The sequence below is a fragment of the Brachyhypopomus gauderio genome, chromosome 3 (genome assembly GCF_052324685.1).
Source record: "Brachyhypopomus gauderio isolate BG-103 chromosome 3, BGAUD_0.2, whole genome shotgun sequence".
NCBI lineage: Eukaryota > Metazoa > Chordata > Actinopteri > Gymnotiformes > Hypopomidae > Brachyhypopomus > Brachyhypopomus gauderio.
Genome location: NC_135213.1, coordinates 5,892,418 through 5,955,436, shown reverse-complemented (window position 1 = coordinate 5,955,436; position 63,019 = coordinate 5,892,418). Strand labels below are relative to the sequence as shown.

Below are 63,019 nucleotides of genomic sequence, written 5' to 3'. Positions count from 1 at the left end.
AAATGAATGAACAAATGAATATTTAATGATTAATCTTTAAATTAATTAATAAATAAGTCAGGTAATCATTATGGTGAAATTAAAAAAACTACATTTCTATTAATATTCTGAGAAAACGCTGTAACCTAAAGATTCTGTTAACACAATTAAGACACAATATGATAAAAACAGGCGTGTAGGCATGATTAATTCATTATTTATTTATTTATTACTGTTATTAAAATTATCTGATACAAGACAACTCAAAGAAATTATGTCAATAAAGTTTAAAAGTATTGCAACTATTATGATTATAGTTAGTTTAAATATATAAAATATTTTATAAATATTTCGTGTTGGTTTATTAGGACATAAATTATGTGATTTTGTATTACGCCTTACGGTCTGACCACCTGTACCGGCTCAAAAAAAACACTCTTATATTTCTGATAAAAATTTAACTTTATCAGAATAAGGATAAAATACTGAATTTATCTTACATCTACCTCTGAAGCTCTTCGGATGTCTGAAATACAGGCGGTCCCCGGGTTATTACGACGTCGTGCGTCGTACACGGAACTTGGTGTTTGGTGTGCGCGGCGGAAGAATACACAGTTATGCGGCTCGAGACCGAGGAGGATGGCGTCAGGATAGGATAACTGCGTGCAGTACGTTATTCGCGTACAGTATGTACCTTTGTTCCGACAAAGCCTGGTTAAAGCAAACACCCACACTACGCAAAGTAAAGCCTGTATACTTGACGAGTCGCCCTCGCGCCGAAAATGGCGTAATCGCGGTGGCTCCACCCGTGCGCGAGAGCCTCGCGTGCTGGCGATTCGCGAGGTCGTGCACCTCTCGAATTTTGTAACTTCACTTCGCCCGCGCCGCGCTTCAGCGCAATGAACTAAGTCATGTTTGCAGGGTTCATACACCTTTACAAGGTGGAATTAAAACACTTGTATGTCACTTTCAAGGTCCATTTCAATATTTCCCAGCACGTTAAACTTAATAAAGTTAAATATTTATACATATACTCGAAACGATTCGAAATAATTCGCGTTTTATTCACATTATTTAGGGGTTGTTTATTTTCAAAACGCCCGATCTTAACGTCTTCTCTCATGTTTCGTCCTGGAATTACAAGAGGCTCGTATTTGTTAACATAATACAAGAGAATTGTTCAGTCAGATAGCTATTTGTTGTGAAACGAAGTAGATACAATTTCAAGCATGTTCATTTAGCCTAAATTCCAGCACTTATTTTCCTGAAACACAAAGCAACATTAAAATTGGTCAGGTGAATGTTCCCTCCCCAGTTTTTGAGGGCTGTTTCTTTATACTACCACATATCGTTTCGGACAACACTGCAAAGAATGCGACGCGCCAAGTAGCCTCCGCCGTTTGCTCAGGTGTGCGGAGTCGCGCGCTACGGTCACTCGCGAAAGTATAATCACCCAGGCAGGAGGGAGGTAACTTTTCTACGTAATGTCCGAAAATCAGAAGGCGGAAAGTCAATCAAATGACACCGCCGTCATCCATCCAGCGCTGACGATCCAGTGAGAGGATCATATTTCGGACACAAAACAGATAGCACGCCTGTGTGGTTTATTATGATTTGACGGATTTTTTCCCCAAAAAATTCAAATGACGGAAATCCGTCGTAGTGACGGAGAACTTTAACCCATGGTCTTAGTAGAAGCACAGTGACTGTGTGATCTTTGGAATATAATGTATGAGATTTTTTTTTTTTTTTATCACAAAGCTGTTTAATCATAAAACAAACACACTATGCTGAACAAATGTTTATATAATTTTACATTAGCTTCACTACTTCTACAGTTGTACTTCTAAAGTTTTTATTACTATTAGTGTTTCACTCATTCCCCTCATTGTTTCCAAGTCTTCTCTTCTTGCTGGGACTCTCCAGTGTGTGTGTGTGAGGGGCTCGTGGAGGTGCTCTCTCTTCTCCTCTTCCTGGAGCTGCTCTGTCTCATAGCAGGAGCAGAGCTAGAGCTGTGAGCTTGGCCTTCTTCAGGAGCACTGAGTCTGCTTCCAGGCCTGGAGCTGCGCTGAGCCCCCCCGATCTGCCGTGTTGCAGAACCATCATGCTGAGGCATCCTGGAGGCATCCTTGGATGTCGCTTGGGTCATGTCACCTGGGTGTTGTGAATGTCAGCTAAGAGTCTCGCTTGTTCCTTCTCATCAGGAGAGTTTGTGATACTGGAGCTGCTGTCTTGGTCAGTGGTGCTGGCTGATTGCCACTCTTCTGGGACTCCAGCAGCAGATGGACTGACCTGCATCTTTGTTCTTGTCTTTTGCCTTCGTAGATGCAAGTAGACAGGGTCAGTGAGTTTGCTCAGGTTTTCCTGAGCTGAATTTGTGACAAAATGTAATTGTCCCACAGTGGAAGTTGCTGGAAGGTAAGTAAGTAAGTAAGTAAGTAATTTTATTTATAGAGCACTTTTAAAACAACTTTCGTTGACCAAAGTGCTGTACATAAAAGTAACGAGAAAAAAAAAGACAATATAAAAGGATCAAGAACAAGAACAAAATACATGAATAAAATGAGATTAAAATCAGAGTAAATGAAATAAAATCAAATCAAACAAAATCAAATAAAATCACCTCTCACTACTCAAATGCCAGTTCATAAAAATAGGTTTTTAGCTGAGATTTAAAAACAGCAGCTGAAGGTGCGAGGCGGATATTTAGGGGAAGAGTATTCCAAAGCCTCGGAGCATAAACTGCAAACGCCCGATCTCCCTTAAGCTTAAGACGAGCCCTAGGAACAGCTAACAAGTTCTGTGAGGCAGATCTCAGCGATCGCTTAGAGGCAGTAAACGACAGTAGATCACTGAGATAAGCCGGAGCTTGACCATTTAGTGCTTTAAAAACAAATAAAAGCACTTTAAACTGTATCCTGTACTGAACAGGCAGCCAGTGTAACGAGGCGAGGACCGGTGTGATATGGTCTCTCTTCTTGGTGTTGGTCAGTAATCTTGCTGCTGCATTTTGGACTAACTGTAAACGCTGCAGTAGAGACTGGTTGATCCCAATATACAACGAATTACAGTAGTCGATTCTTGAGGAAATAAAAGCATGAATAACTTTTTCCAGATCAGCAAAACTAAGAAATGGCTTCATTTTAGCTATATTTCTGAGCTGGTAAAAGCTGGACCTTACCACAGAATTAATTTGCTTATCAATTCTGAGGTCTGAATCAAAGATAACACCAAGATTTCTCACACTCTTCTTCACTGATGTAGACAAACGACCAAGGCTGCCTGAGACACTATCAGCATCATGACCACCACCAAAAATAATGACCTCAGACTTGCCTTCATTCAGATGAAGAAAATTAACTGACATCCATTTCTTAATGTCTTCCAGACAGTTGCAAAGAGAAGCCAAGGAGCGATTATCATTTGGTCTAATTGGAATATAAAGCTGTATATCATCAGCATAAAGGTGAAAGCTGACATTGTGCTTCCTGATGATATGACCTAATGGTAACAAATATAGAGAAAAGAGAAGGGGCCCTAATATAGATCCTTGTGGAACACCACATGAGACATTTGCAGAGGAAGATGAGCTATTACTAAAATTCACTGAAAAGGTTCTATTCTTGAGATAGGACCTGAACCAATTCAGTGCCTCTCCTTGCAACCCTGCCCACTTCTCTAGATGACCAATTAGTATGCCATGATCAACAATATCAAAAGCTGAGCTAAGATCCAATAAAATGAGGATGGCACAATTACCTTGATCAATGGTGACTAGTAGGTTATTGGTGACCTTTAAAAGAGCAGATTCAGTGCTGTGCTTTGCCTTAAAACCAGATTGAAAAATCTCAAAAATACCACATTTACTTAAAAATGGTAAAAGCTGAGAATATACAATTTTTTCAAGTAGCTTAGCTAAAAATGGTAATTTAGAAATAGGCCTGTAGTTACTAACCACTGCAGCATCAAGATTAGGCTTTTTTAGCAGTGGTGTAACTACAGCATGTTTGAAGCTTACTGGAACCGTGCCAGTGATTAGAGAGACATTAATGATATCCAGGACAAGTGGTCCCAAAATACCAAATGTCTCCCCAAGCAATTTTGGGGGCATCACATCAAGTGAGGAGGTTGTTGGCTTAGTTTTTTGCACCAAATCTGATAGTTCCGATAAAGTAACAGTCTCAAACTCTTTAAACACACTAATGCATGGGGATGTTAGAGGAGATTCAAAACCCATGTAATTTTTTCAATTTTCTCAACAAAAAAGTTTAAGAACTCTTCACACAGGCTAGGGGACGGGACATATCCAGCCTCGGGTAATGGTTTCAGTACAGAATTAATTGTACTAAACAATACTTTGGGCCTATTGAGATTTTTGGCAATTAAACTAGAGAAATACGTTTCTCTTGCAGACTTAACAGTAGTTATCCAGGCAGGCCTTCAAAATGTCCAAACTAACTTGAAGTCTGTCCTTTTTCCACTTACGCTCTGCTCTTCTACAAGCCTGTCTGATTTCCTGAGTGACTGAACTTAACCATGGCTGATTTTTTGGTTTAAAGCGTTTAAACAGGATAGGGAAAATGTGCAAAAAAGGTTGAGCTAAAAACCACTGGCATATGATCTGAGACAACAGCCTCTTCAATATCTAATTTATCTATGTCAAAACCAGATGAGAAAACCAGATCTAATGTATGTCCTTTCACATGGGTGGGTTTATGAATATGTTGAATAAAACTGAATGATTGCAGCAGCTGTTTAAACGCGTTTACCTGATACTTATCCGGGCAACAAACATGAATATTAAAATCACCAACAAGCAAAATCCTGTCAGACAATTGTATAATCATTGCAAGAAATTCTGCAAACTCAGTGATAAAGTCTGTGTGTGGTTTAGGGGGACGGTACACAACTGCACAGAGTAAAGGAAGAACAGAATGTGATTTGAAAACCAAAACTTCAAAACTTTTAAAAGTCCCAACATTCAGCATTTGGCACCTGAACCGCTGCTTAAAAACCACCGCTACTCCACCGCCTCTGCCCGTATTGCGTGGTAAACTAAGGAAACCGCAGTCTATTGGGCAGAGCTCCACTAAGGGGGCTGAGTCGCCAGCTGTAAGCCAAGTCTCAGTTAAAAACAGCAAGTCCAAGCTGCGAGAGGTAAAAAAGTCATTTAATACAAATGTCTTACTGTAGACCAGGGGTGCTCATTACGTCGATCGCGATCGACCGGTCGATCGCGAAGGAAGTGTTGGTCGATCGCGAAGGAATGTGCGTAGATCGCGTCACATAAAATAGTAGTAGATGAATCGCACATCTGCACTGACGGTTGTATTTTGATTGACATTCACGGTAGCCAATCTGCAATCCACTCAACAAATTACGTTCGCCACACCCCCCCCCCCCCCCTCAACAAAATACATTCACCAACGCCATGTGGACAGACACGGCGTGAGACTGTGGCAGCGGCACGCGCTCCAAAGTTCTGTGATTCCCGGGATCCACTCCTCTGTTTCTCACTCGGAGTCTCCGCCATGGTGGAAGGGGAGCATTGGGCTGCGGGGGAATCACGGGCACCAGCCATGTGTAGCGTGGTTCGAGATGTAGAGACACCGCTCGGGGGTGTAGGCCTGCACACCGGGCAAGCTCCTCCTTGTTGCCCGAGCAGTTTCTTAGTCTCACGAGGACGCCTCCACGTTTTCCCCTTCTCCTGCGCCGCTTCCCACTGTAAACCGGGCAGGTGTAGCGACACACCTCCCTAGGCCAAAGCGGAGGATTGCGGGAGTGAAAGCCACTCTGTCCCCCTTGAGCCACGTCCCAGAGATCCACCATAGAATTACGAATGTTGATTAGCGTTTCCCGATCATACACAAGTAAAATTGGAGCGCTATAAGCACTGCCGCACCACAGTAATACACATAAAACCAACAAACACAGAACAGATACGAAGAGACGGCACGCCGAAAAACACACTGGCGCCATCTTGTGAGCGTGGGGGTGTTCCGGGGTGAATTGAAAGATTGCTCCCTTGGGCAAAGCGTTGCAGTATTGTGCCCTGAGGAATCCAGTCACTCTCATCCTCACTCTCATCCTCTGAGTCTTCACTCTCTTCCTCCACATCTTCACTCAGCTCTCTGCCCTCGTGCTGGGTGCTTGGTGGGGGAAGCATGTAAGCTTCGTCCACTTCATCACTGTTGTTGGAGTCTTCATGCAGGTTAATAACAGAAAACATCTCAAAGCTACTCTTTCACTCCTAGTATTTAACTGGACTAGTATAAACTGTCTTTAACTTCACATTAAGTAATGTGGCTTATGACATCAGAAAATTCCATTAGGATTTAGGGACCCACAGTGTTCTAGAATGTGAACAAATGAAATCATTTTAAAAAGGGGCTTTATGATATCATACTGTACTTTTGATATTGATTTCCAGTTATGAAATTTTTTTTACTGAAATTCATTAACATTAATTCATTACTATTATAATCATATCTATCATATCATTGCAGTGGTTTAACAGTTTCTCAGTCAATTTGGTACATTTCTCACATCATGATTTACATTGGCATCACAACCAGTGCATTTCTCAAAACAGTTAGTGCAAACAGCAACACACACACGCGCACACACACACAGGCCAAAAGTTGAGCTTCCACTAATTAACCCTGATAAGGCAAACCTGAAAACCATTTCAGGTGATTACCTCTTGAAGCTCATTGATAGAATTCCAAGCAGTAATCAGAGCAAAGGGTGTTCATTCATAGTTTTAATGCCTTCAGTGAGAATCTACAATGTAAATAGTCCTGCAAATAAAAAATTAAGAAAACACATTGAATGAGAAGGTGTGTGCAAACTTGTGGCTTGTACTGTGTATATATGTGTACATATGTATACATATGAGTATATATGTATATATTGCACTTTCTTCATAGTTCAATGTGTGTTAATGCTTTTACTGGTTGTAAGACATGTCTTATGACAAAACATATTTTGAAATAATTTTAATACACAGATCCTTGGATCCTACTTATGTCATCCCATCAAGAAAAGCAATGAAAAGTATGGAGGAAGCTAAGTACACAGAGACAAAAGAAAAGGCCAAAGAAGAGGTGCAGAAAGCCACAGCTGTGAGTCTTACATCTGACATGTGGACATCTATACATATGGATGCATATTTGGCCGTTGAGAATGATGAGCTATCAACATTTCTGCTGGTAGTGGGAAAATTCCCAAAGTCTCATTCTGCAGAGAACGTGGCTGAGGTGAAGACAGCTGTGATGGCTGAGTGGGGCATTGAGAAGAAGGTGAGATGTCTTGTGACAGATGCAGCACCTAATATGGTGGCATGCACAGGAAATATAAAAATGCTTCACACAATCTGCATTGCACATGCTATGAATTGTAAAAGAAAGGCATGGATCAAACATCTGGATTGGAGGACATCAGATCAAGGGCCAGAAAGATTGCTAGATATTTCAGATCCAGCACAACTGCCAAAGAAACACTGTTGCAAATGGGTAGGCCTACACTTAAGATTATTCAGGAAGTAGAGACCTGCTGGAAAAGCACTTTTGCCATGCTGCAGAGATTGTACCAGCAAAGAGAGCCAGTTGGTGCTGCTTTAGTCACACTGAAGACACATGTGACACCTTTGACTTCAGAAGAATACCACACCATTAATGAGTGTCTGGGTATGTTATCTACCTTCAATGAAGCAACCACCGAGTTATCAGTGTCAGGATTCAAAGTCATTCCCCTCATTTGAATGCTGAGACATCCCTTAAATACAAGGCAGTCACAAGCACAGAATCGTCTCGCATTGGAGTTTTTATGCACACTGGCCTCTTTTGTCCCATGTGAACAGATATTTTCAAAGGCTGGAGAAGTTGTGACTAAAAAAAATAAACCAACTGAACCCCAGCACAGTGGAATTTTTTTTATTCCTAAATAAAATGAATTACACATGTACATAACCACATCCATTAAATAATGTGACCATTGCCCCTACAAGCACCTTCACTCCATAAAGTTCCTTCTTACAATTATTTCCTTCATATAACCCATGCAGCAAATCTACACAAGCCTTGCCTATGGAAAAATAGGCAATGGACTATTGATGCAAGCCCAGCATGGTAGGATGTGAATAATAGTGAATAATATCGTTTTATAAGTGAATAATATAATCAATAACATGGTGAAGGGAAACAAGCAACAATATGCAATTAGAGTTATAAGTGCAGTTTCTCCAGTGTGCCTTATCAAGATACAAAGATACATTCTGAGGGTGTTATATATTAATTTAAAATATATTACAGTGTAATGTAATTTAATATATTACATTAAATTATCCAGACATTAAAGTATCCTGCCATTTGTTTTATCAGTTGTTCTTTTAAACCTCAAATGTCATGTTGATGCACTGGAACAGTTTTAAGAGCTGTAATTCTTTTTTTTTTTTTTTAAGTTCCTCGTCCACTAAATACACAAAGCACGTTCAGGTTTTGGCCACCAGATGTCGCTCAGAGTAATTAATCTTTTTTCGATACAGTTAGGAAAAAGGCTTCAGTGCTTCAGAAAGCCTCGGTGTGCCATCACTACCATCAGGTTTGCAGCATTATTCTCACTCAGAAACACTATACACCACGTTCCAAATTATTATGCAAATTGGCTAGAAGTGTCATACAGATAAATTTATTGTGCAATGCAAGGTATGAAAACATTAGATGTTTTAACTTAAGCGTGATCACTGCACTGTGATGAGATTTGTGGCTGATTCACAGATGGGTTGGTGCAGATAAAGGCAGAATGAGGAAGGTTTCTGCCAGGCAAGTTCATCGGATTAGGAGAGCAGCTGCTGAAATGCCATTACAAACCATCAAACAGGTATTTGAAGCTGTTGGTGCCTCTGGAGTCCTGCAAACCTCAAGGTGTAGGATCCTTCAAAGGCTTGTGGTGCCTTTGGGACTATTGGGCCCCCTAACCAGTGAACCTCAAAGGCTTGTGGTGTGTAAACCTACTATTGGGGCCCCTAACCAGTGCTCACAAGCAGAAACAATTGCAGTGGGCACAGACATACATGAAGACATACATTTCCAAACAGTTTTGTTTACTGATGAGTGTCATGCAACCCTGGATGGTCCAGATGGATGGAGTAGTGGATGATTGGTGGATGGCCACCACCCAGCCAACATGTCCACATGGGCCCCACATGGGATTTAACTGGGCAGTATGGGTTTTATCTGGGCATGGGCTTAAAGTGGGCTTTTTTAAGGGTTCTATTCGGGCCCCAGTTGAGTTACATTTGTGGGCCCCATTGGGGTTATAAATCCCGGCCCCAGTTGGGTTATAGTTGGGACCCACGTGGGCCTGATTTTTAAAACAGCCTAATATTTTAAAAACGGACTTTTAAATACCATTTACAAAACAGACATTTTTACATAGTACACGATTTTATACCTCAGCTCAAGCAAATGATGGTAGAACTGGATATTTCTCTGGCACACAAACAAATAAATTGCATGTTGATATAGTTTAATTTGTGAAGCAGTTATAATAACTAAATTCATTCAAAATATTAAGAAAGTTAATGAACCTGCTTCAGATGTATGGAATAAACCATTACCTCGCCTCCTTTCGTGCGCGCCCGCCCCCAACGAAAGACTAAACGGTCTCCCGCCTGGCCTGACTGAAAGTGAATTTTTATATCCGTTGGAGATATCATTCACTGAGGTAAGAAATTAACTTTTTATCCGGTTTCTCTAATTTGGTTATCAATGTGTAAAAGAACAAATATACAATGAAAGAAAGAAAAATATCTGAGGATATAATGCCTGACGTTATATTTAATTCAAACCTAGCTATGTTAATTTGCTAGCTTGATAGCTAAAACAACCGTTAGCGTTGAAAGGTAGAACGCAAGCGTTCATTTGTTATGGCTAAGAGGAATAATCTGTGGGGGGAAATATAGTGTTTAAATGTCTATGTTTACACATTTTCGACGTAACCCACCTAGATTTAGTTAATTAATTTTCCTAGATCAGCTAAGACATAAGTGCAAATTTCGATGTTGCTAGGCTAGCTAACCTAGGATAGTGAGTTAACCTATCTTAGCAAACACTAGAACTAAGTGGTCACCTTGGTTAACTAGCTAGCTAGTTATGTTTAGAGAATGTTTGCTTAACGTTTTGGTAGAAAAGATAATTGTCCTGTTAGTTATTAATTAAGTGATAAACCTTTACAGTTAATAGTAAGTCGTGTCCTGGCATTAAATATACCAAATACAGTGGTACCTCGAGATACGAGCTGCTCTATATACGAGCGATCCAAGATACGAGCACCGAGACGAGCAAAATTTCTGTTCGACACCCGAGTGCACGTTCGAGATACGAGCATGAACCGGTCATCACAGCCATTCGCATGTGTGCTTTGCAACGAGTAACACTACGTACGGTGTATACAGTACAGTATTTCAATACTACAAACGTTTGTTTTGCATTATGGCTCCAAAAAAGGCTCTAGTAGTGGAAAGTCCAGTGAGAAGAGAATGATAACTATAGAAACTAAGCAGGAGATTATTCACCTGCGTGAGAAAGGCACTCGTGTAGCCGAACTCGCTCGTCTGTTCGGCCGGAGTACATGTCTTTTTTTCCACATTTACGCTAGTTTTGTGACTTTTTTAAGGACCGGAACCAATTACAATATTTTACATTGTTAAATTGCTTCCAGAACCGAGCAGTTCGAGATACGAGCACGGGTCTGGAACGGATTAAACTCGTATCTCGAGGTACCACTGTACAAATGACTGCATTTCTAAGGTAGAGCTGTGTAGTATTAATCCCAGTATGAGGGGAAAAACAAATGATCGTAGTCCTAACCTACCATAGACAACCTTGTGTATAGCAGAAAAGAGTATTGTCTTATGGATAAACAGCTACTAATCATTCTTGTAATGGGTCCAAGTTAGATAGCGGTTTTCTCGTTTTGGTGCTCTGTAAAGTAACATGTGGTGGTTGTTTTTGCCTCAGTTTATTCTATCTGAATTTTAAATTTTGTTTTGTAGGTGCCCTAAAACAAAATGCTTATCTTCAGAATTAACTAAAGATGTTGAGAGAGCTGTCTCAAAGTGGTTTACCAATGCTCGTGACCATGATGGAAACCGTGCACTGAGAGCGCAGAGAGACTTTCAAAAAAGGAACGCAGAACAGATGTAAGTAATCAATAGTGAGTTACACGTTTGTGATAATGTGACTATGAAGGCATGTGAAAATCAGTCATTTTTACTTTCCAAAACCCTGACAGCTCCTATATTGGAGTTTTTAAATGTTTTATGTACACCTAACTTGTAAACACATCACTTGGCCTTTGTAAAATCTCCCCCAAGAGGTGATTAAAGTGTTAGACATCAGTGTCTTTGGAAATTTTGAGTAACTGCAGCAGCTCAAATTAGTGAATTGTACAGTTGTGATCAAATTTATTCAACCCCCACTGAAATAAAGTGTTTTGGCCAGTTTGACATTGATTTTGATCATTTCAGTCATCTTATTTACAATTATATCAAAGAGGCACTTATAAATTAGACAAACATAACATAATATTTATGATGGAATAACCACAAATGTCTTTACTGTGCTCACATCATTATCAGTTTTATTCAACCCCCTAGTGACATTATTTTTTAGTACTTAGTACAACATCCTTTTCCAGTTATGACAGCTTTCAAGCGTGAAGCATAGCTTGACACAAGTGTCTTGCAGCGACCTATGGGTATCTTAGCCCATTCTTCATGGGCAAAAGCCTCCAGTTCAGTCACATTCTTAGGCTTGCGCACTGCAACTGCCTTCTTTAGGTCCCACCAGAGGTTCTCAATTGGATTTAAGTCTGGTGATTGCGATGGCCACTCTAGAATGTTCCAGCCTTTCATGTTCAACCATGCTCTAGTGGACTTGGATGTGTGCTTCGGATCATTGTCCTGTTGGAAGGTCCAACGTCTCCCAAGCCGCAGGTTTGTGACTGACTCCATCACATTTTCCTCCAAGATCTCCTGGTACTGAAGGGAATTCATGGTACCCTGTACACGTTGAAGCTTTCCTGTACCATTAGAAGCAAAACAGCCCCAAAGCATAATTGACCCCCCGCCATGCTTCACAGTAGGCAAGGTGTTCTTTTGTTCATAAGCCTGGTTCTTCCTTCTCCAAACATAGCGCTGGTCCATTGTCCCAAACAGTTCTAATTTAGTTTCATCTGACCACAGTACACTGTTCCAAAACCTTTGTGGCTTGTCCACATGACTTTTGTCGACTTTTCTTGTTCTTTGGAGTCAGCAAGGGGGTGCGTCTGGGCGTTCTGGCATGGAGGTCTTCGTTATGCAGTGCGCGCCTTATTGTCTGAGCTGAAACTTCAGTGCCCACATCTGACAGGTCTTTTTTCAGTTCCTTAGCAGTCACGCGGGGATTTTTCTCCACATTACGCTTCAGGTAGCGCACAGCAGTCGCGGTCAGGATCTTCTTTCTGCCACGACCAGGTAACGTTTCCACTGTGCCCTTTAACTTGAACTTGCGAATGATACTTCCGATAGTGTCTCTTGGAATATTTAACAACTTCGCAATCTTTTTATATCCATTGCCATTCTTGTGAAGAGCAATAACCTCTTCTCTTGTCTTCTGGGACCATTCTCTTGCCTTCACCATGCTTGGAAACACACCAGTAGATGTCTAGAAGGAGCTGAGTATCACAGTCCTTTTAAATCTGCCTAATTGGTGCTTATCATGCTTGATTGCTGCTCGTTGACATCCACAGATGTTTTCAATACCTGATGGAAAACACTGGAATGAACCTCTGTTCTTAGGAGTGGTAGTCGTAAAGGGGTTGAATAATTGTGTCAATGAAGAAATCACAAAAAGGCCATTTAATACTTTATGACAAAAAAAATTGATGCTATCTTAGTTGCATTTAGTTCTTTAACAAGTCCTTGTAAGATTTCATTATGAACACAATTACAAATGTGCACTGAATTCCATAAAACCCTTCGCAGCATTGGGGGTTGAATAAATTTGATCACAACTGTATAGTATATTTGAAGGAGTACTGGTCAGGATTTTATTATACTGTGCAAACTAGAAGCTGGCAAGAGCCTTCATAGAGTTCTGTACAGTGTATTATGGTCAGGACCCAGGTGGTGCAGAAAATGCATGCCCATTAAACAGGCCTAGTGTGCTAATTCAATAGTACAAACAGGATTTTTATGCTTTACCATGTTTTAGATTCACAGAGAAGGATGTTTATCATTGCTAAAAGTGGTTTAGATAATCTGCAGTGTTACTGTTGTGTGCTTTAATTAATACTGTTGTCTGTCTCTCCCTCCCCTCTTCTCTCTCTCTCTCTCTACAAGATGTGAAACTACACAACTCAGCAACACACAGTAAAGGATTCTAAAGACTCTTAACATATGTTTTATGGACATTTATGGTTAAAATTGTTAATGAGTTGTCGTTTTCAATAAAACATTTTTATTAGGATTTATCAAGCATTTGTCGTCATTTAAATGTAAGTATTATTATAAACAGCTCATCTCTGATTGAAATTACTTATGATAATACAGTCTTTAGTGCTGTGCTCTTATACAACAGTTTTGCAAAGTAAGAAAAGCAACTGAATATTGCATTAGGTATGTACAGCAGAGACCTCACCTGAAGCCCTCCATGACTCCATAGGGACCCACATTGGATGACACAAGTTAGCATTATAGTAATTGTGCTCCAAATGTGTGATGCAAGCTGACATTCTAGTGAGTGATGGGCTGATATTTGGGCCCCCTTTGCATAACCCATATGGGGCCTATAAAGATTTGCCCATGGGCCCCTAATGGGGCTGAAGCGGGTGTCTGCAGTTAACCATAAGGGCCCTACTTGTTGCCCACACTGGCCCCATCATTATCCCACACAAACAAGGGGCCCATGTAGGGCCAGCGAATCATTGCTCATACGGGGCCCACCTGAGGCCCACATTGACCCCAATATTGGCCCACATGGGCTAACACACATGGGGCCCATGTAGGGCCAGTGAATCAATGCTCATACGGGGCCCACCTGAGGCCCACATTGACCCCAATATTGGCCCACATGGGCTAACACACATGGGGCCCATGTGGAGCCGATGGACAAATCTTTGTGGGCCCCAGCTGGGTTGCCCAAAAAGGGCCCATGTGCCAGCCCATTTCAAACCCATGTGGGGCCCGCATGGACATGTTGACTGGGCAGGTCCCAACAAGGCAGCGACGTCAGCAAGGAGGTGGTGGAGTCATATTTTGGGCCGGAATGATGTAGAGAGCTGGTAGGCTCCTTTAGAGTCCCTGAAGGTGTGAAAATGACCTCGGCAAAGTATATAGTTTCTGACTGACCACTTTTTTCCATGGTACAAAAAGAAGAACCATGCCATTCGGAGCAAAATCATCTTCATGCGTAACAATACACCATCTCATGCTGCAAAGAATACCTCTGTGTCATTGGCTGTTATGGGCATAAAAGGAGAGAAACTCATGAGGTGTGACCACCATCTTCCCCTTTTGCAAAATCGGGGAAAATATCATTTGCATAATAATTTGGAAGGCGGTGCGAAGTACATCGTCCTGGTGTGCTGATCTGTACTCTAACATTTGACCAGTTTCTTTGAATGGATTAAAGTCAATGTAGGCCATTGGAGATATAGCCAGGGGAATAATGCAATCACAATACAGTGTAATTCATACTGTATAAATGCAAAGTGGTATTTATTTTAAGTGTATTAGTTGCTACCAAGTAATGTTTCGATTGTTATATGTTCAAGACATTCAACCGTGATGTGAGTGTAACAAACTAAAGACAAAAAACACTAAAAGGTCTGTTTGTGTAGTATTGCTTTTAATCTGTCTCTAGAGCATTTACAGACTTTCAGAAGAGTTAAAAACACCACCATGGTTTCCATGGAGTCCCAGTTAAAACATTTATGAACCTTTCACATCAGCTTTACTCACATTAAAAATGTATTAAACTATTGAAACACATTGAAATTTCAGGCCTAATATTTTTACAGGAATCCAAAACAAACAGTAACTTGTATATTCACTTTGCAAGCAAGTGTAGTCCATGCTTTCTGTAGGTCATGGAATAGAGGTGATGCTGAGATTTTAAGGAGGGTGTCATGTCTAGCCCCACCTCCCTGTCCATCATGTATCGCTTTTTAGTCTGTTCAGTCAAACCCCGTGTTACTTCCCCTTTAGCTGTGTCTCATTTGTAATTTTGTTATGGTATTTATTCGTTGGTGTTCAGTCTTTGTGGGTTATTGTAAGGTGATGGTGCATATTATAGTGAAACTTATAGTGAAAGTAAAAATTATGGTGATCGTTTGTGGTCTTGTGCAGTCTGTTGTGTTTTAGAAGTCAGATTCGGGTTAATCTTTCTATATTTCTATTTTGTTCATGGCTTCTCGTGTCTGTAGATGTCCGTTTGTGTAGTTTGTTATCCAAGTTTTAGTGTTGTGTTATATGTCAGGTTGCTGGTCAAGTCTGTTGTCTTTATGTCTAATGATTAGTTAGTCATATCTGTGTTAGCGTGTTAGTTCCATTAGTTATCATGCCTCGTTGTGCTTGTGCTGTTCATGTGTCTACTGTCAATTTGTGTGCAACCCCGTAGGTTCAAAGTAAAACACGTTTGTTAAAAAACTAATGCCCTCAGGAGACTGTGTCTGCTCCCTGATTGCGCAACACCCACCACGTCTCAGAATAATCCACCATTAAAGGACAGTGAGAGAGCCTTACGAGCTGAGGCATTATCAGGAACAGGATTACGGTTATCTTCCAATGTGTATCTTGTCTGAGGACTTGATTAAACAGATTAAGGATGGTGAACTGTTTGAGCTACCCTCCTCGATTTGTCTCTCCCATGAGCATCTGACTTCCCCACACTGAGCAGTGTTATGGCTTCACTCCTGTGTGAATGCGCTGGTGCCGTTGAAGACTACTCCGTTGAGAAAAACTCTTCCCACACTCTGAGCAGTGATATGGCTTCTCTCCGGTGTGAATGCGCTGGTGCAGTTGAAGACTACTTAGTTGAGAAAAACTCTTCCCACACTCTGAGCAGTGATATGGCTTCTCTCCTGTGTGAATGCGCTGGTGTTTTTTGAGACTACTCTGTAGAGAAAAACTCTTCCCACACTCTGAGCAGTGATGAGGCTTCTCTCCTGTGTGAATGCGCTGGTGCAGTTGAAGACTTCTCTGTGTAGTAAAACTCTTCCCACACTCTGAGCAGTGATATGGCTTCTGTCCTGTGTGAATGTGCTGGTGTACATTGAGCTGACTCTGCCTAGTAAAACTCTTCCCACACTCTGAGCAGTGATATGGCATCTCTCCTTTGTGAATGCGCTGGTGCAGTTGAAGATTACTCTGTCTAATAAAACTCTTCCCACACTCTGAGCAGTAATATGGCTTCTCTCCTGTGTGAATGTGCTGGTGTATTTTGAGACTACTCTGATGAGAAAAACTCTTCTCACACTCTGAGCAGTGATATGGCTTCTCTCCTGTGTGAATGTGCTGGTGTACATTGAGCTGACTCTGTCTAGTAAAACTCTTCCCACACTCTGAGCAGTAATATGGCTTCTCTCCTGTGTGAATGCGCTGGTGCAGTTGAAGATTACTCTGTCTAATAAAACTCTTCCCACACTCTGAGCAGTGATATGGCTTCACTCCTGTGTGAATGCGCTGGTGCAGTTGAAGATTACTCTGTCTAGAAAAACTCTTCCCACACTCAGAGCAGTGATATGGCTTCTCTCCTGTGTGAATGTGCTGGTGCAGTTGAAGCTTACTCTGTCTAGTGAAACTCTTCCCACACTCTGAGCAGTGATATGGCTTCTCTCCTGTGTGAATGCGCTGGTGATCACTGAAAGAACTCTGATGAGTAAAACTCTTCCCACACTCTGAGCAGTGATATGGCTTCTCTCCTGTGTGAATTCGCTGGTGCCGTTGAAGATTCCTCTGTAGAGTAAAACTCTTCCCACACTCAGAGCATTGATATCGATTCTCTCCTGTGTGAATGCGCTGGTGATCGTTGAGAGAACTCTGATGAGTAAAACTCTTCCCACACTCTGAGCAGTGATATGGCGTCTCTCCTGTGTGAATGCGCTGGTGCCGTTGAAGATTCCTCTGTAGAGTAAAACTCTTCCCACACTCTGAGCAATGATATGGCTTCTCTCCTGTGTGAATGCGCTGGTGTTTTTTGAGACTACTCTGTTGATTAAAACTCTTCCCACACTCCGAGCAGTGATAAGGCTTCTCTCCTGTGTGAATGCGGTGGTGCAGTTGAAGACTACTCCGTTGAGAAAAACTCTTCTCACACTCTGAGCAGTGATATGGCTTCTCTCCTGTGTGAATGTGCTGGTGCATTAGAAGATTACTCTGTTGAGTAAAACTTTTCCCACACTCCGAGCAGTGATATGGCTTCTCTCCTGTGTGAATGCGCTGGTGTTTTTTGAGAGTACTCTGTTGATTAAAACTCTTCCCACACTCTGAGCAGTGATATGGCTTCTCTCCTGTGTGAATGCGCTGGTGCAGTTGAAGATTACTCCATTGAGTAAAACTCTTCCCACACTCTGAGCAGTGATATGGCTTCTCTCCTGTGTGAATGCGCTGGTGCAGTTGAAGGTGACTCTGTCTAGTAAAACTCTTCCCACACTCTGAGCAGTGATATGGCTTCTCTCCTGTGTGAATGCGCTGGTGCCGATGAAGACTACTCTGTTGAGTAAAACTCTTCCCACACTCTGAGCAGTGATATGGCTTATTTCCTGTGTGAATGCGCTGGTGTTTCTGGAGATTACTGTGTTTTGTAAAACTCTTTCCACACTCTAAGCAGTTGTAGCTTTTCTCCTTTTCCATGTTTACTGATTTCACCAGTCTGATATACTCCTCACAGATTAATGTGTTTATGTAGGTAAAGTTTACAGGTTTCGGAAAGTGAACAGCATTAATTCCTAGAGGAAAAAGACATTGCAAATTCATTGTGAGATGAAGATGGAAATGATGACAAAACCGTTTGGGCTTTGCATAATGCTAAAGACATTCATTCTAAAGCATGGGTTAAAGCAAGACATTTTCATTTAACTGAACATTTTCCCTGGCAAAAGACAATGCCAGCAATTACTGGCAATGTGGTGTAGTTGGGACATAGCCTCTTTTGCCTAATTTCATACAATTAACACATTTATAAAGCATATTAATCTAAACAGCTTGTGTAAGGAGAGAAGAGAGAATCTATGAAACGACAAAATGCAACAACTGAGCAATAAATGTACATAAATGTTTATATAATGGAGTTATCTAGGGGTCCTCCTCCAGAAAATTATTTAAAGATCAAGTCAAATTTGGTGAATCCTGGTGAGTTAAAAAAATGTATGAAGCTCTCTTGTTTTTATCAGACTCACTATAGCAAAAAAATAAGCAGTTAGATTACCTACCAGTTAGATTAAGTAGGTACGTTACAAAAAATTTGAAGTCCAAAAATGGCAATTTAAATCACACCACTGGATAGAACAGAACAACACCATCCATGTTAAAATTGGTTATAAAAAAAAGGCATTTAAAATGTCTTAAAGCTAAATGAAGAAAAGTCTGTGATCTGTGGAGAGATTCTTCAATATAAATAACCATAACTTCTATATTACACTACAAATTTAAAATGTAGTCAGTTTATAGCATGGCCATGGCATCATAATATTTAAAATGAATGATTGAATGAATATTTAATGATTAATCTTTACTAGGCCTGTCACGCTAACAAAATTTTCAGAACGATATATTGTCCCAGAAATTATCGCGATAAACGGTAATATTATATTTATACTTGACGCGTCGCGGCGCGAGGGTCCGCGCGGCGAAAATGATGTAATCGCAGTGGCTGCGCCCGTGCCGAGGGCATCGTGCGCTGTCGATTCGCGAGGCCGTGCACCTCCAGAGTTGCCAGGTTCGTGGTTTTCACGCCAAATTGGGTTTGTTTGAAAATCCTGCCGCGGGTAAAAATTCTGGGGTCGCGGGGTGCGGTTTTTTGGGCTACTTTTGAGTAGTGAGTAGTTACTACTTTTAAGTCAACACTAAGAATCAATCGCGATATAATTAATTTGTCTCTATTTTACACTGATGGATTGCGCGGGAAGACAGGAGAAGAGAGGAGAAGACAGCCTGAAGAACGCCATTTTTTATACGGCACAGCTGGTAAGTTCAAGTTAATATTACTTAAAACTCACATCTAGCTGGCAAAATATGATAACACAGCACAAACATCTTCATAGTCACTGTGTGTCGACGTTGTGAAAAGGCGTTCTTTTCTTGAGCCAACATTACATTTTTCAAGTTTCAAGTTCATTTTTAAAACGAGGCTAAGTGTTTAACGTTAGCTTAATGTATTCCCTGTCGGCCTGCTAGTGCTAAATGTGTGAGGTGGTTCTTCGGTTAAATCTTACTTTATTTGCTCCGTAATAATGGAAATAGTTGACCAACCAGGTTAGTGCTCTCGTTTATAGATACGTTTACAACGACATTTGGCATTCAGTTATAGAAGGTGCACGACTGCATGTGTTTTTTTTAACGCCGTGTGGGTCATAGTTAAAACTTGCTCCTTCGTTTTTACCAGACTTTATTTGGTCGTTAATAAATAAGCTTGCAGCACCTGAACAAACTAAAACATCGTGCTCCTCTTTGCGTTTTTATTTTATTTTGTAGTGCTGTGGCCATTTTATTCCTGGTAGTAGCTACTTGTTAACGTGCTGTTCAGTGGAGAAGTGTTATGTATTGAGAACTACTAGTTATACATGCTGCAGGTATGAGGCTAACTACTGGATATTTCCATGTTCAGCACCGTGGCCTCTAAATGCTGTTATAAGCTAACACGCAAGTACGGGTTGCATTTAAGTAAATCTGTGTTAGGAGGACCAAATAGATAACTTAGCAAAGATGTATCACTGAACATTTTGATACATACAAGTGATATATTTTACACTCATTCATATTTTCTAATGTAACCTCAAATGGTCAGAATATTTAACTGATAAATCTTCACTGACCCTGCAGGCCTTTGAAAAAAAATACTATTGAACTTGGAATTAAAGTTTGGTTGGCAGATAAAAGCAGTACAAGTCCATCACACGTACACTGCAGTAGTTTATGCCAGCTTGTTCAGAAAAGGCCAAAATATAATTGTTAACATTTGATTTAATTGGGATAATGATGGTTTAAAGTAAGACCAGGTATAATTTAGAATTGCATCTTATTTTAAATGTGAAACATGGAGCCTATCAAACATATACTTTGATATAAAGCATGGGGCTATGTTATTTTTCATTTTAGATACGTCATTGGAATTAATCCAACCATCGGCAAGAAAGGTGGGAAGGTCTTGGCGAAAAAGAACAACACGGTCAACCCACACGTGTGTACTCTTCTCAAATACTTAATGGACTTTGAATGGCTGTCTGTGTGAGTATGGCATGAAAAGTTCTAAAGAATGAACCAAGGAACTTTATGGATATATTCCAGTTGTTCATATATTGCTCAAAATTGTATTCAGAAATGTTATTGGTTAAGTTGTTTTGCTAAATGATATTTCATACAATGTTTGTAGTTCTTATTTTGGTACATGTTTATGAAAATGTTGTTTTTAAAGGTATTTTTAAAGGCCATTTCAGAATTAAATCATTTGTTGTAAACACATTAATTTCTTCAGTGTTGGTGATAAATATGAGAGGTCACATATATAGATATAGTAGAAATAGTATATAAGATATAGTAGAAAGTTAAATAATTATTTTTTATAAGTCTCCAGATTGTCATGTTGACACAATGCCCTGTATGCACCTGTACTCCTTGAATGAATTTTAAACATGTTTTTTTAGTCTAACCTTATATCAACATTATTCATAAATGTTTTACATTTTAAGTGTGGCTGTCTTTTGTGAAGAAATTCTAATGCAGTTCAATTTAATGTATTGATGAATATGCATATGGCTAGGATATGATTAGCATTAACGTCTAGAATTGAAAAAATTCAAATTTTTCAGGGTAAATCTACTGCAACCCTTGATGCCAGTATATTAAAGAAAATTGCTTTAAACCGAAAGTTAACAGTAGTTACTGTAAATGTTAAATTAATTAAATTACTGTAAATATAATTTAAAAACAGGAAAAAACTATAATCTGAGTTACACTAACATACTGTAATTCCTTTTACAGTAACAACTCTTTACAGTAGATTACTGGCAACTTTTTTGACAGCTAATTACTGTAAATTCTACAGTATGGATTACAAGAGGTTACTGTAAAAAAACACAGGAAATGCTTGTAATTTAAATACAGGGAAAAACTGTAATCTGAGTTACAGCAACATACTGTAATTCCTTTTACAGTAATTAACAACACTTTTTACAGTAGATTACTGGCAACTTTTTTGCCAGTTAATTACTGTAAATTCTACAGTAAATGTTTTACAGTGTATATATTTTTATATATATATACTCCAAATAATTAGCTTTTTATCACATTTAATGGATGTTTATTTTCAAAACGCCCAATCTTAACGTCTTCACGTTCTCTCATGTTTCGTGTTAACGTAATACAAGAGAACTGTTCAGTCAGACAGATATTTGTTGTGAAACGAACAAATTCCAGCACTTTTCAAACCTGAAACACAAAAGCAACATTAAAGTTCGTCAGGTAAATGTTCATTCCCGTTTTTGAGGGGTGTTTCTTATACTACCACATATCGTTTCGAACAACACTGCAAAGAAAAGCAAGTATAAATGCTTCCACCGTTCGCGGAGGTAGGCGGAGTCGCACGCTACGGTCACTATAATAAACAACCATTAAATAATGTGATAAAAAGCTAATTCTTTCAAATCATTTAGAGTCCTATTAGCCTCGAATACGTTCGCAAGTTAACACATCTCCACCTGCGTGTGTGTGGAGGCACTGTTATTGTTGCATACGCTCTCCGTGTACTGCATTTCCTAACCGGTAGGTGTTGCTCTCTGATCACAGATTCGTCTTCCCTTAAGGGGGAGGGGGGTGCAAGAGAGCAGCACTGCGTGCCTTTCTGAAATCTCACGTAGTTGCGGTTTATTCTCATGTAAACAAATGTGCGCGGAAACCCAATGGCCAATTATCGACACCGGCAAAAATGATCGCAGTAAAAAAATTATCATACGATAAGTCGATAATGTAATTATCGCGACAGGCCTAATCTTTACATTAATTAATAAATAAGTCAGGTAGTCATTATGGTGAAAAAAAAAAAACTTCATTTCTATTAATATTCTACAGAAAACGCTGTAACCTAAAGATTCTGTTAACAAAATAAGACACAATATATTAAAAACAGGTACAAATAATTCATTAATTATTTATATGTTAATTAATATTAAAATTATCGAATACAAGACAACTCAAAGAAATCATGCAAATAAAGTTTAAAAGAATTACAAGTATTATGATTATAGTTAATTTTAATATATAAAATATTTAATGAATATTTTGTGTTGGTTTATTAGGACGTAAATTGTTCATGTATTACGCCTTACGCCTTATGTTACGGGCGGCCATGATGAACCAGATCGCCTGACCCCCTGTAGCGGCTCAGAAAAAACACTTTTATTTCTGATAAAAATTGAACTTCATCAGAATAAAGATAAAATACTGAATTTAAGAGCCAAGTCCAAACAAGGCTTTATACCGTAAATGGGAAATGTGTTGTAACCATGAAAAATTGTAACTCGGGAACATCGTAACCCGGTAACCACCTATATGATGTTTATGTTGATTGATAGGAGAAATGTCTTCGGCATGACCAAACAAGTTGAAAACATAAACTGACCAAAACAAACTGGACTTAAGGCAGGAGGGAGGTAACTTTTTTACGCAATGTCTGAAAATCAGAAGGCGGGATGACCCGCAATCAAATGACACAGCCGTCATCCATCCAGCGCTGATGAGCGCTAGTGAGAGGATCATATTTCGGACTCAAAACAGATAGCAAGCGCGGGCGTGTGGTTTATTATTATGATTTGATGGATTTTTCCCTCAAAAAATTCAAATGACGGAAATCCATCGTGGTGACAGAGAACCCATGTTCTAAAGACATTCATGCTAAAGACCATCAGGAGACAGTGCTAGTAGGCCTGTCGCGATAATTACATTATCGCCTTATTGTACGATTTTTATCCGCGACCATTTTTGCTGATGTCGATAATTGGCCATTGGGTTTCTGCGCAGATTTGTTTACATGAGAATAAACCGCAACTACGTTAGATTTCAGAAAGGCATGCAGTGCTGCTCTCTCGCACCCACCTCCCAGCTTAAGAAAAGGTTTGAGCTTGGCTAAGAGTCTTAATTGAAAAAAGCTGGCTCTAACAACAGAGTTGAACTGTTTGTCTAATTTTTAAGTGTTGGTCCATCACACCTAAATTTTTTACTGCAGGTCTAGTGTACCAGGGTATATACAGAGATTTTTAAGTTGAATTTAATACCCTTTTAGTACCTACAAAATATTTTTTAATACCAGCATGACTGAAAGCGGCGACTGAAGTGGCATCTCAGTTGTTGCTAACCACTGGCCTAAACCAGTCTTTAAACAGGCATTAAAATGGGTCAGGGTGTCCGCGGGGTTGTAAAAAGTATTAAACGGTAGTAAATTCAGTTGGCCAAAATTAAGGCCATTAAAAAGTATTAAGCTTCATCTGACGAGGTATTAAATTTTCGAACGCTCACCCAACTGCCTAGACGTTTCTGAATTTGTGTTAAGTGCAGGCCTTTCTCCTAAAATTCATTAGATTTATTTACATGTTGCTAGCACGTGACGTGACCTGATGTTTGTCCGCGCGCGCCAGTCACCTAAATACCGGCTGGTTTGCCGCCAAACCTGTTAGCAAAACTCTATGGGATTACCTCTGAAGGCAAAGCATGAATGATCTCTGCAGCTTCTGCACTGTTACTGTATCTTTGTACCAGTACTCTCCTAATAAGGTGATACATAATATTTAAAATAATATAACAACAGGTTTGATGATGATTATTATTATTACTTAAACCATTTCCACTATTTTTTTTAAACTCAGGAGTGTTGTGTCCTGTGGTTTTATTTTTTTCTTTGGTGGCATGCTGAAATGAAATGACAAAAAAATGTATGTTAAGGTTTCCTGACTAGACAAACTAACATTAATGTTAAGACAGTAAGGCTGTGTCCCAAACAGCACACTCTGGAACATTACATACTGCACTACTGAAAGCACTTCAAACCATTGTGTCCTTTTATTTATTCGTTTGTTTATTTGTTTTAATTATTATATTTTATTTTTTACACATTCAGTGTAGTAGCAGTCCGCAGTTTGGGACGTGTCCAGAGAGTAATGTAACTTTACATTTCAGAGAGCTTTCTGACAAGCGTTAATATAAACGTTAGCTAACCCAAACCCTCCTAGTCTGTTACCATAAAAGCACATTATAATAAAGCTGTTTTATTGTCATATATATGGTCATATGGTTGGCTATTCATTGCTTTTATTACTTACCTCGCGTTTAACGCGGGCGCAAACTACCCGCCGCTCCAGCGAGGTGAGAGCTCGGGTCAGTGACGCTATGAGTGCGGGATACTTCTGAACAGGCATCTCAACACAAGCCCGCTTAGATCCGAGAACCTTTTAGAAAAAAAGGTTTTTAAACAGTTTCCGCTTTTTCTGTGGTTTAATTATTGGGTGGGACAAATCTACCTGTTTCTGATATTGGGTGGCCAACTGTGCCATTGAAATAGCCGATTTTGGAAGTGCTCTGTTTGCTTATTAAGTCAATATGATAATTCAAATATATATATATATAGATGTAAATCTCCTGAACCCCCGCACCACAAAAAAACTCCTCGGATCTAAACGATTCGCTTAGGTCACCCTTTTCAATTTCAAAATGGCGAATTTCTCCAAAAGGTGAGATTTTCATGCCTGTTTAAATCCCATAGAGTTTTGCTAACAGGTTTGGCGGCAAACCAGCCGGTATTTAGGTGACTGGCGCGCGCGGACAAACATCAGGTCACGTCACGTGCTAGCAACATGTAAATAAATCTAATGAATTTTAGGAGAAAGGCCTGCACTTAACACAAATTCAGAAACGTCTAGGCAGTTGGGTGAGCGTTCGAAAATTTAATACCTCGTCAGATGAAGCTTAATACTTTTTAATGGCCTTAATTTTGGCCAACTGAATTTACTACCGTTTAATACTTTTTACAACCCCGCGGACACCCTGTGTACCTACCTAAGTAACCTAAATCAGCTGAGGAGGGACAGGAAGTCTGATTTTGCCCCAGGATCAGGACTTCAGTCTTGTTACTGTTAAAATTAAGAAAATTAGATGCCATCCAAACCTTAAGGTCATCTAGACAATCAAATAGTTGTTTGACAGAGTTGGACTCCTTACGTTTTAAGGGTAAGTATATTTGGATGTCATCCGCATAGCAATGGAATGGAACACCATGTTTCCTAAAAATCAGACCCAAGGGGAGCAGGTACAAGGAAAATAAAACAGGTCCCAATATAGACCCCTGGGGGACTCCACACCATAGAGGTGCTGAGGAGGAGACATAATCCCCAAGACTGACAGAGAAAGTCCTGCCTGACAAGTAGGACTTGAACCATTCCAGGGCGCTCCCCTTCACACCTGCCCAATGCTCTAGTCGAGAAATAAGAATATTGTGATCGATTGTATCGAAAGCCGCTGTGAGGTCTAATAGCACAAGAAGGACCATGTTACCCGCATCAGCAGCTAATAAAATATCATTAAAAACTCTTAAAAGTGCAGTCTCAGTGCTATATAAAAGTTTTAAAACCAGATTGGAACACTTCAAGAATTCCACTAGTGTCCAGGAATTACTGCAGTTGTTTCAGGACAACTTTCTCCAAGACTTTAGAGAGAAATGGAAGTTTGAAGATAGGGCGGAAATTAGACAAGACTAGTGGGTCCAAGTTGGGCTTTTTAATCTGTGGATGAATGTTTAAAACTAGCAGGAACAACTGCCGAGTTAAGGCTGCTGTTTGAAATAGCTAAAATGCTAGGACCTACTGCTTCAAAGGCCTCTATAATAACCTTTGTGGGGATTACATCCGTGGGGCACTTTGTAAGTTTTAAATGGCAAATAATTTCTTTTAAGTATGACAGAGAGACCAGCTCAAACTGGTTTATAAAGTAGCAGAGCAGGTAACAGAGAAAGAAATGTCACGTGAGGGAGGAGTAATAGAACATGTAATACCAGCAACCTTCTCAACAAAGAATTTTAGAAAGCTCTCACAGCTTTCTGATGACAAAGCGACAGATGAAGCCCTGGGGACACTTAAAGCAGCATTAATGGCATTAAAAAGGACCCGAGGGTTGTGAACATTATTTAAAACAATGACTGAGAAGAATTTGTGTTTCTCCGTCTTAACAACTTTCTGATAGTTTGCCCAGCTGTCCCTTAATATATATCCTTCTTCCATTTACGCTCAGCCTTCCTACAAACACATCTAGCAGCCGCTCACGACGTGTCAAGTATAAACCAGGCTTAACTCGCTATATAGCCGTTAAATACGGTTGAAAAGAAAACATTTATAAACATACTGCAAAGATTTGACAATCAGTTTGAACTGCCAAAGAAAACCTATATCTCCCATTCCAACCTTATATAATAAAGTGAAAGATGGCATTCTGAAGGAGATTAAAGACATCTCATTTTACTCTGCCACTAAAGATATGTGGTCAAGCTCAAATATGACCCCATACATGAGCTTTACAATACATTACATTACTGCAAACTGGTGTAATTGTATTATTATGCTACTATATTATTATTGTGGCACATTGTCTTAAAGCTCCTTTGGGGAGCCCAGAAGCAAGAAAAACATTCTATAATGGCACTTTAAAATGACAATATTATCGTTTTTTTCTGGGACAATATATCGTTCTAAAAATGCTGTTATCATGACAGGCCAAAGTGCTAGGCTTCATTACTTCACTAAAATTAAAACACTTGTCTATGTTGTGATTACGTGTCTCTCTCCATTTGGTTCAGTGTCACTCTATGTGCCAGTCTATAGGCACTTTTATTTTGTAGGCTCATCAACTTTATTTTCAAAGTTGTTCTTTTCCTTCCTTTCTCTCTCATGATGTTGCAGAGCTGCTTTGGTCTGTTGAAGCTCCTTATGAGTTCCAGCAGTGTGATTTGATCTTTTAAATTATTGTGCATCAGAGAATTAATCTATGGGCAGCACCAACATATCACAGATAATTCACCTGTGCACACATATTACTCAATGTGCCACGTTTCCAGGTAGATTGAAGGTAAAAATGATACTGGCCTCTTTAGAAAGCGCTCCTCAAAAGTGTGCAAAAACTCACATGATCCACAAAGGACAGTTTTGTACATACGTATTTGTACGTGTAGTGTGATGTATTAGAAAGTTGCTGTGCATTTGCTTAAAAGTCACATGAATTTACAACTATCCCATTCTGTATTTTAAAGTCGTGGTTTTCATTTGATAATCACGTTGTGTTTGTATGCAACTAAAGCGTTTTGAATTTGTAAGTTGCGTTTTTCATTTGAAAATCATGTTATGTTTGCTGGCAAATAGTATATTTGCGGAATATGTTCGGTTTGTTTACAATGTTTTGGCAGCATTATAACTCCATAGCTGCCATCTATTAACTCCATACCTGTTCTGTGTTAATAGATACTGTGTTAATGCTTAAACTTAAACTTTTGCTTAATTATATGGATTATACTGAGAAATTTATCAGTCGCATGTTCAAAATATAACTCACCTCTTCAGAAGATATCAAATGTCTCACTGTTAAGACAACTTCTTCAACATTTCTGTTGGACTGAAAATGATTAGAATAAAATAATGTTAAAATTCCACACTTCACAATTATTAAAATGGACAGAGTAAAATATGCACATAAAAACAGGTAAAGAAAAACATGCACACATGGTGTAAATCTTAACACATCTACTTTATTCGAACTGTTCCTCAACATAGATCTCTGTGCCATTTCTTAATTTTATAAATGCCATGTCATTTTTACAGCGTATCTGTAAAAGTTGTAAAAAGTGTTTGAGATCTACAGTATAGGCGAGATCTGCTGCCATCTTCTGGTGAAATATAAAATAGCTTTTTTGTACAAGGCCATTTTATACTGTGCTGGCAGGCCTCATATTGTCCACCAGTCCGAACTTTGGACATGCCTGCACTAAAGCTTAGTTTCCTATAAACACCAACATAACACTTTAGTAAAATGTATATTCGATCTCATATTGGCTGTCACTGATAAATAACAATGTATAAACAACTGGAGAAGATGACAGATGGGTTGAAAACTCAAATGCCAATCTCACAGATCACTACGACCATTACCAAGACTACATGCATTCAGGGTGACAACATTAACATGCAAGCTTCAAATAATACATGTTATTCCCGTTAATTATTTTGTTTGCTCTGAAACATATATAAATGCTGATAATACTGATTTGAAAAATACAATGGATCTTGCAGTGTGTCTATTTACAAGACTAGATTCCTTTAGAGATCATTTTCTATCATGCGATGGATATTTACAAAAAGAGAAACCGATTAATAATGGGAAAATAATCAGAAATCAAGGGCGTAAATTACATTTCAATGCGGGGACGGGGAGACAATACACAGTAAGTTATTTTCAAAAGGGGTTCTTGAGGGAGCGTCAAAGCTGCTCCCAAATGTTTTTATTGTGCTTACGAAAAGTACACCCATATATATCTATCTATGTGATTTCACGTAAACGTACAAATACTTTATAGGGGTGGGAATCTCCAAGCACTCTATGATTCAACTACGATTCAGAGGTCTGCGATTCAATTATAAAACGATTATCGATGCATCTTGGTAGTAGCAATCCATGATGAATTCACTTCAATTTTATTTCCATTGTAAACTCCCATTTTATTTTATATTTGATCAAATGAAAGCAATATGACAAGTACAAGGCCACACATTCCAGAGAACTGAACAAAGAAATACAAACTGAAAAAGTGCACCTGTAGCAGCTTGTTTGCAGTAAATTAACAGATTTCAGCAAATGCCAACTCTTAACCAACATTATGTGCAAACAACAAACAAATATGCGGTACCAAAACCACAGCTTCCACACAAGAGTAGAATTATGTGCTAGCAGCTTACTTAAAACAATATCCTGGGAATAGAACTTCTCAGACAAAATCACAAACAACTTTTCATACACACATTCAGAATATTTTGAATAGCTAATAAACGGTCTTCCTTATATAAAAATAAAGATTCCAAGACTTCAGACTAAATATTGAAAAATAAAATTTCTTAGACGGGACGCTGTATCTCGGCTCCAATGTGTGCAGCAGGGCACGAAAGCCCTGGTTCTCAACGATTGAATACGGACGCAAATCCTTCGCTATGAAAGTTGAGATAGAGTTAAGCATAAAGCAAATTTTAATGTTGCTTTTTGTTTCAGGTTTGAAAAGTGCTGGAAATTAGGCTAAATTACTTGAAAATGCTTGAAATTGTAACTACTTGGTTTCACAACAAATAGATATCTGACTGAACAGTTCTCTTGTATTATGTTGTAATTCCAGGATGAAACATGAGAGAACGTGAAGACATTAAGATTGGTGTTTTGAAAATAAACAACCATTAAATAATGTGATAAAAAACGAATTATTTCGAATCATTTCGAGTACATGTATAACATTTTAACTTAATTAAGTTTAAAGTCCTGGGAAATATTGAAATGGACCTTGAAAGTGATGTACAAGTGCTTGAACCCTGCAAACATGACTTTGTTAATTGTGCTGAGGTGCGGCGGGCGCGAAGTTACAAAATTCGAGAGATGCACGACCTCGCAAATCGACAGCGCGCGAGATCCTCGCGCACGAGCGGAGCCACCGCGATTACATCATTTCCGCCGCCCGGACTCTCGCGCCGCGTTAAGTGTAATCCAGCCTTTGATAACTTAGTGCCGGCTGGATTTGCCCATATATTCATAAATATGGAGGGGGAATTACAAGAGTTAAGCAGCATATTTCTGTGCTCTATGCAAGAGAGAAAAACTGGATGTTCCAAAGAATGTGTTTTAAGTTGAAAACAGGTCGTCAGCATCTGCGAGATGAAGGCAGAGAGCAAGTGTAATATGGTAAAAAGCTCAGATCAAGTTCACGGGGGGCAGAGTGACCAGGGGTGGGCAGTAACGAAGTACATTTACTTAAGTACAGTTCTTGAGTATTTGTACTTAAGTTGATTTTTTAAAAATACTTATGACTTTCACTTCACTACAGTTGAATAACAAGTACAGTACTTATTAGGGGTGTCACGATTCTCTAAATCCTCGATTCGATTGTATTTCCGATTGTACGGTCACAATTCGATTTGATTCTCGATTTACAGCAGAGAGGCCTATGCCAGTTTTAGAATAGTCTATGGTCAGTCATTGGCTTGATTAATCAAACTTACAATATCTTATTTCAAAAGGTGGGTTTGATATAGGTGATGCAAAGTGATACGTAATACACCACACATTAGGCGCTAATGGTCAATTGAATTAAGATAAATGTAACAATCTTGTTCTCAGTGGAAAACAACAGAAACAATCAAATAATAATAACTTAAATGAGAGGTCACAGAGTGTACCTGCTATGTAGTGGCTTTTTTTGGTAACAGCATCACATTCTTTGCAGTGGTCACCCCGAAACGGTATTAGTAACTACGCTTCCGAAAATATTACTGAGCTGAATAGCTTCGATCCTAAATCGCAAAAAGAGCTCACAACACTGATTAATTAATCTAAGTCTACATCATGTATATTCAACCCAGTTCCATCCCATCTGTTTAAAGACCTACAGTTGTGATCAAATTTATTCAACCCCCAATGCTGCGAAGGGTTTTATGGAATTCAGTGCACATTTGTAATTGTGTTCATAATGAAATCTTACAAGGACTTGTTAAAGAACTAAATGCAACTAAGATAGCATCAATTTTTTTTGTCATAAAGTATTAAATGGCCTTTTTGTGATTTCTTCATTGACACAATTATTCAACCCCTTTACGACTACCACTCCTAAGAACAGAGGTTCATTCCAGTGTTTTCCATCAGGTATTGAAAACATCTGTGGATGTCAACGAGCAGCAATCAAGCATGAGAAGCACCAATTAGGCAGATTTAAAAGGACTGTGATACTCAGCTCCTTCTAGACATCTACTGGTGTGTTTCCAAGCATGGTGAAGGCAAGAGAATGGTCCCAGAAGACAAGAGAAGAGGTTATTGCTCTTCACAAGAATGGCAATGGATATAAAAAAATTGCGAAGTTGTTAAATATTCCAAGAGACACTATCGGAAGTATCATTCGCAAGTTCAAGTTAAAGGGCACAGTGGAAACGTTACCTGGTCGTGGCAGAAAGAAGATCCTGACCGCGACTGCTGTGCGCTACCTGAAGCGTAATGTGGAGAAAAATCCCCGCGTGACTGCTAAGGAACTGAAAAAAGACCTGTCAGATGTGGGCACTGAAGTTTCAGCTCAGACAATAAGGCGCACACTGCATAACGAAGACCTCCATGCCAGAACGCCCAGACGCACCCCCTTGCTGACTCCAAAGAACAAGAAAAGTCGACTGCAGTATGCCAAAAGTCATGTGGACAAGCCACAAAGGTTTTGGAACAGGTTTTGGAAACTAAATTAGAACTGTTTGGGACAATGGACCAGCGCTATGTTTGGAGAAGGAAGAACCAGGCTTATGAACAAAAGAACACCTTGCCTACTGTGAAGCATGGCGGGGGGTCAATTATGCTTTGGGGCTGTTTTGCTTCTAATGGTACAGGAAAGCTTCAACGTGTGCAGGGTACCATGAATTCCCTTCAGTACCAGGAGATCTTGGAGGAAAATGTGATGGAGTCAGTCACAAACCTGCGGCTTGGGAGACGTTGGACCTTCCAACAGGACAATGATCCAAAGCACACATCCAAGTCCACTAGAGCATGGTTGAACATGAAAGGCTAGAACATTCTAGAGTGGCCATCGCAATCACCAGACTTAAATCCAATTGAGAACCTCTGGTGGGACCTAAAGAAGGCAGTTGCAGTGCGCAAGCCTAAGAATGTGACTGAACTGGAGGCTTTTGCCCATGAAGAATGGGCTAAGATACCCATAGGTCGCTGCAAGACACTTGTGTCAAGCTATGCTTCACGCTTGAAAGCTGTCATAACTGGAAAAGGATGTTGTACTAAGTACTAAAAAATAATGGCACTAGGGGGTTGAATAAAACTGATAATGATGTGAGCACAGTAAAGACATTTGTGGTTATTCCATCATAAATATTATGTTATGTTTGTCTAATTTATAAGTGCCTCTTTGATATAATTGTAAATAAGATGACTGAAATGATCAAAATCAATGTCAAACTGGCCAAAACACTTTATTTCAGTGGGGGTTGAATAAATTTGATCACAACTGTACTCCCAGCCACTGCAGGGTCCTTACTTAATATGATTAACTCCTCCCTTAATCTAGGGCAGGCGTACTCAACTAAAACTGTCCGCGGTCCAATTTTGGCAGATACCTGTGACCTGAGGTCCGGTGCGGCGGGGGTGTCGAACGTAAGTTGTTGGGGGGGGGGGGGGGGGGGGTGCGCGAACGGTGGAGGCGTTTATACTTTCGCGAGCGTCACTGCAGTGTTCTCCGAAACGATAGGCGTTTTGTCCGAAACGATATGTGGTAGAAACACCCCTCAAAACAGGGGAATGAACATTTACCTGACCAATTTTAATGTTGCTATATGTTTCAGGTTTGAAAAGTGCTGGAATTTAGGTTAAAGTACTTTAAATGCTTGAAATTGTAACTACTTGGTTTCACAACAAATATCTGTCTGACTGAATAGTTCTCTTGTATTAGGTTAACAAATACGAGCCTCTTGTAATTCCAGGACGAAACATGAGAGAACGTGAAGACGTGAAGATTGGGCGTTTTTTAAATAAACAACCATTAAATAATGTGATAAAAAGTGAATTATTTCGAGTATATGTATAAATATTTAACTTAATTATGTTTAACATGCTGGGAAATATTGAAATGGACCTTGAAAGTGACGTACAAGTGCTTGAATTCCACCTTATCAAGGTGTATGAACCCAGAAAACGTGACTTTGTTCATTGCGCTGAAGCGCGGCGCGAAGTTACAAAATTCGAGAGGTGCACGACCTCGCGAACCGACAGCGCGCGAGGCACTCGCGCACACGCGGAGCCACAGCGATTACGTCATTTTCGACGTAAGCGTCAACCAGGCAGGCTTGTTGTTGAGCGGGGGTGGGGGGGTGGGGGTTGAGCGGGGGTGGCAAACGTAACACTCGTGACGGAGTGTTTTTTCAATAGCCCTGAAATAAATGCTCCGGTTTTGTTTTGGTCCGTATCCAGTTAATCAGGAATGAGATTGGGTCCGGACAGGACTGCGTTCGGGTCCGGATCCGGACCGCGGTCCGCCAGTTGAGTACCCCTGATCTAGGGTATGTGCCCAAACAGTTAAAATTAGGGCTGAACGATTTTGGAAAATAATCTAATTGCAATTTTTTATCTATAAATTGCGATTGCGATTTAAAATCGCGATATTTTCCCACTGTTTTCAGGAAACTCTGTTTCGGCATTTTTATACAGCTCAGATTCAGGGTTGGCAACTTCAAGATCGCTTGGAGTGAGACTTGAACCTGGAGTGGGTGGCGAACGTAATTTGTTATGGGGGGGGGGGGGGGGGTAAAATGGACTAAATTTAAGTATTATTATTATATCGTGATCGATCGATCGCCTGTGGTTGGCGCCAGAGCGAACTAGTAACTTTTTAGTCTAAGACGCTCAATGCGTGAGAGTTGGCAACCCTGCATGTATTGCAACTTGGCTAAAATATGTGCGTGAGGGCATTTGGTAGCGCATATCCAGTGTGTTTAACAAAGCCATGAAGCCGGGCTTGTTCACTATATTAACGGACATCATGTCTTTCACTATGAACTCCGTTACTGCCCGAGTTATTTCAGCATGCCGCTTCGAATTATATCCATAAGGAGTTACACTTTCAAACGGTTCGGTCAGTGAACCCTGTCTGCTGGACCACGGTCAAGCTATGCGCGCTTTTGCGATTCATCCGTGCTTTAAATCTTATTGCGCCTATATGCGTGATTTTACGGTATTTCGCTGCTCACCGCATACTAGAGCTGTATAAGCGCAGAGAAACACTTTTGCGTATTTGAAGATGCAGCACTGGTCGTTGGCATTTTAGCCTTACAAATATCATACGAGGCTTTGTGGTGTTTTTTTTAAATGCTGAAGGTTTGTAGTGTTACCTCGCGTCGTAGCAACAGTAGCAAGGCACGTTTTACACAGTACCTGACGTTGAGCAGCATCTTTTTAAAAACCAAAGTAATTTCACACAACTGATGTGCTGCCCCTCTTTGGTATTAGACTTTCAGTTGTGTCAGCTTCTGTCGAGCCTGAAGCCATTGTGCAACAAGTTAAAGTGCGCTGTGTTAACTTCACTTCTCCACCTCCCTGCCTCCTGCTCGGGTTTGCTCCGTTCGTCCTCGGCTCGGCTCGCTCCCAAGTCACGTGACCAGTTTAAATCGCAGCCTTTGCGATTAGAGAATCGCGTTTTAAAATATCGCGAGATTATCGCAAATGCAATTAATCGTTCAGCCCTAGTTAAAATGCGCCGTAATTAGACCCTTGATTAAAAAACAGAATCTCGATCCAGAGATTCTAACCTGGTTTAGATCTTATTTGACCGACCACTTCCAATGTGTAAGTGTTAATAATAAAACTTCTAAATCTGTGCAGGTTAAATATGGTGTCCCACAAGGGACAGTCCTAGGACCACTTCTATTTACACTGTACGTTACCCTTAGGCGGGATTATGCATAAGCACGACATCAGTTCCCACTCCTACGCAGACGACAACTATATTTATCGGCAAAACTTGATGATTTAGGTGTAAACAGTGAAATCGAGAAGTGTGTAGAAGAGATAAAACATTGGATGGCGTGTAACTTTCTAGCACTAAATCCGGATAAAACAGAGCTAATAATAGTTGGGTCTAGATTCTTTTACTATAACCCCCAGCACAGAGGTAAAGAACTTAGGCGTCACAATAGACCCAGATCTCTCATTCGATACACACATTAATAATATAACTAGGGTAGCATTCTTTCACTTACACAACATAGCTAAAATTTTAAACATTAAATACTAGTGATGCGGAAAAACTAATCCATGCATTCATATCCTCTCATCTAGATTATTGCAACAGTCTTTTAGCTGGATGTTCTGGTAAATCGATAAACAAACTCCAGCTGGTTCAGAACGCAGCAGCGCGAGTTTTAACGAAAACTAAAAAATTTGATCACATTAGTCCCGTACTATCGTCATTACACTGGCTGCCAATTAGATTCCGTATTGACTATAAAATACTTTTATTAACAAAGTCATGGGGGCAGTCATGGCCTGGTGGTAGGGAATTGGTCTTGTGACCGGAGGGTCGTGGGTTCGATTCCCAGACCTGAGGCCATGACTGAGGTGCCCTTGAGCAAGGCACCTAACCCCAACTGCTCCCCGGGCACCGGGCTAGGGCTGCCCACCGCTCTGGGCACGTGTGCACCACAGCCCCCTAGTAATCACTGGTGTGTGTGTGTTAACTGCACAGACGGGTTAAAAGCAGAGGACAAATTTCGATTGCGGTGTAAAAAAATCGCAATTGACAAAATATGGCACATTTACATATAAAACACTGCATGGCTTAGCTCCAGAGTATCTTAGTGAACTTATTGAACATTACAACTAGAGGTGAAACGATTCTTCGAGTAACTCGAGTAATTCGATTACAAAAAATACTTGTTTAATTTATGTCACCATCTATTTTAAATGTTTAAAATCCCGCTTTGTACTACTACGCAGCTCCGGTATCATTGTTTTACACTGACTGTTATAACTGACGCACAGGTTTAAGGCAGCGTGATTTGTTTTGATGGAAATGGCGGAAAACGAAGATAGCGGTGTCCGTAAAAGGGCAAAAATGTCAAAAGTGTGGGACCATTTTTCACTGCGCAAGGTGGACAACGTAGTGCAGTGTATTTACTGTAAAACGGATCTGGCCTACCCAGGGCATAATTTGAGCCGGATCCTGGCGGAACCAATAGTTATTGAACAAATAATTCTATAAAAGACGTTTTTTAAACACAAGATCCACATTCAGGCTTCCTAAATCACATAAGAGCTCTCCCTTTTAGCGATGCCTTTCTGCGTCTCCATAAAGCTAAAAGCTAGTTATACTTTCGCGAGTGACCGTAGCGTGCAACTCCGCGAACGGCGGAAGCGTTCATACTTGACGTGTCACAATTCTGTGCAGTGTTGTCCGTAACGATATGTGGTAGTATAAAGAAACACCCCTCAAAAAAAGGAATGAACATTTACCTGATGAATTTTAATGTTGCATTGTGTTTCAGGTTTGAAAAGTGCTGGAATTTAGGCTTAAAATGCACTTCTGCACTTAAAACACTTATAAAACACACGTAAATCATTAACGTAATTAATTAAAAGTAATTTAATTTACGTAACGTAAAATTAAAAGTAATTTATATAAATGGATTGGCTTGTTATTTTGACATTTGTGCGCCTAAGCGTTGCGTTTTGTGTGCAATCCGGTGACATTGTTGGCCTCAGTGACCCCTTGTCTCATGCCGCTGTTTGCGTTCCGGCATCGTTTGATTTACAAATTAAGCACTGGGCCTACCATAACAGTACTTCCTCAATGCTTCAGCACCTAAACTGAAAGCATCCGCACGTGAACTGCGCTTCTCCAAGCGGAATAACAGCCAATTGCTTGCTCATTTTAAGAGAACTTTCATGTTGCATTACACACTATCAATATTATTGTGTTAAAAACACAAGTGTGATTTTATCCGATTACTCGATTAATCGATGAAAAAAATCGACAGAATACTCGATTTAAAAAATATTCGATAGTTGCAGCCCTAATTACAACCCATCACGTTCACTTCGCTCGCAGGACGCAGGATTATTAACTCTTCCTAGGATCAAAAAGATCACAGCAGGTGGAAGAGCCTTTTCTTTTAAAGCTCCACAACTGTGGAATAATCTTCCTGCCTCTATTCGGGACTGAGACATGGTCTCAATGTTTAAATCTAGATTAAGACTCATCTGTTTACTTTGGCCTTTGATTAATCTGTTACATATTTACCACATCACATATCTTTCTTCTCCGAGGTGCAGCTGGGGAGTAACACTGCAGTCAGAGCCTACAATACCAGTAACAGCTCCGACATGGAATGAAAACCTGGAGTTCATCACAAGACATTTACAGTGACAATATAAACACCCAGAATTTTCATTCTAGTTACCTAATACTTAGTCTGATTGTGTGACTTGTGTGTTCATCTGTATAATTAATAATAATAATAATAATAATATGGTAGGAGACTTTAACATACACTTTGATAATGCGGAGGATCCACTGACAAGGGCTTTTACTTCTATATTGAACTCTGTCGGCATTAAACAAAACGTAGTAGGACCTACACATTATCGAAATCATACCCTAGATCTAATATTAACACTGGGTATCGACGTAGATAATATAAACATACTCCCGCAAACCGTAGCGATCTCTGATCATTATTTAGTAAAATTCGATTTTCACCTTAACTTAAATACCCGCCCGTCTCCTCGGCAGTGTATAAAGCGCTCAATAAATTCAACAACAGCAATACAGTTTATTGAAACCCTCCCTGACTTAACTGCTTTAGCCCACTCGCCATCCGATCCAGGAGAGTTAGATAGTCTAACCGACTACTTAGAGAATACCTGCAGATCAGCTCTAGATATAGTAGCTCCACTAAAATATAAAAAAGCTAGATCCAAAAAGCTCGCCCCATGGTACACCGACCAAACTAGAAACTTAAAACAAATAGCACGTAAATTAGAGCGGAAATGGCGATCTACTAAATTGGAAGTATTCCACTGTGCCTGGAAGGATAGCATTATTGACTACAAACGGGCACTCACTGAAGCACGCTCAGCATACTTAGCCTCACTGATAGAGAAAAATAAAAACAATCCTAGATTTCTTTTTAATACTATTTCTAAACTTACAAAAAATCAAGCAGGCACAGAACCTCAGATTCCAGTAAACCTCACTAGTAATGTATTTATAGATTTCTTTGATAATAAAATAGAGAATATTAGACAAAATATAAAACCCTTTATTAGCAATACAACTGGTATGTCATCTGGTTTGGTTGATATTGATTTAAATTACATACCAGGAGAAAAACTTGATGCTTTTCATCCACTCCCAAAATCAGAATTAGAGAAAATAATTTCTTCCTTAAATTGTACTACCTGCACATTAGACTCAGTTCCCTCAAAGTTATTAAAAGAGGTATTACCAGCTGTAACTGAACCTCTTCTAACTATAGTTAACTCATCCATTACAATAGGTCACATGCCCAAATCATGTAAATTAGCAATTATCAAACCTCTGATCAAGAAACCAAATCTTGATCCGACTGTGCTGTCTAATTATAGACCCATTTCAAACACATCATTTATATCTAAGATCATAGAAAAAGCTGTTGCCCAGCAATTATGCCTATATCTGTATAGGAATAACACATTTGAAAAGTTCCAATCTGGTTTTAGGCCCCATCACAGTACTGAAACAGCATTAGTTAAAGTAACAAATGATCTCCTCCTTGCATCAGATCAAGGCTATGTATCACTGTTAGTGCTTCTTGATCTTAGTGCAGCTTTCGACACAATTGATCATAGGATCTTGCTAGAAAGGTTAGAACGCTGGGTTGGAGTCTCAGGCACAGCCCTTTCATGGTTTCAGTCTTACTTAACAAATCGCTATCAGTTTGTAGAGCTCAATAATATTTCATCCAAACGTACAATGGTTAATTATGGGGTCCCGCAAGGCTCCATCTTAGGACCACTATTATTTACATTATATATGCTACCATTGGGCACAGTTATAAACAAACATGGTGTCAATTTTCACTGCTATGCGGATGACACTCAACTTTACATATCAGCCAAACCCGATGACAAACTCAGTTTAGGAAAAATTGAGGCCTGTGTAAGAGATATTAAATGCTGGATGTCTCTAAACTTCCTACAATTAAATGAGGACAAAACAGAAGTTCTCCTTGTGGGCCCTAAGGCCGCAAGACAGAAAATTCCTAATTTAATGCTTAATCTTGCAGACTGTCCCATTACACCTGGCACAGTAGCCAAAAACCTAGGCGTCATACTCGACTCCGACCTATCATTTGATAAATATATAGATAATACTACTAGGATAGCTTTTCTACATCTCCGCAACATTGCCAAATTAAGAAATGCATTATCACAGGATGATGCAGAAAAATTGGTGCACGCCTTTGTTAGCTCTAGACTAGACTACTGCAATTCACTACTGTCAGGATGTTCAAATAAGAATCTAAATAAACTTCAAGTAGTTCAAAATGCCGCAGCTAGAGTTCTGACCAGAACTAGAAAATTTCAGCATATTAGACCAGTCCTATCAGCCCTGCATTGGCTCCCAGTTAAATTTCGTATTGATTTTAAAATTCTATTATTAGCATACAAAGCACTACACGGGCTTGCTCCTGAATACCTCCAGGAACTTATTTCCTACTATGAACCCCCACGTCAACTAAGATCACAGGGTGCTGGTCTGTTATTAGTTCCACAAATTAACAAGGTAACAGCAGGGGGAAGAGCCTTTTCTTATAAGGCCCCCCAGCTTTGGAATAATCTTCCTAAATGTGTCCGGGACTCTGACACAGTCACAATCTTTAAATCTAGGTTGAAAACCCACTTATTTAGTCTAGCGTTTGATAATTAATATCCCCCTTAGATAAAGGTACAGATCCAGGGGTTCATAGACGAAGGGTTTTATGGTAGACTGGGGTGCTGGTGCTGTCATCCTGTCACTGCTCGTGGTCACTCAAGTTTGTTGACAGTGCAGTGGACGGATGCCATTGTCTCAGAATGCCCCCAAGCCTATGTTACCTTCTGGTTCTGCCTTTTTTTAGCTAGGCTGTAATAATTTAACTTAGTGCCGGAGTTGCTGCCACACTCCAGAAATGTTTATAATTTTACCTGTCCCGTATATGTCCTCATACAGAGCTAATTTTCCCTGTTTCATTTCTCCACATGGCTGCCCGCCTGCTTGAGGAATAATGAGATGAGGAGAGACAAGCGATCCATCCTGGCCGGCCACCTCCTGCCTAACCGGATGCCTACACCATGATGGACATTATTACATCTTTTTTGGTCTAAATGGACATTATTGCATCTTTTACATTCTGTCTACATTCTGTCTATATTGTTGTTGTTGTCATGGTGACCGGTGTCGGCCAGAGGAGGATGGGTTCCCCCCCTGAGTCTTGGTTCCTCTCAAGGTTTCTTCCTCATGCAAAAAAACTAGGGAGTTTTTCCTTGCCACTGTCGCCTTTGGCTTGCTCACTGGGGGCTAGGACTCGGCACTTGTAAAGCTGCTTTGTGACAACAACTGTTGTAAAAAGCGCTATATAAATAAAATTTGATTGATTGATTGATAATTTGATTTTGTGTAATTTGTGTGTTAACGGGCCACCCAATGGAGGATGGGTTCCCTTTTGAGTCTTGGTCCTCCCGAGGTTTCTTCCTACTCCCCACTATCATAGGGAGTTTTTCCTTGCCATGTCGCCTTTGGCTTGCTCATTAGGGATTTGGACCCATAGTATTTTTATTATTAGACCTTTATTTATACAGGTAGTCCCATTGAGACTTGGCATCTCATTTACATGAGAGACCTGTTTTCAATACAATATAAAACAACAATTAAGCTAAAAAATAACACTTAAATAATATACATATTGTTCATACACACCATAAAACAATGTACAAGATATAAAAAAATGTACAGTAACTAAATAACTAATATTCATAAAACATAAAACATAGCATATTTATACTGATTAATAATTACATGTGCAGGTATCTATAAATCTCTTCTCTAGAACTTTCAGCAGAGCCTTAAAATCCCTACGTGTGACCAGACTGGACAGCTTCAATTCCTTTTGAAGCAAGTTCCAGATGGAGGGACCGCAAAAGGAAAACGCCTTTTTACCAAGCTCAGTCCGCACCGAAGGAACACTAAAAGAGATAAAATCCTGGGAGCGAAGGCTGTAACATTGCTCTTTACGAGAAAAACAGGTAAAACGGTAAGACGGTGCCAGATTAAGAATAGATTTATAAATAAATAAGTAAAAATGTAAAAGCCTGCGGTTATGTAAGGAGGGCCAGTTTACCATGGGGTATAAGGTACAGTGATGAGTAAGGGATCTCGCACCTGTAATAAATCTAAAAGCCCCTTGGTAAGCAGCGTCCAACATACGTAGCGAGGAGGCAGAGGCATTCATATATATTACATCTCCATAATCTAACCTACTTAAAAAGGTAGCCGAAACCAACTGTTTCCTAGCTCTAAAAGAAAAACAGGACTTATTTCTAAAAAAGAGACCAAGTTGCAACTTGAGCTTTTTAAGAAGACATTCAATGTGGGGGATAAAAGTCAATTTCTCATCAACAGTGATGCCAAGGTATGTATATGATGTTACAAAATCAATTTGCAATCCTACAATTTGCAGTTGTAATAGTGGGTAAGGGACTGTTTTTGTTACTGTACTGTACTGTTATTGTTAACCTTGTAAATCCTGTGAAGGTGCTTTGTGACAACATGTGTTGTGAAAAGCGCTATACAAATAAATTTTGATTGATTGATTGAGAGTATAAAGAAACACCCCTCAAAAACAAGGGCAGGAACATTTACCTGATGAATTTTAATGTTGCTTTGTGTTTCAGGTTTGAAATGTGCTGGAATTTAGGCTAAAGTACTTGAAAATGCTTGAAATTGTAATTCCCTATACAAATGTAATTGTAACCCTAACCCTTTTGTAACCCTAACCCTAACTTTGTTTCACAACAAATATCTGTCTGACTGAACAGTTCTCTTGTATTACATTAACAAATACAAGCCTCTTGTAATTCCAGGACAAAACATGAGAGAATGTGAAGATGTTAAGATTGGGCGTTTTGAAAATAAACAACCATTAATTAATGTGATGAAAAAGAGAATTGTTTTGAATCATTACGAGTATATGTATAAATATTTAACTTAACTAGGTTTAACGTGCTGGCAATTATTGAAATGGACCTTGAAAGTGACGTACACGTGCTTTAATCCATATGAGCCCAGCAAACATGACTTGGTTCACTGCGCTGAAGCGCGGTGCGCAAAGTTACAAAATTCGAGAGGTGCACGACCTCGCGAATCGCCAGTGCGCGAGACCCTCGCGCACGGGCGGAGCCACCGAGATTACGTCATTTTCGGCGCGCTGACCCTCACGCCGCTCCAAGTATAAACCAGGCTTTACTTTGCGTAGTGCACTGTAAACCCAGATTTTGACTCAACTCAAAGAGATTGAGTTCATATTACTTAAATCGGTGTAATTTATTGACATTACTAGCTAATTCTGATTAAGGTGAACTTTTTCAAGTCTATTCTTATAGTAATTGTGTTTTTTAAGTCCAATCAATATTTTTACTCAAACAAATTGAGTTTGTTGTACTTAAACCTGTTATTTCTTTACATTAATTATGAATTCTGAGTAAACTGTACTTTTTAAAAAGCCCATTTTATTGCAATCATTGGTTTGAGCTCAGACAACTCAATATCATCAAGTTTTGCCTGTTACTAATAGTAATGCAATGATGTCACGACCCGCCAAAAATCCAGTTAACGCCAGTTTTCTCCAACGAACGTCCCGCAAAGTGTGCGCAGTTTAGTGTGTTGTATGAATGAGCCCGGAGTCAGAACAATTGAACTTCGTCAGAACAATTTGAACCGTCTGCTTTGGGCACACTCCTGCTGCTTCCAGACAGTGAACTTAACGTTCAGTTGAGACGGTCACGCAGCTAGACACTGTTTAACAAACATCGTGGTAAGTTGACTAGCAGACTAGCTCACATAATTATTTAGGTTTATTTTCTCGATTTAGCTTGGTTAATTTGCAGTTAATTCCACTCTTGGCTGTTATGCCTTTTTTAAAAACTGTTTTCATTTAGTTAATGCCATGTAGCTATTGTGTTCATTTGGAGAGTTAGGCTATTAGTTATTTTCAGAAGCTGTTAGCTAACTGTCGTTTTCCTTAGCTCATCTAACTCTAGCTGAAGATGGAGTGGAAGTGTAAATATTGTGCTTTTGTTAGCGAGAAAAGGGCGCAGCTATTCAAACACTACCGTTTAAAACATGGAAGTTACACAAGGACAGCACCATTGCCTTGTTTGCACCAGGACTGTTTGTGCACATTCAAGTCCTTAAACAGCCTTAAAGCACACATATCTCGTGTTCACTCTAAAACTCATGAGGAACAACCAGGAGAAAATGAAGCGCTTAAATTCAGCTGTCAGTTGTGTGACTTCAGTAAACCCTGCTCTGAATCAGACTTTTTCACTCACCTCCGAAGCAGACACTTGAAAGTTAACCAAAAGGTTCAGTGTCCATATGCAGGCTGTAGATTTCAGAGCAGTGTGTATTCAACTTTCAATGCACATAAAAGTAAAGCACACAGAGAAGACAACTGGAAGATGTTCAAGAACGAAATAGTTGACATGAGTGATTACAATAAAGACAGTGATGTTGCAGATGAGCCACTGCCAGTTGAAAACACAGAGGAGACAGACAGTGTCAGTGAAGATGTTTCAGAGATAGAGCTTCATGATTTCGAAAAGCAGTTGGAGCACAACATGGCTGCTCTTTTTTTAAAGATGCAGACTATCCTCCACATACCTGAGCGCTCTGTACAGGAAATTATAAAACAGCTTTGTGATATACATAAGTTGTCAGAGCCACTTCTGCAGCATAAGGTGAAGATGATTCTTCAGGAGTATGATTCTGAAATAGATGAGTACATTGTGAAGCAGGTGAGCAGTGCTGTTTCATTGACCAATGTAATGACAGCATTTTGCAGCAAAGATGGTTCCTTAGCAACCACAAAAAGGAGAGCATCGTATGTGTCTAAAGAATTTCCACTGGTAATGCCTATAGAGTACGTAGTTGACAAAGATCAGAAATCGGTTGTATATGTTCCCATACAGCAAATGCTGCAGAAGTTACTGAGTAAGACAGATGTTTTAGATAAAGCAATGTCTGAAGAAATGCATGTTCCAAATGAATACAGATCTTATGTGGATGGTACATACTTCAGAGAAAATGGCATTCTTAATAGTGATGAGTTCACAATTGCCATTGGGCTGTACATCGATGACTTTGAAATCGCCAATCCGTTAGGAACATCAAAGAAAAAACATAAGATGTGTGCGGTGTACTGGGTAATTGCCAATATGCCTGCAAAATATAGAGCATCCCTCAACTCTATCCAGCTTGCTCTTATATGCAACACAACCACTGTAAAAGGATGTGGTTATGCTAAAGTGCTGGAACCACTTATATATGATCTGATGTCACTTGAAAAAGATGGTGTTTACATAGAGGCCTTAGGTGCAAGTGTGAAAGGAACTGTTTTATATGTAGCTGCTGACAACCTAGGTGCTCATGCACTAGCTGGATTCTACGAAAGCTTCTCTGTTGATAAGTTCTGCAGAGTCTGCATGGCAAGTAGAAGTGACACTCAAGAACAAGACGTACGCTCTGGTGCTTTTGAGCTCAGAGACAAAGACAGGCATGACAGACAAGTGCAGGAAGTGATGGGAAACCCAGAACTGAGTAGAACATATGGTGTGAAAAGAGAGTGCCCCTTGACTGCAAAACTGGAACACTTTCATGTTGTTAAAGGTTATCCTCCTGACCTCATGCATGATCTTCTGGAGGGCATTGTCCCAGTAGAACTGTCTTTGTGCATTTCAGATTTGATTTCCAAGGGATATTTTGATCTAGAAACAGTTAATCGGGCTATCAGGTCATTTACATACACCTTTACTGACAAAACTGATCAGCCACAGCCTATTACAAAAGGCTTCTCCACAAAAGGCACAATCGGGGGAAATGCGCATGAAAACTGGTGCCTAATTAGGCTCCTTCCATTTCTTGTTGGTCAGTATGTTCCGCCTGGGGAAAAGGCATGGGAGGTTCTCATGCTTGTCAAGGACATTGTGGAGTTAGTAGTCACCCCCAGGTTTACTGAAGAGACACTCTACTTTCTGGAGTGCAAGTTAGCTGAACACCGAGAACTACTGCAGTCTACATTCCCAGAGTTTAAATTAAGACCAAAACACCACTTTATAGAACATTACCCTCAACTTATTAAAGCATTTGGACCACTGTGTGATTTGTGGACTATGCGCTTTGAGGGCAAGCACAAATTTTTCAAAAGGGTTATCCGTGATGCTCAGAACTACAGGAATGTAGCCCTTACACTTGCTGTGAAACATCAAAAAGCAGTCAGCTATCATTTGGACTCAAGTTCATTTTTCAAACCTTCTGTTGAGATGGAGAAGGTCACTACAGTCTCTGTATCTTCTTTCCCGGAGAACATCCAAAGAGTATTCAGTCAGAAAATCCACAAGCCAGCAGCAGTTCTTGTAACATCATCTGTCTGTGTAGATGGAGTTAAATACAAGCCAGATATGGTAGTCTCTGCTGGATCCTGCTCAGGTCTCCCTGAGTTTAGACAGATCACACACATTGTTGCAGTTAATACAGAAATCATGTTTGTGTGCAGAGTAATGAGTGCATGGTACCACGAGCACCTTAGGTCATATGAAGTTTGCTACTCCGATGTAACCCTGCCCCTGTGTGTGCTTCCACTATCAGAACTTAACGATGTTTTCCCCCTTTCCACATACAGAATAAGTGGGAAACTAATGGTGACTCTCAAACGTTATATTCTGTGCTGACCAATCGCTTTCTTCTCAGATGGAAGTGCAACAGAGACTGCTTGTGAGAGTTATCCTCACTGAAGCAGACATAAGGAAGGTGGAACTGAAGACAAAACCTGATACAGTTGACCTTTTGATTGACTCCCTTAAAGATGCTCTTCAAATAAACTATAGCTTCAGTTTACAGTTTAAAGATCCTACTTTTGACAACGAACTGTGCAATCTAACAGACATTTCAGAGCTGCCTGAGCGACCTACTCTTAAAATCATGCCAATTCTTTCTCTTGTGGAGGCGCCCACACCATGCTTAACATCGAGTGAAGAAATAAGTGACACCTTCAGCCAGGCAGACACAGACATAATTTCCAACTCTTCTCAGGAAAGACAACGCCAGTGGCCAGAGGTATTTGATCTGTATATACCGAAGTTTTCTGTGGATGTGGAATATAGGCTGCGTCAAGCAAACCTGCTCCATCTTAGGGATGGAAAACACCTCATTCCGTCAAAAGAGCTCAAACATGACATTCTTGAGAGGCTGGCCGAGACCATATATGCCTTGAAAGCATACCCAACAAATGCAGAATTTGAAGCTGTTGCCTCAGCACTGGTGCGAGCACACCCATGTCTCAAAGAACAAGGATCAGTGTCCGGCTGGAGTGGTTGGAAAAACAGCTTGAAATTCAAGATGGGTAATTACAGAACAAAAATGCGTCTGCTGGGTCACCGTGATGTCACTGTGAACGGCGGTAAACATGGAAAGCACTCTCCTTGTGGAGACCCACCTAACAAGAGAATCAAAAAACCAAGGAGAGGAGAAGTTAATTACTTACCCGATTATCCAGATGGACAGGATGACTCTACCCTTGAAGATGCTCGACAGTTCATGGTAGAAGAAATGAAAAAGAAAACCCCAAATGGAGCTCTCATCAAGCAGAAGATGGATTTGACATTCGCTCTTAGACGGAATGAAGTTGTGAAGGACAAGCCTGCCATCAACCAGATATGTCAACGTTGGCCGGCTCTCTTTACTGAACAACAGGTAGGCCTATAGATTTGTCTCATATGCTGTATTCTATAGAACTTCTGTGGTGACATTAGATTTAAAAAATTAAGGTGTGGCCACAAATCCATTATTGGTGTAATTTAGTTTATTGTTGAACTCATCAAAATGCACTCTGGGTTGTTACATAAAAAGCTCATATCAACTCTTGTGACCATGTACATGTTGTATTTTTACATGTTTCAGGTGTGTCTGGAGTTCAGCAGGGTGGCTGGTAAGAGCCTGAGACTGGAGTTCTATGAGGCCCTTGACCATCACAGTCCTAGGCTCATGGAAATCTTCAAGGCAAAGAGGGGGCTCACAGGGCAGGTTTTGGCTGACCTGATGCAACAAACAAAGGTTAGTAGAACATGTGTAAATAAATGTACTGATAATGTGAGCTATCCTGTTTGCAGATGCTTTCTTTTCCTTGATATTTCGTAGCCTATATGTAATGGAGTTGCCTAAACTAACTCCTCAGTCCCGTCAGAGTAATTAATTACCATCTATCACATTAGTTTGCCAGGTTTTACAGTTGATCTGTAGATGAGGTAGGCAAATAACTACCTGTATGCATCATGTCAAGAACACTGTGTGAGTTACCAGGTGGGGTCCAGTATGTAAAAGACTGTGCTTGTAACACAGGGTAACACATGGACCCTGTGTTAAGTGTGTGATATCCTCTCTGCTCTCTCTCAATCCACCAGGCTTCGGATGTGACAGAAGCCAGATGCCTTGTTCTGAGGGGTCTTCCCATCATTCTCGGTGATAATCCATCTGCCTTCTTCAAGGCCTGCTTTGTAAGCAACTTTGATTCTTCTCTACCTCCTCTCCTCCATCCCCCCTCCCCCTTGCTTCCCCATCCTCTGCCTCCACTGTTTTCTCCCTACTATACGTATTATTTTAAGGTGTGCATGTGTTAATAGTTTCTTTATTATTAAAAAAAACTTCTCTGGAGGAGACAAACTCCAAAACTGTGACCTGTGTTCACTCCAAATCAGTTGTGGAGGCCTCTCGCACCTGTCCTGAGTGATTTTCTATAGCAGTCGCTGCAGTGGGCAGACACTGGACACGGCTGACATGGGCTTTGTACCTATTGAGGCTGTTTGTAGCACAATGTTGTCATGGTGATGTGATATTGTGCACTATTCTTTCTTGCAGGATGGTGAGGGGGGTTTGTACTGTGATGTTCCAGTGGGGATCCTCTGCCATGAACGGGAAAACATCACTCCACACACGCAGTCCCTTCACCACAATGCAACCTCAGTGGGAATCATCTTGGAGGGAAACATTGTGATGGCTGTTGAGAGCCTGCCCCAAGCCATGTACATTGTCTTTGGACTTACCTACGCACTTCATCTCAATTACCCAAAGTACATGAAGAACACTTTTGATTTTATTCAGCAGATACTTCTGAACTTGGGTAAGACGGATCTGAAACCTAAACTTCAAACACTCAAGAATCAGCTTGCAATGTAAGATCCAGAATCTCCTCTCCCCAAGTCAAATGTGAGGTTTTAATTTTTTTATTGTGTCTTGGCCTTCAGCGTTTGCTAGTTATGAAGGGAATGTATGGTCGTGAAGAGAGAGGATAAGCTGAGGACAGATTAAAAAATGATGTTGCATGGGGGTTAGAGAAAGCATGGGGAGTTGTGAGGAGGGGTTAGTGTGAACTCTAGGTGGGTATACTGTCAGTTATTTTGTTCACCCTCCTGTTCATTCTCACACACTTTTTGGTTTTTTACATAGACATATTTGTTATTTGCAGATGCCAGTGTTCAGCAGGGCTGAGTTTTATCTTGCCTGTTTGTTAGCAAAAATGTAAGAGTACAAGAAATTTTTTTTTCTTTTCATGCCATCACTAAGAAATACAGTATACAGCCTTTAAGGGCATGGCTTTTTCTTTTGTTTTTTTCTTTTGTTTTTGAAAAAAGGATATGTTCAATAAAATAAAAATTTGGATCAATGTAATGCTGCAGTTGTATGTATTTTACATGGCTCTATTGATTGAAATACATATTTTGAGTTTCAGAAGCTAAAAAATGTAAGTTTGTTCTGTTAGAATACACCATTTAGTTGAATTAGTGATGTAGTAATGCTTACTAAACAAGCTGAGTTAAATAAATGGGTGGGGAATGGTTGTATAAACTAAGTATCTTTAGTTACTGTAACTTGGTTATTAGTACATTCAACTTAAATGTTCTATTCCATTCCATTAGAAGCTTCAAGTACATTGAACGTAGTCCAATTCACTTACTTAACTAATGCTTCATTACTTAAAAAATTTAAGGCAACGAGTTACCTCAGTTTTTTTAAGTAGAGTCTACTTATCTGGGTTTACAGTGTGTGGGTGCTTGCGTAGCTTAGAGGGAGGGATCGTCAATGACCTTTTTGACTTCTAGGCTCAAGATAGATTTTGATTAAATATCGAAATCGTGACACCCCTAGTACTTATCACTTCACTACATTTCTGTTCAGCTCTCATTACTCGTTACTTCCACACAGAACTCTCCTCCCCTCCCCCGATGGTATTTTCACAGGTGACAGCCTATCAGCAATCAAGGATGTGTCTGTGAGGTGTAAAATCAAGTTCGGTGTCGCTAGTCGTTCTTTTCCTAAATAACAGCAACATGGACGGAGACGGCGGTGATGGAACATGCTCTTTCGAGTACTTGCACCCATGGCCGTATCTCGACAAAACGTTCCAGTTTTCTGAACTGGTGAATGATTCCTATCGTTTTAAATGCATGCTTTGTTTGCCAAAAACAAACTATATCACTGCATACAAGAATTCACCGTCCAACATGAGGAAGCATATTACAGTATGTAGCCTAAATGTTTTTTGTTAAGTGACCATTTTCTATGTAGTCAGAGGAGCTTTGCAGTAAGGCTAGTGAAATGACTTTGCCTGCTCACTCCACTGCTAGGTCTGCTAGGATAACTATAAACATATGTTAACATTATATTGGCAAGTAATTAAAACTACGGAAACATCAATAAGGGAAACCGTGTGGGTTAAAACTTTTCTGCTACCACTACCTGAATGATGTACATCCTTATGGATTATTATCAAAGACAATGATTAATATGCCCAAAGTGAATTTGGTAGGATGTATAATACTTTTTAACTAGGCTAACTGTTAAATTGTACATTGTCTTTTGTAGAGGAGACAATGTTCAGCTCATGAAATAGTGAGCTAACCAAGAGAAAAACTGATTTTGGGGCGTCTTCAGGTGTCAAACAATTAAAGCTTGAGGACACAAGGAAAGTATCTCAGAAAACAGTAGACAACTCTATAATCCACTTCATCGTCCAAGGTCTCCAAGCTTTCTCCCTTGTATAACAACCCTCATTCCAGGCCTTAGTCCTGGACTTGCAGTCAAACAATATAGTGATGTCTCGAACTACAGTTTGCTGCAGAATTGACACAGCCATGATAAAGATGAAGGCAAGAGTGAAAGAGGCAATGAGTAAGATTGCATAAATTGCCATAACAACTGACTGTTGGACTGTGAGAAGGAGGAGTTTTATTGGTGTGACTGCACACTGGCTGGATCCGTCCAGTTTTGAGAGACATTCTGTTGCACTTGCATGTAGGCGGATAAAGGGTCCTCATACATTTGATGTCTTGGCAAATGCAATCAATGACATACACACAGAGTATGAAATTCGTCAGAAAATAGTCAGAACCACAACTGACAATTGCCAAAACATCATCGGTGTGCCTGCCACTTGCTGAATTCGGTTTCCACTGTAGATGTTGAGAATGCAAACAGTACAGGAGGCTTACAAGAAACTTTCAAGGTCAGCCTTCTCCAAGTCCCAGGCTCTATGGAACAAGACTTCGAGGTCTACTCCTGCTGCAGAGTCTGTTGAAAAGCACTGCAAGTTTCAGCTGGTACAGCCCAATAAAACAAGATGGAATTCTTTATATTTGGCTGTGGAGCGCATTGTGAGGATCCTTAGGGATCATGGGGAAGGACCCATGAGGGAGCTCTGTGCTGAAATCAAAGTTCCCATGTAAGAAATAAGCTTTTGTCTCCTAATGGTTTCATTGCCTATAGAAATGCATGCCACATTAAACCATCATTTGTTAACAAGTAACAGACACTAGGAAGAATGTTCAAATGTATGTCTAATTCCTGTGGAAGCTGATGGAGAATTATTTTTGCTTTATTGTGTTTTAGGTATACTCCAGCTGACATGGCCATTTTGAGTGAATATTCCACCACCACGAGGGAGCCCAGTTGCAAAAGCAATAAATATATTGCAAGGAGAATTGGACGTTCAGATGGGATGGCTGCTCCCCACAATCACCACCCTCATCACCAAGATTGAGAAAATGAGACCATCACTGAGGTTCTGCAAGCCACTAGTTGATGCTGTTCTGGGTGGTTTGAGGAAACAGTTTGGCAGTATGATGTCTGATCCGGAGCCAATTGCAGCAGCTATTCTAAATCCGAAAATTAAAACCCCCTGGACCAACGATGAGGATGTCCTCAAGCTTGGTGAGAAAGATGTTGTAAATGTCCAATTTTCTAATTTGGCCTACTCTTGAAGAAAACGGAAACTGTAATTTTCATAGGTTAACTCATTAAACTCATGGTAAAGCTAGAATTGTTTTTGATTTAGGCCTGAATTACATCAAGGAACATCTTCCTGACCATGATGAGGGTCTTCATCCTGCTGACTCCTCAAGCACTTCTGATGAAGAGGATTTATTCTTTAATATCGGGCATACGCACACACAGGAGACAGTCAAACTGCTGGATGCATACCTAACATGTTCAACTGAAAGTGTAACCATGTTATCAGCTTATTCTCCCGTTTGTAACCTCTCTCTTAAGTTAAACACAGCCCTGCCTGCCTCTGCAGCGTGTAAGGGGCTTTTTAGTGCAGCTGGTTTGATCTTCAGGCCAAAGCGAGCAGCAATCAGCCCACGCAACTTAGAGAACCAGCTTCTGGTCCGTCCTCTCTCCAGTCCTGTTCACCCTGTACACATCAGACTTCAAACACGACTCGGAGTCGTGCCACATTCAGAAGTTCTCTGATGACACTGCAATTGTGGGGTGTGTGTGTAATGGACAGGAGATGGAGCATAGAAGCCTGATTGAGGACTTTGTGGTGTGGTGCAAAGCTAACCATCTACAGCTGAACATCACCAAAACCAAGGAGATGTGCGTAGACTTTAGAAGGTCTAGGCCCTCTCAGCAGCCAGTCTCCATTGATGGGGTCGATGTGGAGATGGTGAAGTCTTACAAGTTCCTTGCCAGCGTCCTCTTTTATGCTGTAGTGTGTTGGGGAGGCAGCATCAGCAAGAGGGATGCTGGACGTATTGACAGACTGGTGAGGAAAGCTGGTTCGAGAGCTGGATGGTCACCATCCTCTGCACAACACGATCACCCGGCAGAAGAGTTCATTCAGCGGCAGACTGCTGTCCCAGTCCTGCTTCACCGACAGGCTCAGGAAGTCTTTTGTCCCCCAGGCCATAAGACTGTTCAACTCCTCTCAGCACAGCAGAATACAAACTATGTGACACCTCCACCCCGGTCACTCTTTTGGACATATCCCCATATCATATGTAACACCCTCCTGGTACCATACCGTTATTCTCTTCTTTTTTTTAATCTGTACTTCTCACTTTTACACCATTTGTGAATCTGTTTATTAATTGTACATTGTTCCACTGCTAACTTTTTGCTGTTGTAATTTTTGTCATGTACCCTCATACTGCACTATCTGCATGTCTGGCATCAGTCAGCGTCGCAATCTGCACAGCCACTTAGTAGCCAACTGCACTACCTCCTTACATAGGCACACAAGAAGTCTATGTTATTATATTATTTTTTCACTTTAGCTTTTTTATACTGTGTAACTTACTGTATAATTTTCTACTTACTGTACATTTTTCTTCCCTTTATAACCCGGTGTGCTCTGTCTGTCTGCTACTGGAAGTCAGTCAGTCAGTCAGTCAGTCAGTCAGTGTCTGTCTGTCTGTCTGTCTGTCGCTGTTGGGCAGTTTGAAAAGCTCCTGTTTGGGACCTGTGATAACTTGGTATGTGTTCCAACTGCATTTGAAGCAGTTATCAAGTCTGTTTAAAAGTACATTGATTCAAGCATGTACAGACATTACACAAACACATGCGTCTCCTAGACACGCATGAAATGAACCGTCAGTGATATGTTTTTCACATTTACAACAATGTAATATGGAAGCCCTGTTGCTTTTCAAGCAGTTGCTTGGGACACAGGTGTTTTTCTAAGCAAACCATGTACATTCTTTACACAGCAAATTTATGTGTTTATACATAAATGCCCACATACACACAGATGATTGTAGAGCTCACCTCCAGCAAAATTGTGAGGTCATCAGTTGACTGACTATTTTGTTTTGTCTGTCTCGTCAACACTACGTAGCTGTTTATGATGGGTAGTATTAAAGTTGATATAAAATAAACAACTGCTTTGGCAGTTGAGTTGTTTTATTCTGTAACATTCTACAGTTCCTTTTTCTGCAGCATCTAGAAGCTCGTCAGGCATTAGGTTGTGGCAATGGAAACATTACACATGTGAAGGAAGGTGTACTTTAATACTTCAGTATTTTTAAAAGCAAGTACTTCAGTACTTTCACTTAATAAGATTTTGAACATGCAACTTTCACTTGTATCTGAGTAGCATTTGACCAGCGGTGTCTGTACTTTGACTCAAGTAATGAAATTGAGTACTTTGTCCGCCTCCGAGAGTGACTGGCATGTAATCTATTTTGAGAAACACGCAGACAAGTTTTCAGACATTGGGAGATTCAATCACAGATCAGAAAGGGTGGGGGCGATACTACCCCTTCTACTATAAAGAAGAGGTGAAAACAGTCTGTTTTCAGACCTACACACAAAGCCATACGAATAACACAGAGTAGAGTAGTTTAGGCGTTTGTTGTGTACTCTCCAGAGATCTCTGTATTTTAACTTGGTTGTAATAAAAAGTTAAAAGACAAAAGACTGGTGATTTTTACTTTTGCATCAACAAACATGCTGCGCTAGGGAGATAAAAGCGCAACACATATAAGCATAAACCTAAACGTAAAAATACTTCAACGAATAACTAAATCAAATGTATGTAACATTACAATACATCTACTATAACAGCATAAAATCAATTAAATCGTACATTAAAGCTACTGTAATAAAACCGGACAATATAACCAGCATATAAGCTTTTATATTTGTAACAGGAACCACTGAGCTACTAAACAAAAGAACCAAATATAATTATATTCGTATAGTATCAAATAAGTAGCTACGTTATCTGGCTGGGTTAGTTCGCGCTAGAACATCAATTATAAAAACAGTTTAACACATTGAATTTTCCACCAACTTAGTCAAGACACGAGATTCAACCGTGAGGTAACGGAACGAACAAAATAGTGTGGTTAAAAGATTTGGTTAAAAGGTGTTTGTGGTACGTATTACTAAGTTAAGTACTTACAGGTCAACCAGTAGTCCAACACTTCCAAACACCAACACGATAATAGGCGCAACTCCACTAAACGCCCGATGCTGATATTGAGAATAAGGAAACCTGTGGTCTGTAATGTCCGATGTTGATGGTAGGTAGAGGTGGGCGGATAGATCCAAATATCGATACCAACGCTGCTATTGATTTGGAGCAATACTCGTGTAAAAAGATTAATACTCAATCTTTTTTAACTCTCCCGCACGCACCGACTGCTGCGTACGTGGATTCATCAAAGTCTCTTTTCTGTCTGTAAGAGCAGCGTTGCCGGCTCCTCAGTAAGGAAAGTCGCTATTGGCTGTCCTAAAAGTCACAAAATGGCGTCATTGCCTAATTTGCATAATACCTGTTTTTGAATCAGTAAAAGAATAACGTTGTGGGAGAGAAAAAAATTGTAAAAAAAAAAAAAACCTAAATATGTTAGAGTGACTGACTGAGACTGTGTGAGTTAAATTCAGTGATTTCTTTTGTATTACTCTGAAGACGCATTTATATTTACATGCGACTCTGTAAATACGGGGCGGGTCAATCAGCGGCGGCTTTGGGCATGCGCAGTTCATTTGCAGCGTGGACGTGGAGCGGTGCGGGTCTGCTCTGACTGTCAGACTGCATTGTGAGTGTTGTGGGCGGGGCTCACGGCAGCACCCGCTGCTCGCTGAGGACAGTAACTGAAGACCGTGTGTGTTCTAATCTCTAATGGGCACTAATCATGTGCCCATTTTTATAGTGTAGTGTTTTTATAGGGTTAAGGGCATTTATTGATAATCAATCTTTTTACTCTCCCGCACGCACCGACTGCTGCGTACGTGGATTCATCAAAGAATATGGTGGGACTATTTAAGGTGGAATTTTAGATAATAATTTGGTGATTTTAGTCCAAATGTTTTTCTTACTGCTGTGAATTACTGTCCATTACACGCATCCTTTCCATTACTCGCGTTTGCAAACGGCGCTGAAGTTGGTTACTTATTCGCAGTTTCAGATTCGTTTGGTTACTTGTTCGCAACTCATTATTCGGCGGCTGAAGTTGGTTCCTTATTCAAAAGTGGTGTGTTCACGATGTTTGCTGCGTACTTTGTTTAAAAGAGATGAACGTAATATGGATACAAATTAAGTGTTATATCTATCGATCGTCGGCGGTTGGCGCCAGAGCGAACAAGTAACTCATTGGATGTGGATCAGACGTAAATAAACTAGTTTTTTATTTTCGGCGTGAGATATCGCAAGTGTGGTGTGAGAGCATGTGAAAACCAGTGACTGTATGTATAATGGACGGTACGTCACCGTTGACTCCCATTGTGAGTTTTTGAAGCCACCAAGATGGCCGCACGGACGCTGCCATCTTGAAAATTGGAGCCAGAGCATGCGCATTAGAACCGGTAGGCAGGACAGTATCTCCGCCAGAGACCGTATCTCCGCCCCGACATTCGTTAGGATACGCCCACCAGTATAGACACTTTTGACGTTTTACAAAATAAAGAAACGTAAAAGGTTTTAATACTGCTGTCGAGAGTTTTGATGTTGAGCGCGTTCACGTTTGAGCGTCTGGTATTAGATGTCAAACAACGCAGCTATTAACTGTCAATCACCTTATCGTCACACCCCTTTAAATAAGACTTAATAACTTCTATAAAATTTGTTTATCATAGAGAAAAACACTGGGAGCGATACTAACGCAATGGGGTGTTATAGAATTGACAACATATAATTGCTCAAAAAACTTATTTTACGTGTAATAAAAATTCAAAGTTTCTCGTCCGGCCCGTTCACTTACATGGGAATGGGCGGGGTTAAAGTTGTACTGCAGCCAGCCACTAGAGGGCAGCTGACTCACGGAGGCTTCACTTTTCACTCGCGTCGTCCAGTCCACTTATATATACAGTCAATGGTGAAAACGGTCAAATGCGTGTGTCTCACTCTCAATGCGTGAGAGTTGGCAACCCTGCCAAAGTGACGACCAGTTTGCACAAATCACGTCTCGCCCCGACCTGGACAGCGATGATGGATGGATATTATTTTAAGTGGTCCACTCGGAAAGAGCAAAAGAGGACCGTTGCAGCCAAAGTGCTGTTGTTCACTGCGGTCAAGCCAGCCCCCGAAAAAATTGCGAAGTTGCGCGTGTGACCTATGGTCCACGTCCCCGTCCCAGTCACGACAGACACCAGGTTGCGGATGACAGGCTTCTCTTTAATGTCGTTTTGCAGCAGTAAATAGTCTGTAAACGAACATGGAGTATGACCACACCTAGTATTGTCTCATAGCGCGCAGTTATAGCCTTTCTCGCAGCAGTGTATGGTCTATTCTGCCGCGAATATTAATGTATAATACTTAATATACATCCGCTTAATAGCGTGATGCAGTGAGCTCTCAAATTGCATCATCCAAGCAATTACATTAATAACAACATTGCAGTAGACACAATCATCCTGTCTTAGTTCAACTTGAGGATTACCGCGACCGCATATTTTATTCTGAAATAATTGCTAACACTTAGCGGTCAATTCCCTCGTCATAAAACAAAATAAAATGAACATGACAAAGTTAAACCAAGAATATTTGCTCACCTGTAAACGAACATGGAGTATGACCACACCTAGTATTGTCTCATAGCGCGCAGTTATAGCCTTTCCTGCCCGCATGGGAAAATTAAGCATTAGCGAACCATACCAGCATCTGGACATTCTGGTTATAAACCGCCTATGAAATGCCCATCCGTGACCATAGCTCTGTTTATGATTGTATATGTTTAATAAAAATACTGCTATAAACTTATTAGCGTAAATTCGTCATTATAATCAGCTTGTAATTTTTTATGTGCTTTGGCGGAGCAGAACAGTACTTACTCGCAGCAGTGTATGGTCTATTCTGCCGAGAATATTCCAGAAACCTTAGTTTTAGCGGGACTGCACAGCGCTGACGTCAAGTAGGTGGTGCCAAAACTCCCTTTTAGCAAGAATTTCATATCGCCTATTATTTTACCCTGTTACATACACCTCCCTGAAATTCTGCTAAAAGATTAGGTGAAAACATCAACAACAGCAAAAATAAATACATTTACATAAACAAGTGTACTGTTGAAACGTAGCTAACACATGTCAATTAGAAAACTCTCCTCCAAGGAGTGTGCGAGAGAGAAGTGGTACCAAACTCTTCACTCAACACAGACAGAAAAGGTGCCCTTTACACCTCTCACAAGAAAGCATTGTTTCAATCACTCAAATAGAGCATCACCTAAGCTCAATAGACATAACTAGACATTTGCAGACCTAGGGCTCAAAGCGAGAGAGCATCCTTCACAAATTGGAACAGAGAACTAGATGCAAAATCAGAATTATATACAACTTGGTCATTCATGTCACAAATGAGACGTGCAGGGGGCCTAACAACTCTGCCAAACCTACTGTAAGTTGGAATGGGCTGTGAGCAGATCACAGGTTCTTGAGTGGCAGTGTGCGTTGTGGAGGAAATGTCAGGCAGAATGTGATCAAGTAAAGCACTAGGCGCAGGTTGAGGCCCTACATCACCGTCCATGGAACATACACTAACGTGACAAGAGGCAGAATGGTCAGAGCTACTGGGTAGAGAACTAGAGTGAGTGTCCAGAACAGAGCAAAGTTGATCAGACACGGCTTGAGGCTCAACGGTCCTGTCCACATTGTCAACATCAGTGTTATCGCATTGCATGAGCCAGGCGGCAGTACGTGAGCTCCTGTCTTCCAAATCCTTATGTACTGAAGGGCATGAAGCATCTTGGCGTCCAACAGCATCGCTGCATGACTCTTCAGGCGTCGTCAACATATCACTGTCTATAGGTAGGAAACTGACAGGCAAGAGAAGATTCCTGTGAACAACTTTCTCTGTTCCTGAAAGAGTGTTCTTGACCCTGTAGACATTAATAGCTGACCTAGCAGACATGACCTCATAAGGAGTCGACTCCCACTTGTCCGCAGTCTTGCGTTTCCCTCTCTCGCCTCTGTTGGCAAGCAACACTCTGTCCCCAACAACCAGAGGGGATCCTTTCACCTTGCGATCATATAGCTTAGCGTGACGCGTCTGCTCTCTAAGTGTGTTCTCCTGCACTATCCGAGCAGCTTCACACAGGTCTCTTTTCAAACAAGTCACAAAGTCGAGATGGCTCACTACACTACTGTCGTTAAGAGCATGCTGGAAGACAACATCAATAGGCAACCGCGGGACCCTCCCAAACATAAGGTAGAACGGTGCAAAGCCAGTGGTCTCATGCTCTGTACAATTATAGCAGAAGGTCAACACCTGAAGCAGACTTGGCCACTTTGCTTTGGACTGAGGAGGCAGGGACCTAATCATATTGCCAAGGGTTCTGTTGAACCTCGTAGTGTTACACGCCTTCTTAAGTATTGGAATAAACTCACCATTCGGCACGGTATGTTGTATAAGGTGAAACGAGATCGCTATACCGACAAGAAACTTTTCCTGTTTGTAGTTCCTGACTCTTTGAAGAAGCAGGTTTTGCATGGCATTCATGATGCAGCGGGTCACCAAGGCCAATCTCGCACGCTGTCTCTAGCAAGGCAAAGATTTTTTTGGAATGGCATGGAGCGTGACATTGTGATCCACGTTAAGACCTGTCCTCGATGCATTGTGAGTAAGACACCTGATACACACACTTGTGCACCACTCAAGAATATTGTGACTTCAGAGCCTATGGAACTTGTTTGCATAGATTTTTGGACTGCTGAGCAAGGCAATAGGCCTGTTGATGTCCTGGTTGTGACAGATCACTTTACCAAAATGGCCCATGCTTTTCCCTGCAAGAACCAATCTGCCAAACAAGTGGCACGCCACCTCTGGAATGACTTCTTTCTGATTTATGGATTTGCCAAGCGTATCCATTCTGACCAAGGAGCCAATTTTGAGAGCAACAGCATCGCCTATTATTTTACCCTGTTACACGCGTATACCATAGATTACGGTAATGGGTGATGCTGCCTGTGATTCCACATTTAAATCTAAATGGTGTACAGAATGAGTAAAAAAAAACAATAAATAAACAAGTAAATCGTTTAATTCAGAACTAATAAATCATGAATCAATCTGTATTTAATGTCTATGAAAATGAAAACCTTGAAAGTAAATTTAAATTATTACATTTGTTACTTTTACACCGTTTTATATTTACAGTGTTATTAAAAGGAATCCTTCTGATTGCACTGAATAATTTCACTACAGAATGGTAGAACACCACCTACAGATGTCACTCAGCTAAGATCAAGAAGATCTTATGTGGCATTTCAAAGTAAAGGTCCCTCAAATAACCAGATTTGATCAATTTTACTGTATGTTTACAGGGTCATAAAATAAAATTCTCCTGATTGCACTGAATAATTTCACTACAGAATGGTAGAACACCACCTACAGATGTCACTCAGTAAAGATCAAGAAGATCTGATGTGGCATTTCAAAGTAAAGGTCCCTCAAATTACCAGATTTGATCAACTTTATTCTATGTTTACAGGGTCATTAATAACAATCCTCCTGATTGCACTCAATAATTTCACTACAGAATGGTAGAACACCACCTACAAATGTCACTCAGTCAAGATCAAGAAGATCTGATGTGGCATTTCAAAATAAAGGTCCCTCAAATTACCAGATTTTATCATTTTTTTCTATGTTTACAGGGTCATTACAATAAATCCTCCTGATTGCACTCAATAATTTCACTACAGAATGGTAGAACACCATCTACAGATGTCACTCAGTAAAGATCAAGAAGATCTGATGTGGCATTTCAAAATAAAGGTCCCTCAAATTACCAGATTTGATCATTTTTTTTCTATGTTTACAGGGTCATTACAATAAATCCTCCTGATTGCACTCAATAATTTCACTACAGAATGGTAGAACACCACCTACAGATGTCACTCAGTAAAGATCAAGAAGATCTGATGTGGCATTTCAAAGTAAAGGTCCCTCAAATTACCAAATTTGATCAACTTTATTCTATGTTTACAGGGTCATTAATAAAAATCCTCCTGATTGCCCTGAATAATTTCACTACAGAATGTTAGAACATCACCTACAGATGTCACTCATGTAAGATCAAGAAGATCTGATGTGGCATTTCAAAGTAAAGGTCCCTCAAATTACCAGATTTGATCTTTTTTTCTGTTTACAGGGTCATTAATAAAAATCCTCCTGATTGCACTCAATAATTTCACTACAGAATGGTAGAACACCACCTACAGATGTCATTCAGCTAAGATCAAGAAGATCTGATGTGGCATTTCAAAGTAAAGGTCCCTCAAATTACCAGATTTGATCAACTTTATTCTATGTTTACAGTGTCATTAAAAAAAATCCTCCTGATTGCACTGAGTAATTTCACTACAGAATGGTAGAACACCACCTACAGATGTCACTCAGTAAAGATCAAGAAGATCTGATGTGGCATTTCGAAGTAAAGGTCCCTCAAATTACCAATTTGATCAACTTTATTCTATGTTTACAGGGTCATTAATAAAATTCCTCCTGATTGCACTCAATAATTTCACTACAGAATGGTAGAACACCACCTACAGATGTCACTCAGTCAAGATCAAGAAGATCTGATGTGGCATTTCAAAGTAAAGGTCCCTCAAATTACCAGATTTGATCAACTTTATTCTATGTTTACAGGGTCATTAATAACAATCCTCCTGATTGCACTCAATAATTTCACTACAGAATGGTAGAACACCACCTACAGATGTCACTCAGTAAAGATCAAGAAGATCTGATGTGGCATTTTAAAGTAAAGGCACTCCACATTATCAGATTTGATACATCTTACTCTATGTTTACATTGTTATTAAAAGGAATCCTCCTGATTGCACAGAATAATTTCACTACAGAATGGTAGAATACCACCTAAATGTGTCTCTCAGTCAAGATCAAAAAGATCTGATGCATCATTTCAAAATAAAGGTCCATCAAATGACCAATTTGATCAATTTTACTCTATATTTACAGTGTCATTAAAAAGAATCCTCCTGATTGCACAGAATAATTTCACTACAGCATGGTAGAATACCACCTACAGGTGTCACTCATGTAAGATCAAGAAGATCTGATGTGTCAATTCAAAATAAAGGTCCATCAAATGACCAGATTTGATCAATTTTACATTTAGTGTCATTAAAAAGAATCCTTCTGATTGCTCAGAATAATTTCACTACAGAATGATAGAATACCAACTAAAGGTGTCACTCTGTCAAGATCAAGCAGATGTGATGTGCCATTTCAAAATAAAGGCCCACTAAATTATCATTTTGATCAATTTTACTCTGCATTTACACTGTTATTAAAAGGAATCCCACTGATTGCACAGAATAATTTCACTACAGAATGGTAGAATACCACCTAATGGTGTCACTCTGTCAAGATCAAGCTGATTTTATGTGCCATTTCAAAATAAAGTGTATATGTAAAATATTTTTAATATTTAAATGTTTTAAACAATTTACTGAACCAATAACATCCCTTATTGTATTCCAGACTTTCTTTCATATGGACTCTTTATATATAGAGAGACTACTCTAAGTAGTCTGTCTATCATTATCAATAAATGTATCTCATTTAATGACATCATTGCCCACCTGTTATCCTGAGTTACCTTCTATCACATCAGGTGATCTGAGGAGGCAGGATGCAAGTGCAAGAAACAAACAAACCAAGAGAACAAAGACAAAATTAAAGTAGAAATACTGACTTATTGGCAAATCAATAAAATAATAAAATAATAAAAAACTCCAAGCAAATATAAGGCAAACAACCAGGGATATATACAGGCACAAATGACAAACAGCTGAGGCTAACAAGAGGGAGACAACCAGAGCAACTGAAAGCATGTTTGCTTCTCAGCACTGGGGTCTTGGGTTCAAGTCCCTATCTGAGTGGAGTTTCCATGTTCTCCCCGTGTTTGCGTGGGTTTCCTCCGGGGTCTCCGGTTCCCTCCCACAGTCCGAAGACATGGAGGTTAGGTAAATTGGCAGTCCCAGACAAATTCTCCCTGAGTGTGTATCTGTGTCTCTCTGTTCAATAAATAGCTGTTGTCTGAGTGTCTATGCTTGTATGTCCAGTGGTGGATGGTGCTCTGTCACTAGGGTCTGTCCTCTCTCCCCTTCCTGCACCCCATTCAGTCCCACAGGGGGCTGTGGATCCCGGTAGAGAGTGCGCAGTTGGCTGCTGCTTCTTGCCGTTGTGTGTCATTGGTTGTGTGAGACTTGTCATCCCCGGTAGCTCAACGTGTTCAGCCACATAATCCCAATTAGAAACAAAGGGCAGGAACTAGGGATGTCCCGATCCAGCTTTTTGAACTTCCGATCCGATACCGATATTTATTTGCACTTCCGATCCGATACCGATATCGGCCGATACCGGCCTATCCGAGCATGTATTAAAGTTTAAAGTTATTTAGCCAACTTACTTTGTTGTCAAACTCATGTTG

The 63,019-nt window shown here is 40.1% G+C and overlaps 2 protein-coding genes across 3 annotated transcripts; one reads left to right on the top strand and one right to left on the bottom strand.

Annotated features, from left to right (window-relative positions):
• Positions 1-14,818: 14,818 nt before the first annotated feature.
• Positions 14,819-54,772, bottom strand: LOC143510070 (uncharacterized). 2 transcript variants are annotated; one of them, XM_076999076.1, is made up of 3 exons: positions 54,526-54,772; positions 27,821-27,880; positions 14,819-17,970 (listed from the first exon to the last, which is right to left on the bottom strand). In XM_076999076.1, exon 3 carries the CDS (start codon positions 17,873-17,875, stop codon positions 15,923-15,925), a length of 1,953 nt encoding a protein of 650 aa, XP_076855191.1. In that variant the 5' UTR covers positions 17,876-17,970; positions 27,821-27,880; positions 54,526-54,772; the 3' UTR covers positions 14,819-15,922. The 2 variants fall into 2 exon arrangements, with proteins under 2 accessions (XP_076855191.1, XP_076855192.1); XM_076999077.1 differs by lacking the exon at positions 54,526-54,772 and adding an exon at positions 43,622-43,805.
• Positions 46,012-48,866, top strand: LOC143510072 (sterile alpha motif domain-containing protein 3-like). Its single transcript, XM_076999078.1, has 4 exons — positions 46,012-47,039; positions 47,247-47,399; positions 47,747-47,839; positions 48,201-48,866. Exons 1-4 carry the CDS (start codon positions 46,038-46,040, stop codon positions 48,516-48,518), a joined length of 1,566 nt encoding a protein of 521 aa, XP_076855193.1. The 5' UTR covers positions 46,012-46,037; the 3' UTR covers positions 48,519-48,866.
• Positions 54,773-63,019: the final 8,247 nt, after the last annotated feature.

What these genes read in the sequence shown, in the direction of transcription:
- LOC143510070 (XM_076999076.1), bottom strand. Translation starts at nt 17,875, where the DNA reads ATGGAAAAGGAGAAAAGCTACAACTGCTTAGAGTGTGGAAAGAGTTTT.
- LOC143510072 (XM_076999078.1), top strand. Translation starts at nt 46,038, where the DNA reads ATGGAAGTGCAACAGAGACTGCTTGTGAGAGTTATCCTCACTGAAGCA. An exon ending in ACCTGATGCAACAAACAAAG is followed by an intron (nt 47,400 to 47,746) that starts GTTAGTAGAACA and finishes TCAATCCACCAG; the next exon opens with GCTTCGGATGTGACAGAAGC. An exon ending in CCTTCTTCAAGGCCTGCTTT is followed by an intron (nt 47,840 to 48,200) that starts GTAAGCAACTTT and finishes TCTTTCTTGCAG; the next exon opens with GATGGTGAGGGGGGTTTGTA.